Source organism: Gracilinanus agilis, chromosome 5 (assembly GCF_016433145.1).
Source record: "Gracilinanus agilis isolate LMUSP501 chromosome 5, AgileGrace, whole genome shotgun sequence".
In the NCBI taxonomy this organism is placed as follows: Eukaryota; Metazoa; Chordata; class Mammalia; order Didelphimorphia; family Didelphidae; genus Gracilinanus; species Gracilinanus agilis.
Genome location: NC_058134.1, coordinates 214,695,612 through 214,767,700, shown reverse-complemented (window position 1 = coordinate 214,767,700; position 72,089 = coordinate 214,695,612). Strand labels below are relative to the sequence as shown.

The 72,089-nt window shown below is 43.8% G+C and overlaps 1 protein-coding gene across 1 annotated transcript; it reads left to right on the top strand.

Moving 5' to 3' along the window:
* Positions 1–42,605: 42,605 nt before the first annotated feature.
* Positions 42,606–69,441, top strand: GRAP2 (GRB2 related adaptor protein 2). The gene is made up of 6 exons (XM_044679110.1): positions 42,606–42,698; positions 50,971–51,062; positions 55,786–55,905; positions 65,335–65,503; positions 67,873–68,136; positions 69,316–69,441. Exons 1-6 carry the CDS (start codon positions 42,621–42,623, stop codon positions 69,439–69,441), a joined length of 849 nt encoding a protein of 282 aa, XP_044535045.1. The 5' UTR covers positions 42,606–42,620.
* Positions 69,442–72,089: the final 2,648 nt, after the last annotated feature.

Sequence of the window (72,089 nt, the reverse complement as noted above, 5' to 3'; positions counted from 1 at the left end):
GTAAGGGGGCAGTGATAGTATGTGACAGGGGGCGCTAAGTAATATTTTTTCTGGAAAGGGGGCGATAGGCCAAAAAAGTTTGGGAACCACTGCATAGATGGATGAACACAAAAAAATTTCAAGAGAATGCTAATAAGTGAGGGGAGGATCAGGAAAGTGTTCCTGGAGGAAGGTGCGACACCTGAGATGGGCTTTGAGGGAAGGTAGGAATTTCAGATGGCATAAGGGACCGTTTGTGCAATGGTGTTAGCATCAAAGAATCAGAGCTGGAACTCAGAGGACTTGTCTAGGACCATCTGGCTGTCAGTCAACTAGCATCTCTTATTAGAAGGTCCTAACCCTAAATCTCTTTGAACACAGGTCTTCCCAACTCCAAGCCCAGTTCTTTGTCCATCCTCTGCTTCCAATTAGATAAATGTTTGTTAATTGAATGATTCCAGAGCGCAGACCTAGGAACAGCTAGAGAGAGATAGATTTCAGTTACTCTTAAGGAAAACCTCCTAACCATAAGAGCTGGCCCAAAATGGAATGGGCTGCCTCAATTTCCCCTCACTGGAGATACACAAGCACAGGATGGATGTCTACTTGTCAAGGATGATGGAAAGCAGATTTTCGTCCAAGTATGGGTTGGCCTATAGCAATCAATCAATCAATCACCAAGTACCTTTTTTTCTAGTTGATTTTGTTTATTTTTTAGAAATAGAAAGAATGGATAGAGCAGTAGAGATAAAGGAAATGGAAAGAATTTGGGAATAGCCTTCACCAAACATTTATTAAATGTCTAATGCATCAGACCCTATGCTAGATCCTGGGTATACAAAGGTTAAAAAGAAAAAAGAAATAATCCTTGCCTTTAGGGGGATTGCATTCTTTTGGGAGAGTTATATAAGCAAATATAGAATAATCATATGCAGTGAGGCAACTAAGTGGCTCAGTGGATAGAGAGCTGGGTCTGGAGATGGAAGATCCTGGGTTCAAATTTGACCTCAGGCCCTTCTATTTTTGTGACTATGGACAAGTCATTTAACCCCCATTGCCTAGCCCTTAGCACTCTTCTGCCTTGGAACCAATACACAGTGTTGATTCTAAGATAGAAGGTAAGGATTAAAAAAAAGGAATATATGCAGTAAAATTACAACATAAATACAAAGATGTCAGCTTCTTATGGGGAAGGACTGCTTCATTCATTGTATTAAGCATCCAGTAGGTGCTTAATAAATATTTCATTGATTTTGAATAAGTAAATAAACACAAAGGTGTTTGGGAGGGAGGGCACTCACATTTGCTGAGATCTAAAAAATTTCATGTAGAAATCGGAACTTCAGCTACATCTTGAAGGAAGAGAAGGATTCCATGAGGTACCAGAGAGGAGAATGCATTCCAGGTATTAGGAGTAAAAAGAAAGCCAGGGTGTCTGGATGGTAGAATTCGGAATCATGTGTATTGAAGCTAGAAAGATAAGTTGGGACCAGGTTGTGATAATGATTTAAGTACCAGAGGATTTTGTCTGAGCCTACTGGCAATAGGGAGCCACTAGAATTTATTGAGAAAGGTAGTTCCAGAGTTAGATTTGTGTTTAAAAAAAGATCACTTTGGCAGCAGTGTGGAGGATGAATCGCAAGGGAGAGACACTCAAAGCAGGAAAACCAATTAGGTGATAATTGGGATAGTCTAGGAAGATGTGATAAAGCTTGAACTAGGGTGGTAGCTGTGGGAAGAAGTCAGATTTACCCATGGAGGTGGTGGTGTTGTTCAGTTATTTTTCAGTCGTGTCTGACTCATCGTGACCTCGTTTCGGTTTTCTTTTTTTGGCAAAAATACTGGAGAGGTTTGCCATTTCCTTCTCCAACTCATTTTACAGATAAGGAAAGCAAGGCAAAAAGGATGACACAATTTTGCCAGGGTCACACAGCTAGAAAGTGTTTGAGCTCAGATTCGAACCCAGATCTTCCTGACTCCAGGCCTACTGTACCACCTTGCTGCCTATAGAAGTAGAAATGGCAAGATTGGGTATCCCCAACAGATATGTGGGAGAGAAGAAGAAAGAAATGTCAAGGACAAAGATAATCTTAAACTTAGGGGCATGGGACACCAGGAGGATGGTTTTCCTCTAACAAAAAGGAAAGTCTAAAAGGGGAAAAGGTTTGGGGGAAAGCTAGATGCCCTCTAAACTCCCATCTACTTCTAAAATTCTCTCGTTCTGGTACGTAAGGCAGGCAGTAAAAAGAACCCTACCTGGAGCCTAGACTTGGCTTGAAGGACTCCTGAACAGAGGGAGATTCGATCCTTGGGATAGTAGTGCTAGAATAAGGGCATCCCACTCCCCAAAGAGGCCAGCCCTTGGCCCTGAAAGAATGACAAAGAGAAAAAATTCAATTAAAAATAAAAATAAAATAAAATTTAAAAAGTAATTGGAAGGCCCTGTCCCAGTTCAACTTCCTGGGTTATAGCCTTATGAAGAAGACAAATCAAGAGGTCAGAACAGTGGTCGCTGGTGGAGAAGAAAGGACAAAAACCCGTACCCTTGTGGCTATTAGAGCCACCCCAGTTATGGGAAATTCCTGCTCCTCCCAAAGGAGCTAGAGTCATAGAATCATCTATCTAGGGCTGGAAGGCCTTAGAGGCCATCTAATCCAACCCTCTCATTTTATAGAAGAGGACAATGAGGCACAGAATGGGGGCATGAGTTACCCACAGACTCTGCTGGTTCCGAATTAACTTTTTCCCACCAGAATTCTACCTCTGAGAACACTCACCATTCATCACATTTGTAATTCTATCAAATGCTCACTATGCAAATGATACCTTCTCCCAGCAGAATTTCCATCAGCTCCCTTAATTGTGAAAACACCTCGGGTCTAAATTTGCATTTTTTTTTCCTTGCCCAAGAACTGGGCAGGCAGAGCCTTGCCTGATCCTGTATTCAATTAATAATATATTAATTAGCTGCCCCACTGTGGATCAGATTGCCTTTGTGGAAATCACAAGCCCTGGAATGGAGAGTCTATTGGCTTCATTGTGTTTCTTTGGAAAAAAAAAAAAGAAGAAGAAAAACTATCTTCAGCATCCACAGGGAATGGTTAGGTCTGACGTTGCAAAGAGTTATTTAATTTGAACCTTAGTAATAGAAGAGTGGAAAACTTTCAATAATTGGGCAAAGTAAACACAGCAGCAAAATCAAGGCAAGGAGAATAGATGAGAGAACAGGAAATAAGAGGAAATTTTAGTTGTATTTTAGCTTGTTTGTGTATTCTTTTATCACATTTACATATTATTTGGTTTTATGTTTGATATGAAATCATTATAATGTTCAATTTTATAATGTACATTATATCATGATACCTATAATATTCAACTTTCACAAATGTGTAGGTTTTGGTCAATTCCATAGCCATTCATTAAGTACTACCTAATGTTCAGTTTGACAGCTACATGGCACAGTGGATAGGGCTCTCGACCTGGAGTCAGGAAGACACATCTTCTTGAGTTCAAATCTGGTCTCAGACACTTATGAGTTGTGGGACCCTGGACAAGTCACTTAACCTTGCTTGCTTTAGTTTCCTCATCTATCAAATGAGCTGGAGAAAGAAATGGCAAACCACTCCAGTATCTTTGCAAAGAATTCCCCAAATGGCGTCAAAAAGAGCTGGATACAGCTGAAATTATGGACCACAATAATAACAGTTGTTATTATAACAATTGGGAAGAGAATAAACAAAGTGAAACAAGGCATTCCTTCAAGACACTTACATTCCATTTGAGGAACACAACATATACACATATAAGTAAATACAAGGGAACAGGAGAAGCATCAGGGAAGGCGATATCTCAGCGAAGCCCTGAAGGAAGAAGGTTCTGGGAGTAGGAAGCTATCTTGGGCTGCCTACTGCTTTTCCTGCTGGTATTCTATCTCTTGATGCCATGTTTTTATGTAGGCTGACCATAATACTCTTCCTTTTCACATACAAAAGAAATGAATGAATTCTAGAGAAAGGGGCATATGTGAAGTAGGTGATGTCATTGACCCAACTAGAGATCAAGGTGAAAGCCTTTTTAGAATTTAGCTCGCATTTACTGGCAGTGAGAATGGCCCATCTTGTGGCCATCCCTCATTTTCTACATCGTGCCTTTCACCTTGGCATTATCTTACCTTACTGGGAGTGTTTTGAAGGCAACTGCTTCTCTTCTCGTTCCAGACAATTTTTCTATTTATAAGGTTCTTTGTCTAGTCAGTGACTTTCTCTTTGTTCAAATTAAAGCCATCATTCCTTGACTTGTCCTTGGTCACCCTTAGCCTTCCCTTAACCAGCTTCTAAATGTTCTTTCCTGTGCAGTTAGTGTGACCTCATCATCTTCTTCCTACAGGCTAGACACAGCTCCATTCAGTAGCATTGAGTGTGAGACTTGGACCCACGAAAACCTGGGGGACAATGAGAGTGAGAACATCCCTGGAAATACCTGTGATGAGGACCACATGAAATCATGTATCACAGATGTAAAGTTACTGATACCATTAGCCTGTCTCCCTTCCCTTCTTTAGGTGGACAACTAACTGGTCCTGTAAAAGATGTATAGGGTAGCAGAGGTGGGGAGTAGAAAGAGAGAGTACCCTGCGAACATCTTCAGGCTTTTTTCATGTTCATCAGTTTTGCTGATTTTTTTTCTCTTATTACTCACCAATGCTCTTTTTTTATATGGGATGGTTCTCTGGGAGGGGGAAAAGGGAAGGATATTGGGAGAATTTTGGTGATCTAAAACAGAAGAGACCAATAAATTCTGATTAAAAAGATATGTAGGGTCATAGAAAGGAAATTGGAATGGTAATCAAAAGAACTGAAGAGGGATTTGAACTCAAGTCTTCCTGGTTTTAAATAGAAGGCTCTATCTACTTCTTTAACTATCCTATTACAGAAGAATAAAAGGATTGCCTTGCCACAATGAGGGCCCAGGGGAAGTTGGATAATGTGAATTCACAGTGGACCCACCCAGTCAGCATAAATGTGTGATTGCCTCCTGCTGAGTTCGGGCTTTGGGGTGTCACAGTGGCCAGGAGTCAGAAAGACCTGAGTTTGAGTTCTTCCTAGCTGTGGGTCCCTGGGCAAGTCATTTAACATCTCTCCGTCTGTTTCCTCATCTGTAAAATGGGGGTAATTATAGCACCTACCTCCCAAGGTTATTATGAAGATCAAATAATGAAATATTTGTAAAGTACTTGGCAAAACTTAGTGTGTTCTAGAAATGCTATTATTGTTGTGATTATATGAGTAGGAATGGAGGAGATAGATAGTGAGAGGGAAAGTAAGGCAAAAGATGAGCAATATTAGAGTAAGGAAGAGAGCAATTCCAGAGACCAGCTTGGAATTAAATTGGAAAATTATAGAGTTGAGATTAGAATGAAAGGAAAAGGAAGTCAGAATAGGGGAAATTGCCTGAGAAAGTACCTCAGTAAGCAAACATTTATTAATCACCTCTTCTGGGCCAATTCAATTTAATAATTCATCTCAATTAACATTGATTGTGTACCTACTACAGTGGGCTAAGGACTAAAATACAAAAAGAGACAAAATATGTCCCTGCCCTTAAGGAGCTTACAATCCAATGAGAGAGACCATAATGCAAACAAATATACACAAAGCAAGCTATGGGTGGGAGTAAATAAGAAATCTTTCATTGACAGAGAGAAGACATTAGAATGAAGAGGAGCTGGCAGAGGCTTCCTGCAGAAAGTGGGATTTTAGTTTGAGACTTGAAGAAAGTCAGGGAGGTCAGTAGTCTAAGCAGAGGAAGGAGAATATTCTAGGAATAGAGGAGAACCAGAGAAAATGCCCAGAAACCAGAGATGACGTGTCTTAATCCTAGAGACGGAGTCTCTTAATCAGAGAACAGTCAGAAACCAGCATCACTCAATTGAAGAGTATGTGTTGGAGAGATAAGAATAAGAACAGTATTAAGGTTTTGGAATAAGGCATAACAATTAAGGAATATGGATAAGAAGACTGAAAATGGAGACTGAAAGAAAGGCAAAATCAACACTGCCCTCCATGAGCTTACCCTAACAGAAGAAGACAACTATGCACAATAACTAGGTGTAAACAGATGGGGTGGGAGGAAATCTTGGAAGGGCAGGCACCAGTGCTTGGAGGGTGGGAAAAGCCTCCTGAGGACCTGAACTGAGTCGTCCAGGAAATTAAGAGGTAGAGGTGAGGAGGGAGAGCACCTCCCTCCCAAGATGTTATAGGGACCAAATGAAATAATAGATATAAAACACTTGACAAACCTTCAAGCATTATAGAAAGTGAGCTAGTATTTGACATCCTATGGTCAGCTCTCCACAAGGCTGAATTCAGTGTTCTTCTGGAGCCCTTGCCTGATTCCCTCCATGTTGATATTGTTATAAGGAAGAATTAAGTTTAGTAGGAAAAGGTATTACAGTATCTACCATATACACAAGATTAGATTAGACAAGACAACTCTAACCTTTCATTTTGCTGATGTTATGAACCAATGATTAATTGCAATGATCAATTTGAGATCAGAAGAACAGATGATGAATAAAGGGTACCTACCTCCTCTTGGAAGAGGTGGAGGACCACAGGCACAGAATATGCTACACCCAGCAGGAGCCATCAATGCTGGAAAGAGGGAAGGAGGGAAGGAGGGAAGGAGGGAAGGAGGGAAGGAAGGAAGGAAGGAATGGATCTAACAAAGAAAGAAAGAAATCATGGTTAAGATTTAAGATCACAGGTCTAAAACACTGGGAGGAACCTCAGAGACCATCTACTTCAACCTCATCATTTTTACAGATGAAGAAACTGAGGCCTGGGAAGCCTAGGTGACTTTGCCCAGGTCACAACAGGTGGTAGGCTCAGAGAGGAAATTTGACCTCAAGTCCTCTCCAGACTTTACTACTCTTTCCATAGTACAAACAAAATCCTTTAGCCTCCTTATTTTTTCTGGTCAGCACAGCACTGCTTTTCTAGGTGGTCTCCTACAACCTGCCTTTGGAGCCATCAACACCAAAGTCACAGCAAGGACAGCCCCTGGGATGTCCTGTTGGATCCACAACCATCTGCTCCCTCTGGGAAAGAGAGATCCAAACCAAAGTCCCTCCCTTGGCTTTCAGGGCAGCTCAGCCAAGTCAGTGCCCCAGGAAGGCAGCCTGGGGGAGCTAGGACTGAGTCACTGGCATTTCAGGTTGACTGGGATGTGGCTGTAACTGTTTCTTTGAATTTAGATGTATCAGTGTTCTCACATTGAGTCTAACAGGAAAAGAATGGCTGAGCATGTGGCCTCTGAGAATGGCAAGCTGTTTTGGTAATAACTTAAGGTCTGTGATAAAATGAGAGGGAGAACTATGCGGTAGATAGAGAGCTGACCATCAGATTAGGAAGTCTTGGATTCAAGTCCTGCATCTTTCCCACAATAGCTGTGTGAAGCAAGAAAGTCCTATAACTTCTCTGTGTCCAAGGCAGCTCTACAAGACAGGTCCTGAACTATATTAGGGAAAGGAATTTCTTCCCAAGAGTGACAATATTAAGTCCAGTATTTAAATTAAGGTCTCTAGGTCAGATATGACTCTTTAGGAATCAATACGTTAGAAGATGCTGGCCGGCACATCCTTTGGAAATTGTACTAGAACAAATGATAAAACTATGATGGATGACAACAGCTATATTCTTTCTTTTTTTTAATAACCCTTATCTTCCATCTTGGAACCAATACTGGGTATAGGTTCTAGGGAAAAGAGTAATAAGGGCTAGACAATGGGGGTTAAATGACTTGCCCAGGGTCATACAGCTAGGAGGTATCTACGGCCATATTTGAACCCAGGACCTCCCATCTCTAAGACTGGCTCTCAATCCACTGAGTCGCCCAGCTGCCCCTACCATATTCTTATGTGAGCATTGACAGTTCTGACCCCAAAATGGAGAAAACAGAATCTGGGAGCATTCTCTGGTGCTGTACACCAATAGAATCTAACTCAGATAGAAATAGGGACCAATAAACTGTATAGTGGATTCTCTGTGGGGGTATATTGACTTAGAAAACCACACATCAATATCATCTATATTTTATTGTATTTTTATTTATTTGGTTAAATATTCCTTAATTACATTTTAACCTGATTCTAGCCATACACAGGAGTGCTGTGGGCCCCATGCAGCCCCATGAGGCCCCTTCGCCTACATATTTGACACCTCAAGTCAGCTTCTCATAGAGCTGTGATGGAGTTTAGGACAGTGAAAGTCAGAGCTAGGAGAGCTATAGAACCAAGAAAGAGCTGGGAGGGTTGTTAGAACAGAGAATATCAGGACTGGGAGGGCCCTTAGAACAAGGAATATCGGGGCTAGAAGGGAGCTTAGAACAGGAAATGTCAAAAGTAGGGAGGACCTTAGAATATGGAATATCAGAAATGAAAGGATCCTTTAAACAAGGAATGTCAGGGCTGGGAAGCACCTTAGAACATGAAATAGCAGATCTGGAAGACCATGGAATGTCAGGACTGGAAGAGACCTTAAAACAGAGAATGTCAGAGTTGTAAAGGGTCTTAGAACATGGACGTCACACCACAATGACCCAAATCCAGGTTCCCATCACCTCTAGCCTGCTCTGCTATTCTGAAAAGTAGAAAGAATGAAGGTCTCAGCGTGAGACAGTCTAGAAAGGCTGAGGCAGAAGGAGAGATGGAATGGTAGGAGAGTATGTCCAGGGAGGTGATTGTCAGTGTTTCTAATGAAGAATATGTTCCCCTTGTGGGTGATGGGGAAATCCAGGGCATAATCATCCTTGGGTGGAGATGAGATAAGTAAAGGAATAGTTCCTATGATTTCGGAGGCTGGGGAATTGGAAAGCTAGGGAAGTTTGCAAGAACATGAGTACGGATGCAGGAGAACCCCTAGTAAGAGGCCAAGAGTTTGGAGAGAAGAAAATGATGCACCAGGTGCTAAATTTGTTTGAGAGAAGGATAATGAACTGGCTAACTGGACAAAAAAAGCTACCACAGTGTGGACTAAGCAGAAAAGTTTAATTGGGTGAACTCTACCTGTGGCCAAATCTCCCTTCGAGAACCAGTGTGAGAGAAGGTGCAAACCAGTGAGGGAGAGGAAAGTCAAGTCTGTGGAAGGGCCAGTGATGGAAGGGGAGTGAGAGAAAGAGGTCCATTCTTCGCCTCTGTCCTATCTTTTGGCACAGGGATATTCCATTTTATTCAGGGATGACAATTTATTCAGCCATTCCTCAAACAATGGGCAACTGCATAGGTTCCGGTTTTTTGCTCTCTCAAAAAGTACTGCAATTAATTTCTTAGGATTAATTTGGACCCTAGATCTGGAACTAGAAGGAACCTCAAAATATGAAACAGGAACCTTGGATCTATAACTAGAAGGAATCACCTAGTCCAACTCCTCATTTTCAGAGGAGGATACAAGGACTCAGATGTCAAGTAACTTGTCCCAGGTGACACAGGTAGCAATTGGCAGAATTGGAAGTTGAACAGAGCTTACCCGGGATCGTGAGATAACTGACAGAACTAGCAAAGACCTCAAAGGTCATCTAATCCAACATCTTCATTTAATAGATTGAAGAAACAGGATCTGAAAGGGGAAGTCATTGACTTAAAATTACATGGATATCAAGTGGTGGTACAGTTAGGATTAGAACCCAGGGCTTCTGAACCCAGATGCAGCATTCTCTCCACTTGCTGGTCACTTGTACAAGATGGATTTCTATTGAGAAGGCCCTTAAGGACCACATAGAATGCAGATCTAATTTGGTAAATGATAGGGGTGGGTGAGAGACCAGGTCACCAGACTGAAACATCCTTTGCATCTGGGCTCTTTTCTGCTGAGAGAAAGAGGTAGCCTCTCTTCTGTGTGGAAGGCCAAAGGCCTCCTGTGCAGCATTCATTTCTCTGTTGCTAGAATAAAGCACAGGACACAAGAGCTCCCTGAAGTCTTTTCATCAGGTAATTAAAACAGATGAGAGTAATTATTTCAATTAACAAAGAGGCTGGGTACTGACAACATTTCATTCTGTTCAGTTTAATTCAGGAAACAATTATTAAGCAGTTACTTCTTGAAAGACAGTGTTGTGAAGTTCCCAAGATGCAAAGACCATAAGAAATAGTTCCTGCCCTCAGGTAGCTTATATCCTCCCTACAGAGAACTTAGATAAAGAAATTCAAGATCATTTAAAGGCCAGCGAAAATGCTAACAACTAAGAAGATCTGGGAAGGCTCAGGGACATCGTGGCACTGAAAGAAAGCGATGAGTCTGAAAAAATCAGGATGTAGAAAAAAGGTTTGGGGGTGGAGCGGTAAGTTTGTAAGATGTACAAAACACTTTTTAATAGTCTCTCATTTGATCCTCACAAGAACTCAAAGCAGTAGGTGCAATTATTATTACTATTTTACAGGTGAGAAAAGAGAAGCAGGCAGAGGTTAAGTGACTTGCCCAGAGTCACAGTGCTAGGAAATATCGGAGGTCAAACTTGAACTCGGGTCTCCTCGACTCCATGCCCAGTACTTTATCTACTGTAACCTCTATCCAAAGGCTGTGAAATAGAAAATACAATGTGAAGTTGAAGGCGTTAGAGTGCGGGAAAGGGAGTACTATATGAATGATGCTGGAAAGGCTGTAGTCTGGTAGCAGAAAGCCTTCCCAGGCTAAGGTATTTGGATGCAATCCCAGAGAAACCACAGGGAATCACTGAAGATGTTTGAACAAGGAGGTATCAGAAAATTTCTTAGTTAAGAGAGAAACAAGAGGCATGCTTTGGGGGATGTGGGTTCCCTCCTCCTCGTACCTTGCTGGTAAGTGAATTTCTTAATACCAAAATGAGAGGGTTGGTCTTGATGGTCTCGAAGATTCCTTCCATATCTAAAGTCTAAGTGTCTCTTTCTCTCTATTTTTCTGGCTGTCTCTCTCATCCTCAGTTTCCTCATACGCATAGTCAAGGGGCTGTTCTTCTGAGATCTCTTTCAGCTCTAAAGCTCTGATCTCCCTTTGACTCCCCACAATTCCAAGTTCCCCCCTTTCCATTGGGTCATTCCATGGGTGCCAAAGATACAGAGAAGCTGTCCGTGGATTTTCATTAGCCCATCCTTGAGATGACGAGACTTTGGGCAGCTCGTGTGCTGGGACCTGAAGGAGAGCAGGCACTTCCATTCATTGGGTCTTTTTTCACATCTACTTGTTCAACTAGGGTTTCTGAAGCACCTAGTATGTACTTTTTGTTCCAGGCTTTTCTTCCTAAACTATATAAACGATAATAGAATATAAGCTTCGCGAGGGCAGCAATTGTTTCTTTTTTGCCTCTGTGTTCCCAGTGCCTATCACGTTTCCTGGTCCAGAGGAAGTACTTAGTGAGTGCTTGAGGACTGATTGATTGATCGATTGGATGTTAGTGCCTGGAGGACAGGGATTATTTCACCTTTATCTTTGCATCCCCAGCATCCAGCATAGTGCTTTGCACATAGAAGGGGCTTCATAAATACTTGTTGAATGCTTGATTCAAAAACTAAAACCAGGCTCAGTGGATTGAGAGATTCAAATCTGGCCTCAGACACTTCCCAGCTGTGTGACCCTGGGCAAGTCACTTAACCCTCATTGCCTAGCCCTTACCGCTCTTCTGCCTTAGAGCCAATACATAGTATTGATTCTAAGACAGAAGGTAAGGATTTAAAAAAAGAAGAATTAAAACCAGACTTACATCCCCATCCATTCTGGCATCTTTGTATCTAACTTCAATCCTTGTTGAAATGCAAGCCTTCTTCCTCTCATTCTGGGTTTTGTAAAGCCAAAGAACTCACCAGTCTGGGCACTGAGATTCCCCATCTCTCCAAGGGGTTGGTAAATCACTTTATGGCCATCTCTTCCAGGACAAATAATTTCAGTTCCTCCGGAGGCCTTTTTTCCAGTTCCTTAATGTTTCCATTGACCCTTCTTGGTGATCCTCTCAAGACTTAGGATGTATAAAGACATTGTGAAAGTCTAGGTCTTGTGTTCCAACCCACCTACCCCTTCTCATCCTATACGACTCTTGCTCAGGAAAATGAATGTTGATTTCAGAGATTTTTTGTCCTTGTCTTTGTGTCCCCAACACCTAGCGCATGGCCTGGACCATATTATTATAAATATTTGATGAGGGACTGAAGAATGGCGAGTTGGGAGCACACACACTTCTAAAGCATATTCTTTCCTTGGCAATTACACTGTCAGCCTTGTCCCCCTGGCACAGTAACTTGCAATTCAACTTAGTAAGTACCTACAGTGTGTCGGGCACTATTTAAGGTGCTGGAGATGCCAGTACTGGAAAGAAATAGTCCTTGCCCTCAAGGAGTTACCATTTTACTGGAACAGGAAGGGAGGGAGAGGAATAGGAAACAAAATGTACATGGGCAGTCATAACTCAAGTGAAGACTTTCCTTCCCCTCAGAGATGTTGCCATGGAGACTTGTTGGGATGGAGGATGTGGGAGTCTGGGGTGTGTTCATGTTACGTAGAGTTCTACCAGGTTCTGGACCTTTTAACCTCCAAAGAACAGGGAAGACAGCTCAAAAGGAGATGGAGGAAAAAAGGAAGTAGGATCGTGCCATGCTTCTCTAGCCAAGCAAAGCTGTGAGTTTCAGTTGGACACTTAGTCATCCTACCACTAAAAGAAGGAACATGGGGAGGTGATCAGAGCAAGGAAAGAGCTAAGGATCCACTGCACACAAGAAAGGGAGCAGGGAAGGCATTGGGCCAAAATAGCAGACATGTCATTGATAAGATGACAAGGGGCTGGGTCACACAGGTCAATGATGTGCTGGTCAGTGTTTAATAACCAGGTCTATGGGAGAGAGAGAGAACTCTTGCCACACTTTTAAGTTTAATCTTTATTACCAACTTTTCTCCATCACGTTTTAAAGTCCAGACCATTAACAAAATCTATTGATCAATTGATCTATTGATCAAGCCATGATTTGCAGTATTTGCCAATTTCCAAACTGCAAATGCTCACACTAAAAATTTAACAATCAGTTTCCCTGAACTGGTTAGAGCAGGGTGTAGCACACCCTTGACTTCTTCCTCCCTGGAGATCTGCTTGGGGAAATTTCTTCTCTGTTTTACCTTTCTATGTTTCTTGCCTTTGCGGGGAAGAGGGATAGGAATGGAGAGGGAAAGAAGAATGACTCCCCCAACTGGAAGTCATAATGTAGCCTGCTCTAACTCATTTTCAAAGTTTATCTGTGTTTCTAAGTTAAGGAATAAGGCATGGAGCTACGAGATTTCATTGGTAGAGAGAACTCCTGGAAGGAAATTCTATCTAGCAAAGCAGATAATATCTGCTCCATAATTTAGTCTTAGAGGATCATCATGGGGCACTAAAAGGCAAGTGACTTGCCCAGGGTCACACAGCCAAATGTGTCCAAATTCGAATTTCAACTCAGAGTGCTATTAAAATACATGGTGATTGGGGACAGCTGGGTTGCTCAGTGGATTGAGAGTCAGGCCTAGAGACGGGAGGTCCTAGGTTCAAACCCAGCCTCAGACACTTCCCAGCTGTGTGATCCTGGGCAAGTCACTTGACCCCCATTGCCCACCCTTACCACTCTTCCATCAAGGAGCCAATACACAGAAGTTAAGGGTTAAATAAATAAACAAACAAACAAACAAACAAATAAATAAATAAATGAAATACATGGTGATTGATAATGACTGGTGTCCAGGCCCACAAGCCCAGTTTGAGATTAAGACAACAAAACAAAACAAAACAAAAACTAGTACAAAAGAAGAAATTTTCCCCAGTTCAGTCGTGTGTGTGTGTGTGTGTGTGTGTGTGTGTGTGTGTGTGTGTGTGTGTGTGTTAATTAGAGAGAACTCTGCATTTTAGGTAATTTTTGAGTACATTCATACCCACTAGAATACTTTTGAACCTGGGGGAAACAGCGCAAAGAAATGAGCCTAAAAGCAGAGAGAGGGGGGAGGGAAGGGGCTACTGAATTTGTGTCCTGGTGTCCCTCTTACTCCGCTAGCTTTATTTATCACTGGACATCCCATCCTCCATCCCACATGGAGGAATTCTCCCTTATATGAGCAAATCTCGAATATGTACAGAATCACACAGTTATTTCCAGAGGGAAAGAGGGTTAACAGCTTAAGAGGCCTGGGGAAGGTCCCATATAGGAGAGGAGATGGCACCTGAGCCTGCAGAAAACTCGAGATTCTAGGAAGCAGAATAGAGGGAAAAGATTATATTCCAGATGTAGAAACCACCTGTGCAAAGGCGCAGGCAGGAGATGGAATATTATACATGGAAGATAGCCAAATATAGAATTCCCTTAATAAACATCTGCTGGATTGCAAGGAAAGAAAAGAAATAGGCAGGAAGAAGCCTGCAGTAAGACCAGCTTCTGCCAGCAACTCCAATTTGCTAAAGTGAGTCTGCAGTTAAACTGGTCTGAAAAGCCATTTTTCTCCCTGATTTCCCTACAGTTGTGTCTCTGAACAAACCCCAACCGCCAGGCCAGAGGGTGGTCCGGCGACACAGCTCGTTCCAAAAGCCACACCGTCCTGTGGCTTGGCAGGGCCAAGCTCCCCTCGAGCTTCGGTGTCGGTGACTGGAGTCATTCTTGCTCACTGGACTCACGCCAGCTTCTCTTTTGTGAATGACCCCCGGGATCGCCACAATGCTGGCTGCCCGTTGGGAGTCAGGAATGGAATTGTCACCGGCACTCGGCAGTAATCGGGGGACTTTAAACCATTGCTTCTTTCTGCTCTCATCAGCTCCTGCCATCAGTCATTCCCTTCCCCACGCATTCGGCATCAGGCAGATTCCTCCTGGGGGACTTCACCAATGCTCCCTTTGATGGAGGCTGCCATTCATTCCGGGATGAACGAGAAGGGCAAGAAGAGAAGCAAGGAGGAGGCGATTCTTACCAATTGGGGAAGAAAGAGGTTTCGCGTTCTTCTTTCCCCCAAATCATATACTGTCGCTGTTGTGATGAAAAGGTTAAAAAAAAGTTAGGGTTCCAAAATTCATTTTTAGAGATGGCTCCCACCGAAAGAATGTTAATGGCTGTGTTGTTCTGTCTATCATCTCCCTCTCCATCTGTATCTCTTTCTTTCCCTAGCTATACACATATATGTGCATGTATACATATATCTCATAACTATCCAGATGCAGTTTTGAATAGGCCAAAGGGCAAATCAAAGCCTCATGGAAGGCACCCCAGTCTCGAAAGTCAGATTTCACCTGCTCAAACAGAGAGAGCCAATTAGCTCCCTGAGTCCTGATCCTAAGAAAAGAAAACAAAATATCAAACTCTTCTAGAAAGTAGTGGGGAAAGGAGGAGTTACTTTGCTTTCCTTTTTATTTATTTTTTATTCTTAAAGCTTTACCTTCCATCTTAGAATCGGTACTGTGTATTGGTTCTAAGGCAGAAGAGTGGCAAAGGCCAGGCAGTGTGGGTTAAGTGACTTGCCCAGGGTCACACGGACCCTAGGAAATATCTGAGGCCACATTTGAACCCAGGACCAACTATCTCTAGGCCTGGCTCTCCATCCACTGAGAACCTAACTGCCCTCTTTTTTTTTTTTTTTTTTTTTTTGAGACTAGATCTCCTTTCTCAACCAGGCTAAAAGTGTCATGACCATTCACGAGCCTGATTCCCATACTGATTGCCATGGAAGCTTTGGCCTGCTCTCTTGCTAACTTGGGCTGGGCTGATTCACCCCTCAGATGCCAACCTTAGCACAGATATCCAATCCGTTTTAGCCTCACTCTAGCTCTAGAAATCCTAAGTTCAAGACCCACCATTGCCAACCTCCCTTAATAATAGAGATGACAAGTATGTGCCACCATAGCAGACCCCTTTGCTTTCCTATTTTTAAAAAAAAAGTCTATTTCTTAGTATGGGATGAGTCAATGAAGTCAGCAAGCATTTTTTAAGCCCTTACTAGGTGTTGGGCACTGTACTTTGTGCAGAAAACATGGCTTCCAGGGTGTTCTGCCATGTTGGATTGCCCAAAGGCCAACTCTTTAGGAGAAGTTGGTGGGGGGGGAGGGGGGGAACATTATCACACACAGCTGAGTGGAACTGGCTTTGATTCCTTAGAATACTATAGGTGGGGCCAACTTGAACTGTCCCTCATGTTTGGCCCAGGAAACTCCAGAGCCCTAATGAGGGAATAAATCAGGAGTACCTTGACTGGCTATCTTCATCCAAGGCATATAATTGGAAAGGGAAATTGAGGCTTGGGAAAGGGGCAGGGAAAGATAGCTATCCCTGATGTTAAATAAAGCCTGAATCTGGCCCAAAGAATTAACAAGTGTCCATGGGCTTTTGTCCAGGAAGTCCCCAATTGCCCATGTAATCCCAGGACTGGAGGCTCATTACCTGAAGAGGCCTCATCCTTCTGGACTCCTGCCTCATGGCCCTTCTCCCTTTCACTGAGTTCTGTGAAAGAGAAGCAACAAGAGACAATAGTGGCCTGGCCAGCTTGTCTGAAATTCAAAGGCTAGCTGGGGACGTAGGCTGATGGATCAACTCCCATCAAGGCTAGGGTACCCCCATCATTTGCCTGCATCAGTCACAGTCTCCCTGTGGCACCTCTTCTAGCTGCCTGGGAGTCGGGCGCAAAGGACAGAGGCCAATGCAATCCCTTTACTCAAGGCAGGAGGGGATTTCTCAGGTAGAAACCAACCAGAAAGGAGGCCACAGGCGGCATATCCATCATGGCCCGGGGGGCAGAACGGGGCCTGTGCCAGGTTTGGCTTGGTTTCTGATTTGAAAGTCTCTGCCTATGACCAAATCAAACAAATGTCTGGAGGAGGGAAGCCCTTTGATCGAAGTCTTTTTGCAGGGAGCGAATTCAACCTAAAACCAGCAACATGAGCGACTTTGGATCTGTCCTCTTTTCTCTGGCTTTACTCAAATTCGTAGAACCTGACGGATCCAAGGCAGAACGAAAGAAGGCCTCCTTCCCTCTGAGGCTGCCCCCACGAGAGGCCTCAGCTTCTTTCTTGTGGCTCCAGAGCCCTCCCCGTTTTGAGCTGTACCCATCCTCAGAGACGTCACCTTAGCAGCATCTCACTTTCTTGAGAATCACAAAGATAACCCCAGAGTGAGGAGAAGCAAGGGCATGTTCTGGGTGGGGGACAAAGGGGGTCCAGTGGAGGGAAGTGCAATGAGCACGGCCCCTGGAGTTGGACAGCTTCTCTGGCCATGTCAACTCCTACTCGAGAAACTCCAGTGACTATCAGAGGTGTCACACTCATGGCCCACCAGCCTCAAGTGACCCACCACACTCCCAGAGTGACTCGATCCAGACGAAAATGTAAAATACTTAACAAAATAAAAGAAAATACAACAAAATATAGAGTATTTCATTTTAAGGCTAAGACAGTAATACAGCCCACAGGGCTCTTTCTGGGTGGTTTTATTGGCCCCCACCAGTGACCTGCAGGATCAAACAGAAAATCCTCTGTTTGCCATTGAAGATTCTCATAACCTGCCTCCCTCTTCTATGGGCTCACTGATTTAAGGTGGCCAATATGGATCCCAGGGAAGATGGTGGTGCCCTTGATAAACATAAGGGAGTGGAGAAGAGGGGCTAAGTTTAAGGAGGAAGATGATGAATTCTATCTGGGGCATGTTGAATTTGAAGCTAGGTGGCTCAATGGATTGAGAGCCAGAGGTCCTGGGTTTAAATGTGATCTCAGTTACTTTCTAGCTGTGTGACCCTGGGAAAGTCACTTAACCCACGTTGCCTAGCCCTTACCAGTCTTCTGCCTTTGGGAACCAATACACAGTATGGATTCTAAGATGGAAGGCAAGGGTGTTTTGTTTTGTTTTGTTTTGTTTTTTTAGTTTATTTATTTATTTAATTAGTTAAGAGCATTTTCCCATAGTTACATGATTCATGTTCTTTCCCTCCCACCCCGCCATAGCCGAAGCGCAAGTCCACTGGGTTTTACATGTGTCATCGATCAAGACCAGTTTCCATATTATTGATATTTGCAGTTGGGTGATCAGTTAGAGTCACATCCCCAATCATGTTCCCATCGAACCATGGGATCAAGCAGTTGTTTTTCTTCTGCATTTCTGCTCCCACGGTTCTTTCTCTGGATGTGGATTTTTTTTAAATGTCTATTAAAGATCCAGTTCAAAATGTCATCCAATAAGATACACAAGTATGTCACCTAAAGAGAGAGAAAGCCATTGAGTTGAACCCATTGGAGTTAGTGAGGTCACCAAGGGACAGAGTCAGGAGAAATGAGGACCCAAGAATCAACCTTAGGGAATGTGTATGGTTAGTGCATGTAGTACACGTGACGTGGGGGAAAGTCTAGCAAAGGAAACTGAAGAATGGCCAGATAGAGTCATGGAAACTCAGGGAGAGTAAAACCATGGAAGCCCAGAGAGGAGAGACTATTGTGGAGAAGATAAGGACTGAGGAAAGGGTGTTAGACTTGTCCCTTAGAATATTTATTCATTGGTAACTTCAGAGATGAAGTCAGAGGCCAGCATGCAGAGGATTTAGAACTGGGTGAGAGGAAAGGAAGTAGAGAGAGAGGGAGGGGAAATGCATTTATGGAGAACCCCATATGGGCCAGGCACTGGGCCAAGCACTTTTTACAAATATTTCTCATTCAGTCCTCACAAGAGCCCTTGTAAGATAGGTGCTGTTATTGTCACCCCCATTTTACCCGTGAGGAAACTGAGATAAACTGGGTTAGTGACTTGCCAAAGGTCACCAGGTCAGTAAACGTTGGATGAGTGACTGGATGACTATTATTCCTTCAGAAATTCCATTATTTTTATTGGTTCAATGGAACCACCCATACAACTAATCTCCTCTTGGCACATTGTCTTAATGCTTTGAAGCTCACAGATATTTATTTAGGTGGGACAATAGAAAAAGTGCCCTGGGCCTGGAGTCAGGAAGACCTGAGTTCAAATCCAGACCCCAGACCCTTCCTAGCTGGGTGATCCCAGACAAGTCACTTAACCTTTTTTGCCTTGGTTTCCTCATCTGTAAAATGAGCTGGGGAAGGAAATGGCAAATCACTCCGGTATGTTTGCCCATAAAACCCCCAAACAGCATCACGACAAGTCAGATATGACTGAAATAAATGACCAAAGATCATAGGCTCGAAGATTTAGAGTTACAAGTGTCTAAGTGTCTAAGATTTAAAGTCAGGTCTTCCTGACCCCAGGCCCAGCGCTCTCAGCTGCCTCCCTGCTCTGGAATGGAGATGGCTTCTTTGCTGAGGAGAGGAGGCCGTAGGGCGATAGCTAGACAGGATGGGTGGGTTGAGTTTTTGTGGATGAAGGAAACAGGAGCATGTTTGTAGGCGGTAAGGAAGGAGCCAGTAGACAGGGAGAGACAGGAGAGAAGAGAGTGTAATGGGATGGGTGCCATCTTTGGAAGCAGATGGGATTATGTGGACTCGTGGAGGGATAACTGGTTCAATGGCTGGTCCTCTGACAACCACTCACCAGTCGTAGGCACAGAGATGGGTGGAAAGTGTGTTTATGACTGCCGCAGAGTTATGGCACCCTCAGGCCCCTGCACCCGGTGAGTCACCCAGGCCCCACCCACGTGGGCATGGGAACCGGCAGCCTCCTTCGAGGCTGGTTCAGTTTTCTTTTGTTGGTTTTTATTTCTCTGAAGTCACGTAGACTCTCAGCTGTCAGTCTGTTGGGTTTGGCTTTGAAGGATGGGCACACACACACACACACACACACACACACACACACATTTTGTATTTGGGTCTCTGTTTTGTTGCTTGACGCCTGAAAAAGAGGCAGGAGAGAGAAGGGTTATCTGGTCTCGTGAATCTCCACTCCTGGCGAGCGTCAGGCCAGCATATAGAGCTGGACTCCCCTTGTTTCTCTCATCACAAGGTAATTATTGTGTTGGGGGGGAGAGGTAGAAGGAGGGGAGGGAAAGAACACGAATCATGTAACCATGGAAAAATATTCTAAATTAATTAATCGAATAAAATTTTTCAAATCTCTGAAAACAAACAAAAACAACAAGGTAGTTATTGTATAGTGCCTTGTGTCCTGCATTGGCTACTCCATTCATCCTGGAACCACCGATCCAGAGCTCAGGGGGACCCTAGAGGTCATCTAGTTCAACATTCTCATTTTACAGAAGGATGTGGAGGCCCAGAAGGCAAATGACTTACCCAAAGCCATTGAATCATAGATTCCTCTGTCTAGGGCTGGAATGGCCTCAGAGGCCATCCAGTCCAATCATTACATTTACCAATGAAGAAATTAAGGCCCGTGGAAGTTGTGTCTTACTTGAAGTTTACCCAGGTAACAAGTGGCAAGCCCGGATTTGAACTCAGATCCTTTGGATCTTCCTTCATCTTATTCTCTATAACAACTAGCATTTTCCCTCTTGCATATGATAGGAGGTCAATCAACATTGGATGAGTGACTGGATGACTATTATTCCTTTAGAAATTCCATTAGTTTAATGGAGCTGCCCATGCACCTGAGGAGCAGCTAGGTAGCACAGTGAATAAAGTGCTGGGCCTAGAATGAGGAAAATCTGAGTTCAAATCTACTCTTGGACAGTTACTAGCTGCGTGACCCTGGGCAAGTCACTCCACACTTTTCTCCTCCATTTCTTCATCTCTCAACTGAGTTGGAGAAGAAAATGTCCAACCACTCCAGTATCTTTGACAAGAAAACTCCAAATGGGGTCACAAAGAGTCAGATATGACTGAACGACAATATACAACTGATCTGCCGCTGGCCCGTTGTTTTCATGCTTTGTAGATCACAGGTTCAAAGATTTCAGGCCAGGAGGGACTTTAGAAGTCATTTTACAAATGAGGAAACTGAGGACCAGAGATGGTGAGTGACTTGTCCAAGATCACAGAGTTAGTAAGCTAGTAAGTAAGGGCAGGATGTGAGCCTAGATCTTCCCAACTTCAGGCCCATCCCTCCAGATATTACATCATGCTGCCTTTCATGAAACAGCCATAATCCATGGGATGGAGAAGCCAGGAGGGGCCCCACGGGTCATGCTGCAGTTGACTCTCTCTCCTCCTCTCTCCTGGGAGGAGGCCCCTTCACAGCCACGGATGAGGGAACCTCAGTGCCCAGAGTGTTTGTCCTGTGGGCAGATTGTGGTGGAGTAGTTATCGACAGATTAGAATGTGTGGGCCACAGCACTCAGAATGTGTGAGCAGTAAGACCAGCTGGGGCCACTCAGATTATGGGAACTGTGGGAGTCCCAAGTCTTCATGCCACTGAGCACCGATGAGAATGTGCCCAAGGAGAGGGTATGGATGCCTACTCATCTTGACTAGAGTGGGGAGGACAGGGGGTGCCCATCCAAAGGGCATTTCTGCCCTTTGGGTGTGGGAACTCCCCCAGGACTGTGATCACAGAGAGAGGAGAGGCTGGGGCTAGCAGAGGTCCCCTCCCTCCAGTGATGCTCTGAGGCCAAAGCAGGATCCAGTATCCCTGTCTACAGCTGCTCCCTAGAGACGGACCTCGGCACACTCCTGGACCTCGCTGTTGGCAACAACACTCAGACAGGCATGAACAAGATATTGTGTCCAGAACCTCTCCAGGGAAGACGGGATGATGTTAGGGAAGCCGATGGACTTGGAGCTTGGAAATGCACAAGATTCGTGTGTGTGGTCACACCTTGGAGGACACTGAAGTCCACTCCCTCACTGTCTAGATGAGGCTGGAGACTATACATCTCTTGGACATCTCAACCTTCCCAAACCCACCAAGCTAAATGCGTGTTAATTCTTCCTTGTGCCATAGGACGCCGAATCTCCTCCTGCCATTTTCCCTGCCTGGAATGCTCTCCCTCCTCACTTTTGTCTTTTGGAAACCAAATTCTCTTTGAGGCTCAGCTAGAGAACGGCCTCCTCTAGGAAGCCTTTCCTGGTTAGTTCCCCCTCTTACTCCCACTCTATATACATTCTCTCTTTACTTAGCTGGGAATGTAGAATCTGAGCTTCTGTATGGGCATGGCATAGTGGGCAGAGCACTAGACTGGAATCCAGAAGACTTGGGCTCCCATCCTGCCTCAGACACTTCCTGAGTAAGATACTTCAGTCTTTTGTGCCTTGTTTTTCTGCCCTGTTAAAACAAGGAGGTTGGATGTGGAGAGACCTTTCAGGTCGCTTTCAGCTCTTAATCTATGATCTCTCAAGCAGCTGACCATGAACTAGCCAACCCATTGTCTGGGCAGCTCCGTTGGTAATCCCATGATACGAAACAGTATCAGAATTCAAACTTGGGCCCTCTCTGAAACGATCACTTTCCCCCTAGAACCCTCTGGTTTTTTAAAAACCCTCATCTTTCATCATAGAATCAATACTGTATATTGGTTTCAAGGCAGAAGAGTGGTCAGGGCTAGGCAGTGGGGGTTAAGTGACTTGCCCAGAGTCACACAGCTAGGAATTGTCTGAGACTACATTTGAACCCAGGACTTCCCATCTCTGGGCCTGGCTCTCTATTCACTGAGCAACCTAGCAACCTCTGATTCCTCTGATTTTTACAGATGAGGGCCAGCCCTGGCTGACCTCTGAGGTCCCTCCCATCTTCAAAAAGCCCATAATTCTCCACCTCCCAAATCCAGCCTAACACTGAGGAAAATTCACTTACGAGGAGGTAAAGAGGGCAATAATTCACCCTTAATATAATGAATCTAGAGGGGAAAAAAAGAAAAAGAATCCCTTCCTGAATGAGGAAAAATAGAGGAACCCCTTTGCAAGCCCTCAATGTGAAGTGTAGGAACTAACTTGGAAAAGGCTTGGGAAGAGAAGTTATCCGTGCGGGGTTACAAATGCGAAGGATTCCAATTCTCCGGAAGCAGGGCTGGCAATGGCTCCGTGACTCTGTGACTCGTGGCCTACCCTCTGCCCTCATTTGGCCACGGCTCTCTTCTAGATCTGTATCAGGAAGAAGCCCCAAGGAATGACCCTTGTTACCAGAAGGGCTTGTTGTTACCAGAAGGGCTTGTTGTTACCAGAAGGGCTTGTTGTGGGAGGAGAGAAATGGAACGTTTCCCAACCAAGACCATTCCCCAGCCCACCCTGTCCCCTGCAGACCAAGATCTTCTGAGGGTGCTTTTAAAAAAAAAGGAGGAGGGGGCAGTTCAGTAGATCGAAAGCCAAGCATAGAGACAGGAAGTCCCAGGTTCAAATCTGACCTCAGACACTTCCTGGGCAAGTCACTTAACCCGCATTGTCTAGCCCTTATGGCTCGTCTGCCTTGGAACCAATACACACCATTGATTTTAGGAGAGAAGGTTGACTTCTGCCCATTCAGGAGAGAGGAAACTGTTTTAAGCATCAATACCCACCTACCCCAACCGCAGACATTAAAAGGCAATATGAAAGCACTGGCTTGAGACTCAGAGGATGCAGGTACCAGTCCTGCTTCAAACATTCATTATCTGGTGGGTAGTTTTGGGCAAGTCACTTCTACCCCCCCCAGGCCTCAGTTTCCCCATCTGTAAAATAACCTCTGAGGTCTCCCTACTTCAGGCTATCTTCTGGACCCCTTCAGACCCTTCTTGCCACTAGAACCATGAGCCCTGCCCTGGAGGCTTTAATGAATTTGCTGTTGGTCGATTGATTGGTGCTTTCTCCCCCCCCCCCCCCAGTCAAACATAAGCTCTTTGAGGGCAGGCGTGCACCTAGCAAGGGGCCACACACAGCCCGTGCTGAGTAAATGCTCTTTGACGCATTGACTGACTCCCCTGGCTGTCACTCAGAGCCTCCGAGAAGCGGCTGTCAGAGAGGCAGGCGCAAGGACATGGCATGAATCAAGTGGAGGCGGATGCAGGCTGACAAAGCAGTTGATTATTTTGGCTCTTATGGAGGGAGAAGTAACATTTGATCCTCTCTTTCTCAATTATTTATGACCCTGCTGTACTTCGTCTTCGGTGTCTCCATTTAAGTGCAGAACGCTAGCACGGGCCGGGCTTACCTGGCTTGGCTTGTGGTGGGGGGTGGTTGTTTTTAAGTAACTCAAAGCACACCACATAAAACCTCATCTATCATCCTCGGAGACTTCTTATTAGGAAATTGCTTCCAGGCCCCGCATACAGATCCCCACGAGCATTTTATAAGCCCAACTGAGCTTCCATTTTTTCCTTCATGAATTACTACTTGTGGCATACGGCCATTTCAGCTGATAATCTATTCTTTCCCTTAAAGATTACCTTGCTAGGCTGTAACATAAAGGCAAACGGTGAACATCCATCTCCCAAGCCTGCTACCTTCCTGTGTTTTTCCATTTCATTCAGCTCAATGGGCACTTACTTATAAAACTCTTATTATGCCAGGCATTGGGCTGGGTTCTAGACGAAGATGTGGGGAAAGGGGCAGGCAAGGTGTACGACATACAAAAGAAAAGCAAAGTAATGGGGGGAGCAGTGGAGTACCAACAACTGGGGCATGAACAAAGGTCTCTTGTAGGAGGGAACACCTGAGTTGAATTTTAAAGGGAGATAGGGATTCTGAAAGATAAAGATGAGGAGGGAGAGCATTCCAGTTTGACTGAATCCTTGTGTGCATGAAAGGGAGCAGCCAGCTCATCCAGTAGATAGACTAGTCCTAGAGACAGGAGGTCCTGGGTTCAAATTTGAATTCAGGTACTTCCTAGCTGTGTGACCCTGGGCAAGTCACTTAACCCCCATTGCCTACCCTTACCACTCTTCTGCCTTGGAACCAATATACAGTATTGATTTTAGGATGGAAAGTAAGGATTTTTTAAAAAATCTAATGAGGCTGGAGGGATAAACCAGAGCCAGATTGTGATGGGCTCCAGATAGCAAAGAGGAGTTTATATTTTATTCCTGAGGCTAGAGGGAGCTACTAAGGGTCTCAAGCTGGGGAGTATCTGTGCTTTCCCTCTCTCAATCTAAAATCCTGACTGCCTGTGTCCTTTTGATGAGTCTTTGAATTATGAAACTTTCTCTAGTGAGCTCCCAGTTAGTTGTTACAGCTCTCTCCCTCTCAATTACTTTGTTTTACTCATCTGTGTGCCTGAGGGGCTTGGACTAGAGAGTCCCTAAGGTCCTTTCCAATTCTAAATCCAATGTGTTGTATATCACATACACATACAAATAGATTATAAATGCCTGAAGGGTAAGATATGTTTTTTTCACAGAGAATAACTAGGTATTTTGCAGAAAGCATCTCTCAGTTGAAGAGGTCGAGTCTGGCATCACCCCATTGGTGAGAGACAAAGATCTTGGAATTCTAGTCCAAGGCTGATGCTGAGCATTCCATTAAAGCAGAGAGAGAGAAATGGTAGAGAGAAAGGGCAAAGGATTGTCCCACCTCTCTCCAGTAGCTTCTTATTTTAACTTAACTTTTTTTTTTTTTTACAAATTTAACTTCTTTAAAGGAATGATAATTGATTTCAATAAGCACTGGGAAGACCTACATGAACTGATGCAGAGTGAAATAAGCAGAACCAAGAGAATATTGTACGCAGTAACTGAAACACTGTGGGACGATCAAATGTAATAGACTTTGCTACTAATTGTAACTCAACTTATTTAAATGTTTCTGACTAGATTCTAAGCTCTGTTGTTTCAATCAATCAATCAATAATAATTCATTCAATCAATAAGCATTGTGCGAGGCTCTGTGCTAATCTCTAGAGATATAACAAGTCAAGAAATGAAACAATCATCCTCTCAAGGAGTTTATGTTCTGTCCTGATTCTATGTTTCTGAAGGAATTAAAGTCTTGGAAGCACCCTCTAAATTTGACACCCTGGTACAAGTTATACTTTTCTCCACCCTCCTTTTGTGTCTAATCTCCAACAATGGGCACAGTGCCTTCCATAAGGGCATAAATACTTGTTAATAGTTTTATATCTAAACTACTCTCATGCAGATATCCATCACCATTTGTGTTATCACTGAAAGAGAAGAAAAGTAATGGATGAGCATATGTACCAAAGCCACATGTGGTCAATGTCCAGAAGGAAGTAACAGTCATTAACAAATTCAATATTTCAGTATGTCCCATTTCTGACAAAGATTCTCTTTGAGACATACATTGTGGTGGAAAGAGCGTTGAGATGAAGGGATTCCGATTTGAATCCTGACCTCAACGCTAACTTACTATTTATTTAAGCTAACAGGCACTTATTTTCCACAACAAAATTACAGGTGGATGACAATTCTTGGCCATTAGGATAAAATGCTGGGCTCTGGGTTAGGTAAACCAAAGGTCAAATCTCACCTCTAAAACTATCTGTACAAACTTAAGCAAGTCACTTCCACTCTCTGAGCCTCGGTTTCCCCATCTGTAGAATGAATGGATCGAACTTAATATCCCCTAAGGTCCCTTTGAGGGGGGTCTAGATCAATGATCTAATGATCAAGGGACCTGTGATATTATCAGAATAAGAACTTTAGGTATGACAATTCTGCCCACTCAAGCCAATCACCTCCCCCTTCTTCCCTCCTCCATAAAACTTAGTCTCAGGGTATTATCTAAGGCTCAGTACATCTCCCAAGGTTACACAGCTAGAAATTTCAGAGACAGGATTTAAACCAGATCTTCCCATCCAGCCCCTTATCCGCCATTTCAAGCTGCAAATGCAGTAATTGTAGTCTAGGTGTAATTCTGTTCTGAAGAATAATTGCCTATTATCTTAAATAAAGACCCTAGACCTTCCTGAGAGAGGCCATTAGAGAAAAATATCGACTGAAGGAGTGGCCCAGCCAATTTATGATTCTTCAGGATTTCAAAGCTCTCTGAGGTCTGCCTCCACCTACACCCTCCCTAGGACTTAGAAACATGTCTGACTGAAAGATTCATCCCTCTCCAGCCAGCCCTGGGGAATGGGGCTCCCAGAGTCTGCCCTCAATGCCTTTTTCCATCTGGCAGGACCCGCTAGAGCTTCAGTGACAGCACCCTGGAGAGCCCAGGGTCACCCCTGGCCTGGGATGAGCATTGAAAGGAGAGTCACACATCTCCCTGAGGAATACTAGCCAGCCTGAGTCTCTTGGTCAAGCCAGAAAGGATTGAAATAAAAACAAGTGAACCGCCTTCAACAGAGGATCACAGTTGACCCAGAAGTGTGAGCCTAGCCTTAATTGATACCTTGTCCAATTGCCATTTCTCCTTTACTGACATGGATCTTTTTATAGCCTTGTATCAGAGATCCCCTCTCTTAGGGGAGAGAGAGCTGCTCTTAAGAGTCGAGGAGTCATGAGTTCAAATACTGCCTCTGGCTGTGTAAACTTGGTTGAAGTGCTGCCCTAGGAAACTCTCTAAGACTCTGAAGGGAAGAAGAGGTAATAATAATCTATATTGGCAGAGAAGGGGTCCTCACCAGGCTTCTCTTCACCAATGAAATGACAGATCCAGTTCCATCGACCAGCCATCTTTCTCATTGTTGGGTTGGTTAGCCTTTTCATTTTTTATTGTTCCAAGATCTTTCTTCCTTCCCTTTTAGGAGTGGAAGGTCATTTAATTTCTCAATAATGATCCCTTTCACTTAATTGAGGGTCAACTTAACTTCCCCAGGGCAAGTCTCTAAGACTACAAGATCATAATAGTTTTATAATCAATATGTTTTGAGTCACTCTGAAAATATAAGAGAAGGTGCCTACCAGTGCTGGTAGAAGGAGTTTCCTCACTTGGGAGTTCCCTAACCCAATGAAATCACAGGTCTAATCCCTATCCTTGTCCCTGGGTATTAGACCATTGTGACTCCAGACAGAAAAAAGATGTGACTTGAACATAATTTCTCACAGTTTTCTTATGTGTGATTTTAATTACAAGTGTTAGAGTTTGGAGATGATTGGTTTTGATTTTCTTTAAAACAATTTATCATTTGGGGCAAATTATTTGGGATATTTGCTTTCTACCATTTTTCATGTCACTCTAGACCAGTGAGTCAACCACCCTTCTCATAAGGCTGCCCCAGTGTCTGGTGAGTTCATCCTTTGGCCATGATACCACCCCAGCCTGCTTGGAGGAAAGCAGCTGTTAGCACAATGGGGAAAACAGGGCAGCCAAAAATCAAAGGCAGGAAGAAGGAACTGCAATAATAATAATAAGGAAAATAATAGCTAGCATTTCTGGAGTGCATTTAAGGTTTATAAAACACTACACACACATGTATACATACACATAAAATGTTTATGTACACATACAGAGAGGAGGAAAGAGAGAGAAAATCTAGGTGGTACAATGACTAGAGTACTGAGCTTGGATCAGGAAAACCCAAGTTCAAATCTAATCGCAGACACTTAGCTGTGTGACCCTGGACAAGTCACTTTATGTCTACTTCAGTTTTCTCTACTATGAAATGGGGAAAATAATAGCACCAACCTCCCAGGGTTTCTATGAAAATAAAATAAAATTATATTTGTAAAATGCTTTGCAGAACTTAAAACTCTATTTTAAAAAGCTATGATTATATATAATATCTAATAATAATAATATAGATCTATCTTCTAGTGCAATGGAAAGAATGTTGGATTTAGAGTTAAGGGACAAGAATTTGAATTCTTTTTCTGCCACCAGAACCTATGTGATTTTGGCAAGTTATTTGACCTCTGCAGGCCTTCCTTTCCTAATTTGTAACAGTAAGGAGTTGGAGTTCATGGCCTCTGAGCTCCCCTCGAGCTCTAAGGCTGCTAAACGGTTATTGAATTAAATGAAATTGAATGCCATGGGCTCTGCCCCATTTGGAGATTGTGGCATCAGTTTATTAACATTATAACCCAAAAACATCAATTGAAAGAAAAAATCTGGGCTTGTCAGTCGTAGCCCTCCCTCCACAGGAGACAGATGTGGCAGCTGACATTTAAGCATCATGAATAATAATAATAGCAGCTGACATTAGCACAACCCCCATTAAGGCTTGCAAAGTGTTTCCATCTCCTTTGATCCCCAGAAAAGCCCTGTGAGATCATAGTGTGGGGAGAGGAGAACAAACATTTATTAAGCACCTACTATGTGCCAGGCACTAGGCTAAGCCCTTTACAAATATTATCTCATTTGATAATTTTTACAGTTTACAGGGTTTGTTTTTTTTTACATTTTACATTTGAGGAAATTGAGGCAGACAGAGCTTAAGTGAGAGTAAAAGGTCATTTAACTTCTCATTGAGGGTCAGTTTAACTTAATTGAGGGCCAATTTAACTTCCCAGGGTCACCCAGCTAGGAAGTGTCTGAGGCCAGGTTTGAACCCAGTTCCTCTTGTCTCTAGGCCTGGCTCTCCATCCACTGAGCCACCCAGCTGCCCCCTAACTTGTGTCTTTATAAACAAACCGGTCAAAGTAAGCCCCCCAGCTCCACCAATCCCCAGAATTGATATCTGTTGGATGAGTGACACAAGGAGCCCGTTTTCAGACACAAAATCTGATTTCCTTCTTCCCCTCCTCTCATCTCGCTCCCTAATTGGGATTCCCATCAGGTATCCCCGCCAAAATATATTCCCTCCAGATTTATGGGTCCTACACGTTCTCCTTTCCCTCCTCCTCCTCCTCCTCTCAACTCCATATTTCTTTTTATTGATGGAGGACTCTGCATAGGGATCTCAATGGTCAAAGGAACCATTCGCCAGCTCCTGGGGGTGTCGTGGTGTCCCGTGTGGACTCAAGCACTTGGCCATAATTCTCCTCCAGGCCCGGAGTCTGTCTGAGGAGGCCAGGCAGGAGGGAGCCCGGCCTCGGCTCTCGTTTGGGAGTGAGGACTAATGTTTGCTTATAACTGTGTGGCCTCCCAGTCCGGTCAGTGCATTTGGGAGCAGCTTTCTCATAGCTCTCAGGACTAGTGTAGACCCCCTCTCCCACCTGCCAAGGCTACCTGCTATTCATTTTGTACTTTTTCCCGTAGATCCTTGTCTCCTAAGTCTCTTGGGCTAATGGCTGGGGGTACAAAGAGAGGCCAAAGACAATCCACTGTGCCGCCTGGCGGTCCCATTTATCCTACCTATAGCTCACCTTGTGTGTATTGGTTTGCATGTTAGCTTCCCTACTTGATTGTAAGCTCCCCAAGAGCAGGGATTGTCTTTGCCTCTTTTTGTATCCCCAACAATTAGCCCAGGCACTTAATAATTGTGTTTTTTTAAATTTGTTGAAAACTCTCGCCTTCTATCTTAGAATAAATACTGTGTATTGGTTCCAAGGCAGAAGAGTGGTTAAGCTTAGGCAACGGGTCCCAGGGCCACCCAGCTAGGAACTGTCTGGGACCAGATCGGAACTTGGGTCGACCTGACTTCAGGTCTGGATGATCTATCCACTGAGCCACCCAGCTGCCCTGGGTGAACCCGTGCCTGCAGCTAAAGCAGCACTCAGCATAGTGCCTGGCACATAGTAGGCACATAATAAATGCTTATTAATTGATTCATTGAAATGATCTACTGTCATCCTCTTTTTGCCTATTTTTGCTTCAGGCAAAACATTCTCATTTTCATGCTACCCGATCCTTGCCTGACATGAGACTGACCACCATTTTTGTCACTTCCATCTCCTCAATTTATCAGTGCCCTACAATCGAATGCAATGGATTTCTCTACTAGCAGCAGTGCAATGATCCAGGACAACTGAGGGACTTAGGAGAAAGAAAACTAGCTATATCCAGAGGAAGAACTGGGGGAGCAGAAACACAGAAGAAAAACAACTGCTTGATCACATGGGTCCATGGGAATATGACTGGGGATGTAGGCTCTAAGCCAGTAATTCCCAAAGTGGGCGCTACCGCCCCCAGGTGGGGGCTGCAGCAATCCAGGAAGGCAGTGATGGCCACAGGTGCATTTATTTTTCCAATTAATTGCTATTAAAATTTTTAAAAAATTAATTTCCAGGGGGCTAAGTAATAGTTTTTCTGGAAAGGGGGCGGCAAGCCAAAAAAGTTTGGGAACCACTGATTTAAGCGATCACCCTAATGCAAATATTAATAATATAGAAATAGATTTTGATCAATGACACATATAAAACCCAGTGGAATTGCTCATTGGCTACAGGATGGGGTAGGAGGAGGGAAGGGAAAGAACATGAATCAGGTAACCACAGAAAAATATTCTTAATTAATTAATTGATTGATTTTTTTTTCAAATAAAAAATCATTTCAGTGCCCTTCTTAAAATGAAGAAAACTCCAGATAAGCTAAGTACAACAGAACTCTTCAGGATGTCTTTCTCCCTCTTACTGCAACCTAAACCAATGTTAACCTTTTTTGGGGGCAGCTATATGGTTACGATTATAGACTTAGAGACCTCCAACACCAAGTCCAGACTCTTCATTTCCCAGGAAACTGAATCCCAGCAACAAAATGACTTGTCCAGGGTCACATAGCTATGCTATATTGAGTCTGTAGTGACTAAAGACCCAGATCTTTTGCCCATAAATCCATCTAGTCACATTACAGTTCTTGTGCTGCTGAATTTTTGAACCCAAGTCAAGAAGCTGATAGTTGTCCCTCTTCGGTTTCATCTTACAGGTTTGGCCCAACAATCCAGCCCGATTGGAGATCCGATTCTGCCACCCCACCAGCCTTGAGTCATCTGAGATTGGTAAGCATGCTTCAAGGTTTGATGAATGACTTCAGAATCATTATTTAAATGGCACACACCACAAGTAGGGGCCGAACCCAATGGGACATCCATAGAGTATCTAGCTAAGACGTCGATCCATCCGTTTCTTTGGGTCGAGGTCATTCAGCCCACAATGAATTCACCTACATGTACCCACTCATCACCCACCCACCTTGGCATCTCAGCAAGGATATCGTCAGAGATCTTGTCCAGTGTTTTGCCAAAACGTATGTGAGATATCTCTTGGTAGCCTGGTTGAAAAGGGAAATCCATCACGGTAGCCTCAGAAAAGGGATCAGGTAAACTAATTCACACGGAGGCGTGAGTGACATGGAGAAGGGCAAGGCAACTCTGAGGAAGGAGTCTCTAAAGAGGTCCTTATTTTTGGAGTGTTTGGGTGAAAGGAAGAACCACTTGAGATTCTCTCCCCTGCTCTTCTCAGGTTAGTTAGCCAGGTATTAAAATCATATTTGACAAGTGGAAAAAAAAAAGGTAGAGGTATTGTATTGTGTCTGGACTGGAATTCTAATCTTACCACTAACTAGGTGACCTTGGGCAGGTCACATAGTTCCTCATTTGGAAAATTAAGAGGTTGAACTAGATGGCTTCTGTGGCTACTAACAGCTCATAGCTATGATTCCTCTCTGTGCCTCAGTTTCCTTTTCTATAAAATTCACAGCCTTTGAAGTGCCTTTCACCTCTACAACTAGCACCCCATGCTCCTAAATTGTATAACCACGTGTTGATGGATTCCTCTGCTATAAAACTGGACAGTATCTACCTCAGGCCCACCAGCCCTCAGTGGAAAATGTTTTCTCAAAAAAAAATGTTTTCTCCCACATAAAATTTTCTTAGAGCCCCTAAAATGAGATAATATTTGTAAGGTCCTTTGCAAATCTCAAAGTACTATATAAATGCCAGCTATCGCTATCATCATTATGGTTACTATTATTCCCTGGATCTCTCCTTGGCTCCCACCATACCTGGTCTCCTATTATATTTATCTTTTTTTATTTTAGACACTTAAAAATATTAATCTGAGAAGCAGTTCGGGGGGGGGGCACCAGAGTGGCTTTCAGAGGTGATCATGGCAAAAAATGTTGAGGACCCATGGTCTACACAAGCTACCCTCATTTAAAAGATGGAGAAATGGATCAAGGACCCAGAAAGAGGGTCAAGGAACATGGGGAACATCCAAAAGCAATGATTTTTTAAAAACTTTTACCTTCCACCTTAGAATTGAGACTAAGTATCAGTTTCAAGATAGAAGAGCAATAACAGGCAATTGGAGGTAAGTGACTTGCCCAGGGTCACATAGCTAGTGTGGATCTGAAACCAGATTTGAACTCAGGAAGAGGAACCTTCCTGACTCCAGGCCCAGTGCTCTATGCACCATGGCATTACCTACCAATAACTTTACATCCATATTCCCATGGACACCTGTGAACTATAAGTATTTGGGTACCTATTTTACAGTTGAAAAAACTGAACCTGGGAGAGAAGTGTCTTGCTAACAGTGTCTGAGGTAGGATTCAAACCCAGATCTTGCTGGCCACCATTTCTAACATCATTGCTACTAAAACAGGAGTTCTTTACCATTTGTGTCTTGGACACACAGTCAATCTATTAAAGTCTACAGAACCCTTCTCAGAACCAAGTAGTTAAAGGCCTAAAATAAAAATACAAAGAAAATCAATTCTATTGAAAAAGTTTTCCAATTTTAAAAAAAAAAAAATAAGCTCCCCAAGGGGAGATAGATGGCTCAGTAGATTGAGAGCCAGGCCTAGAGATGGGAGGTCCTGGGTTCAAATCTGTCCTCAGAAACTTCCTAGCTGGGTGACCCTGGGCAAGTCACTTAACCCCCATTGCCTAGCCCTTACCACTCTTCTGCCTTGGAACCAATACACAGTATTGACTCTAAGATGGAAGATAAGGATTTTTTTAAAAAGTAAGTTTCAAGGGGAAGCTGGGTAGCTCAATGGATAGGTCTAAAGCTGAGAGAACCTAGATTCATATCTGGCCTCAAACATTTCCCAATTATGTGACCCTAGATAAGTCATTTACCCCCATTTGCCTAGCCTTTGTCCTTCTATCTTAGAGTTGCTACCAGAACAGAAACTAAGAGTAAAACAAACACAAACCCCCCAAATTCCCAGATACCAGGTTAGGAAGCCCAGTCTAGACTCTCGGGTCCATCATCTCCTCTGCTCTCCCTCTCTTTCCCCTCCTTTGCTCTCTCCACCAAAAAACTCGCAGTTAGAAGAGGGAGATGATTAGAAAAGAGGAAAAGCATTCATGAGAAAAATGCAATCTAGGAAGCCCAGGCTTGGAGCTGAGGAAATAAGCATCGAGATATTCAGGAGGCACGCTTCAGCTGGGTCAGCTTTCTCTCTAGGATCTATGGTTCCAAAACCAGAGTTCCTGCCACCTGGGAAAAGCAACAACCAAGGAAGGAGGGACCCCAAGAGCTCTGGGAAAGGACCCTAGGCTTGGAGTCTGAGGGCCTGCATTCAAATCCTGCCTCGATGACTTGCTACCTGTATAACCGGGGGTGTCGTCCCCCCATCCCTGGTCCTCAACTTTTTCCTCTGTAAAATTAGGAGGGGGTTGGTGTGGATGGCTGCTGAGGCTCTGTCCAGCGCCAGATGTAGGATCCTGTTTCACTCTAGCCCAGAGATTCCAAAACTTTTTTGGCCTGCCGCCCCCTTTCCAGAAAAAATATTACTTAGCCCCCTGGAAATTAAATTTTTTTTATTTTAATAGCAATTAATAGGAAAGATAAATGCACCTGTGGCCATCACCGCTTCCTGGATCACTGCAGCACCCACCAGGGGGCGGTAGTGCCCACTTTGGGAATCACTGCTCTAGGTTGTGGTCCCTTTCAGGGAGATGCAGGGCAGACCTGTCTAACGGCTTCACCTTGCTGTGACTGCTGGCATTGTGGATGAACAGCCATGCAGGTCCGTTTGGCAGTCAGGGAGGAAATGCTGCACTGCCCACCCACCTCCTCTCCTGTCCATTGTCAGCCTTTCTCTGTCCCTCCCCAAAGAATTAACTGCCCATTAGTCGCCTGTCATGGCAGACATCCCTGCTGGCTACTTTCAGAAAGGCTGGAGCTGGAAGGGCGGATGAATGGCTACTGGAGCACAGAACAGGAATAGATGGGGCCACAAGGAAGGGCCTGCGGGGCTGCCTGCTCTCCTAGCTTGGCCTGACTAGATCGGCGACTAATGGATGATTGTTCCCTGACAAACCATGAAGAATCGCCTCCCAACTCCAGCCTTCCCACACGCTGCTCGTTCCAGAGATTAGTGCCTTCCTGGGGCTTAAAAGGAAAAAATGAATGGGTTAGCTGTGGACAGGGGGAAAGGAAAAGTGTCCTGAATGTGCAAAATCATCTTTAAATGGAGGTTTCTTAAAGAGAGGCAAGAACATTGGGCTGGACCTCAAGAGAGATGGGTTCTCCTGTCTACTTTGCCACCACCTGATTGTGTGACCTTGGACAAGTCACATCCATGGACCTCAGCTTCCTCCTTTGTCAAAGGCATAGACAGTAATAGCTCCTGTTTTTAGTGCATTTTAAGAATTTACTCAAATGGAACCTCACAACCACCCTGAATGGCAGCTGTACTTGTCTAAGGACTTGAAGGCTTCTTGACTCCTTTCCAACCCAAGATCCAGTAGTGTTGAGTCCTCCTCTAGGCATTATTGTCCCCCATTTGCCTGTGGATTGGTTAATGGTAGGTTCATAGAGCTGGAAGAAACATTCCAGGTCACTGAGTCCAACCCCCTCATTTTATAGGTAAGCCACTAAGACAGAGAGCGGAGTGACTTACCTAGAGACACAGAGGCAACAAGGAAAAGAGCTGACATTTGAATATAGGACATGGGAGGATGGGTTTACCTCTATAAGGGACCTCAAAGTCCATCTAATCTAACCATCTCATTTTACACTTAGGGAAACTGAGGCTCATGGTCAACACAGGGAACTGGCAGCAAAGCTGGGATTCAAACCCAGGACTCTGCCCACTGCTCTGGGCTTCCTCCTTGTACCATGGAATGGATACTCAAAGAGAAAACCCTTTGAGCTCTTCCACTTTATTTCCTCCATGAGTTTTTCCATTGTGTGATATGTCTTCTATCACTACCTAAGCAATATGGAAATATGTATTGCATGAAAGCACTGGTATAACCTATATCAGACTATTTACAGCCTCAAGGAAAAGGGAAGAGAAGAGAGAGAGGGAGAAAATCTGAATCTTAAGATGGCAGAAAACAATTGTCAAAACTGTGTCTACGTGTAACTGAAATAACTACTTTAAAAAAAAGAAAGGAAAAGGGCATAAGATGAGATTATGAAAGAAAAGAAAAATATAAATGCAAAGGTTTTTCATAATGGAGATGAATACAAACTAGGGAAAACAGAAGGCAGCAAACTGAATAAAGGAGATGGTATAACAGCCATACCAACAGATTCAAAAACTAGCTCAGAAATAAAAATCAATTCAGATGAATTCAAGAAAGAGAGAGAGGAAGGAAGGAAGGAAGGAAGGAAGGAAGGAAGAAAGAAAGAAAGAAAGAAAGAAAGAAAGAAAGAAAGAAAGAAAGAAAGAAAGAAAGAAAGAAAGAAAGAAAGAAAGAAAACCCTATGAGCCCAGCGGCTCTGAAAGAAAAAGCAGGAAGCGGATTGGTGGGGGGGAGCTGCTCCAGGGGATCGTCCCTCTGAATCCATCCATCCCCTTAATGGGGGGCCATCAATCAAAACTTCATGGTGGGGCCTCTGCTTGCCCCTAACATCCATAGGCTTTATTAGCTGAAGTCTCTCAGTGAGAAACAAATAGATTTGGAGACTGGCTCTATGAGCCCTGCTGCCCCCTGCTGGACAAAGTCCATCCTACCTGGAACTCTGGGGACCAGGGATTTTTTGAGCTAGAGATGGGTGAGCTTTAAGACTCCTTACAATATTACCCAGACTTACAATGCAGGGGGCGGAGGTGCTTTAAAGAGTGACCATCACCTGGCGAACTTCCCTAGAAAGGCAGTTGTGGAAATGTATAGACACTTTTTGTGGCTTAAACATGATGGTTTACTTAGAGAATTCTAAAAAGGCAACCAAAAAACTAATTAAAACACTAGAGAACATAGAAATAAATGGATATGTCTTAATATGATAACAGGATTTTGTCTCAGCATCCTTGGGTTCTAATCTATGTTTATAATATACACCTTCCTTATTTTTCAATTCAAGAAGACTAGGGAGCAGCCAAAGTAAACATGGGGCATAACCAAAAGCATGGTCAAGCTCCCCAATATCTCTTCCACAAAGATATAGAAAATACATTAGAAGAGACAGCTAGGGGGCTCGGCAGATTGAGAACCAAGCCTAAAGACAAGAGGTCCCAGGTTCCAATCTGACCTCAGACACTTCCTAGCTGTGTGACCCTGGGCAAGTCACTTAACACCCAGTGCCTAACCCTTACCTCTCTCCTGCCTTGGAGCCAATACACAGATTGATTCTAAGACAGAAGGTAAGGGCTTAAAAAAAGATAACACATTAGACTGTGATTGGGAAATTTTTTCATCACAATGAAACATATTTCCAGCCTCTGAAGACATGTGTCCTATTTGCCAAGTCAAGAAGAGGTCCCAGACCCATACAGCAGAGCCCCAACTTCATGTATGATATAGGAACAGGTGCCAGTTGTTGTTCACTGTCCAGATCCCAGTCACAAATCCAGAGTGGAATAAGGAGGGGACCTACACCTAAAAGTGATATTTGAGCAGTTGCAAGCCCTAGGCAGTCTATAGAGCAATTGGAGAAGCAAACAGTAACTGGATGTCTCTGGCCCCATAGCTGGTCTGAAGTCTTCCATGTAATAGCCAGGGCAGGAAACTCATACCTAAGAAGAGCCTTCAATTCTGTCACCTTGAACCAGGAGAGCCTTCCAACTAACTAATAAAGCATGAGTCTACTGGAACTTCAACCAAAGGCAAACCCAACGTATGCTGCACTGACCAAACCCAGGGCAGACCAGTTAGGTAATGTTCAGACTTTGCCCAAGATAAATACCATTTAAGTATTTTGTTTAAAGCATTGAAAACATACAGATCTCCAGCTTGTACAGTCCTTGAGATCTTGAAATAACTCCAACCTCAGTATCCGGAGAAAACAGCAGAAAGACCCAAGAGGACCTAAGCTCAGCCTAGACATTTCCTCCCAAAGTGCACAAAATACAGCCCTAACATAAAGTCCAAAGTCAAGAGGTCTATAAGTATAGATATACAAACCTTTCCAATAAAATCAAGGGGAAAGAGAAAACAATTATTATCACCATTATCACTCAGTATACTGCTAGAAAATCTAGATATCTTGATAAGATAAGAAACAAATTAGAGAATAAGTTTAAAGCAGTGGTTCCCAAACTTTTTTGGCCTACCGCCCCCTTTCCAGAAAAAATATTACTTAGCGCCCCCTGTCACATACTATCACCGCCCCCTTACAGTTCTTCACCGCCCCCAAATGCACCTGTGGCCATCACCGCTCTTCTGGATCGCTGCAGCACCCACCAGGGGGCGGTGGCTCCCACTTTGGGAATCACTGGTTTAGACAAAGAGGAAACAGCATTACACTTATTATGGATGGTAAGATAGTTTACTTTAAGATTGTAAAGAGACAAGCAAAAAACTAATTAAAACACTAGAAAGCATAGGAATAAAGGAATTTTATCTTAATATCATAAGTAGCATTCAAGTGGGAGTCCTTTTTACCCTCTGGACATTCTATAGCTTTTCAATATCAACTCACTGATTAAGAGCTGGAAGAAACCTCAGATGCCATCTAGTTCGGTGCCTTCATTTTTACAGATGAAGAAACTTAAGGCTCAGAAAAAAGGAATTGACTTGCTTAAGGTCACACATCTATTAAATAGAGAACCTGGGACCTGAACCCAAGTTCACCTCCAATTATAATGCTTTTTCCATTTTGCTATAGGAAAATCACTTCCCCAGGAAGTTTAATCTTTATTCAATAACAATCATAATCATAATAGCTAATATTACTTCGTGCCACATACTATGTTAAGTACTTTATAATTATTATCTCATTTTATCCTCACAACAACAGATAGGTGCTATTATTATATCCATTTTACAAATGAGGGAACTGAGGTTAATTGACTTGGCCAGATTTACCAAGTTATTATGTGTCGCATTTGAACTCAGATCTTCCTGACACCAGACCCCAAGCTCTATCCATTGCACCTCCAAGCTTCCTCAATCAGCAACGGAGATCCATCAAAGGATTTTTGAGCAATGGAGTAGTATGATCAGAACTGAGCACTGAAGCAATAAAAGGAACATTGGATTTTGAAACTGGTGACTTGAGTTTCAAATCTCAGCTTTACCCATTATAGTCTGTAAGACCTAGGGAAAGAAACTTTATACTTTGATCCTCAGTTTTCTCATCTATAAGATGGGAATATTGGAGTAAATGACCCTGATGTCCCTTCTAGTCCCAAAACTGTGGTTCCATGTCTAAACAGCCTCTTATATCCCTTCCAGGGCTAATCTTTCATTCTGTATGATGGCACAAGGAGTAGGAGATGCTCAGCATCTCCTACTTGTTTATACAGGATCGTGGAAATTCACATTTGCATAAGATGAGCAGTAAAAAAACAGCTCTTAAGAGAAGCCCAGAAAAATCCCATTCTCCGGCTTTATCTTCATCTCCTCCCTTTCATGCACCATACCTCTCTTTCAAATGGACTGCTACCTGGTCCCCAAATGAAGCCTTCCCTCACTGGTCTTTAAACCTCTTCTCTCTCTTCACCCTCTTTCCTCATAGCTGCCTCCCAGAATCCTCAGCTCAGCTCAAGGGCCACTCCTCAAGGAAGCCTTTCCTGATCTCCCCCTGCCTAATTGTTCAAGCCAGCTGCTTTCCCAAATGTCCCTTGAGCCCCTTGAATCCCTCCTCTGCCTCCATACCAATACCTCCCCCCGGGTATACTTACTAGGCCATCTATCTGTATATGCAATCACACTATGAGACAAACCATCCAATCATCCATTTTCTTCTCTGTGGGTCTCAGTAAAGTGAGAGGCTTGGACTCGATGTTCTTTGGTAGCTGTCCAACTCTAAATCTCCACTCCCCCAAGTAACTTGGCCAATTGTTGTTGCTATTGTGTAGGGCCCAGCCCTATGTGCTAGGGATACAAAGATGAAAAATAAGATTGTCTCCATTCTCAAGGAACTACTTGGAGATAAGGCAGGATCATATAGATAATGTCAGAGGTAGAATTGGAACACAGATTGGGATTTTAGAGTCTTTTTGACTCTAAGTTAGTGCCCTAAACACCAAGCTAGGCTGCCTCTTGTAGTCACACAGGGCAGGGATATCAAGATTGGGTTTTGAAGTTATGCACACTTAGGATCACATTTGAGGAACTAAAGTGGAGTAGAACTTGATATCAGTCTATTTGGGAGGTTGGAGGGTCAGTTGTGACTCATGAGGAAGACCTAGACTGATTCCAAGGGCCCAGGCATCTAATGTGATCTTGCACAGATCACACAGAAAGGATTATGGCTGATCCTGTCCATTTCTCCATATTATCTATCAGAGGCAGTCTAAATGGTGGGGCTGCTCTGACCCAGGAGGCCCCAGGCTCCCCTTCGGTTTTCTACCTGTGTTTTGTCTCCTCTGCCCAAATGGGATGATGTAGAAGTGGGGGGGGTCCTTTCCCACTTGGAGCTGCTGTCCCCGTTTCCTAGTGATTGAAAGTGATTATTGCTGGAGAGTGGAGAGTTGTTTGTTGGCCAACCTCCAGTGAGTGTTGGAGATGCAGTCAAATTTTCAGCAGCAGAAACGTTTTTGTTGCCAAACTGGAGCTTTGAGGATTCCTGCCTTCCTGATAGTAAGCCTCCTTACTGCAGAGCCCAAGGACTCCATGGGGTGCAGAGGCTAAGCCTGGCACTATGAGAAGATAAATCTCTAGATTCAATTCAAGAAACACATTGAGCATCTGTTATAACTCCCATTAGCCCCACTTTAGAGATGAGGAATATGAAGCAAACAGGGAGGTTCAGCGACTTGCCCAAGGTCACACAGTTAATAATTGTCTGAGACAAGATTCTCAATCATGTCTTCCTGAATTCAGGCCCAGCATTCTATTCACTATTTCAGGTTCCCTCTGTTCTGGGCCTGGCACCATGCCAAGTAAATATAGATCTTGCTTTCCAAGAACTTTTATTATAAGCAACATAGACAGAGCACAGCATAATGGAGACAGCAGATTCTGAATCTGGGAACTTGGGTTCAAATCCCAATTCTGCCTCCCTGTGTGACATTAGACAAGTCATTTCATGATTCATAGTCTCAGTTTCTGTAAAATGATGCCCTCTAAAATCCTTTCCAGCTCTAAAATCTATGAATTCTCATACAAAGTGATTTTAGGGAGGATATTTGACCACTAAGGTAAGGAAGAAAGGCCTTGAAGAGAGGTAAGGAATCTAAGAAGCAGAGGTGAGGGAAGGCATTCCAGATATGGAGGACAACCTAAGCAAAGGCATGATAGTGGACCATGCACAGGGAACAGCAGTTTGGTGACTGGAACATAGAGGTCATCAGGGAGTGTAATGGAAAATCAGTTTGAAAAGCCAGGTTGGAGCCAGATTTTGGAAAGCTCTAAATGCCCAAAAAGAGGCTTTTGTCTCTTTTCCTAGAAGCATTAGGGAACTATGGAAGTTTTTTAAGCAGAAGAGTCATAGAATCAAAGCTTTCTAGCGGAAGGGATCTCAAAGACCTTTCTTTTTACAGATGAAGAAACTGAGACCCAATGAGGGGAAATGACTTGGCCAAGGCCACATAGGCAGTAATTAATGCAAGTTACCTCACTCCAAATCCAGCTTTCCTTTCCCTGAACCATGAGGCCTCTAGATCTATGCTTGAGGAATATCAATTTGGCAGCTGTATGAGGAATGGACTAGAAGCAGAGAGACTAATTAGAAAGCTAATGTAATAGTTTAGCCAAGATGGGAGGGCTTTAACTACATGGGATGAGGATGGCAGAAGACTTTCACTGTTGTGTGTGGGGGTGGAGAGGGAGAAGGCAAGCATTCCAAGAATTTAGAAAGAATTTCTCTCTTACAGATTTCATGTAAATTATCTCACAAATCTCCACAATGCCCTTAATGGATTTAATCGAGTTCATTTATTAAATGCCTACTGTACGCACAGCGCTATAGTAGGTGGGGGACTTCAGAGATAATAATGCAAAAACAGCACATCCTCAATCCCTGATCAAGTTTCCATTCTCCTAGAGGATACAGTATGTAACCAGTTGAAATAATAGAAGGGAATTGGAGGAGGAGGGGGAGGAGAATGTTAACCACCCAGGGGAAAAGGGAAGACTCCCTGTAGGAGGCAGCCCCTGAGCTGAGCCTTGAAGGAGAAGTGGACAGAGGGCAGCTATTATTAGCCCCCTTTTAAAAAAGGTAAAACCAAGATCTTAGGAGCAAAATGAACTTTCCCAGATAATTTCACTGAACCTGATCAAACTGAGACGATTCTGCATCCAACCCTCCATGGATGTGCCTTTCCATTCCCTGGACCATAAAAATGTTCACTTTGATCTAGTTGCCATGGAAAACCCTCTACAAAATTTGTAGGTCAGTTTCGCTGCCCCCACTTGGGTTCCAGCCCCTCCCACTTCAAGGCTGAGGGGATAGGCTCTGGGTCATTATCAGAAGGAAACAGGCACGATAGAAGTAGAGGGAGGCAGGCCCCGCAACCCTCTGAAAGGAAAAAAGAGATAAAGGGGAAATGGAGAGGCTAAGAAGAGCTCGCCTCCTTGGGCCCTTGTGGTCAACAGCCAGTCTTTGGGGGAACTCCTGGAATGCAGGAAAATGTCTTCCTGAGCCAGAAACAGGCCCCTTCCCACTCTGGAGTTCCAGGAACAGTCAGATGGCACTCTCTATGGACTGGTCCAAGCACCCCAAAGCCCAGCAGCTGGGCAGATGCCCCTCTCCAGGCAAAAAGGACTAATAGCAGAATTGTCTCTCCTCCCCCAGCGCAGGATGGAGGCCGTTGCCAAGTTTGATTTCAACGCCTCTGGAGAGGATGAACTAAGTTTTCACACCGGCGATGTCCTGAAGGTAAGAGGTTCAGAGCCCCAGGAAGAAGGTGATTTTTTAAACTCAGGGAGGATGAACAGTCCAAGTCATCAGCCCAGCATTCAGTAGCTTAGGAACCATTAGGAACTGTCCCATTTTCCTCTAAGAACGTGTTTGATGCATAAGGACTAGACCAGCAGAAGCAAAGCAAAAAAGGCACAGAAAAACAGCTGAACTCAGATTTGTTGCAAGCTTAATCTTAAAGCACAGAGAATCTAAGCCCACCTTCCTCAGCACCTTAGAGGAATGGAGGACTCTGGGGGTGGAACGTTGAATCTCCAGTAAGAGGTAGCTTCTGTAGCTAGCCCCTGGGCTTTTCTTTAGTGGTTTCTTATTAGGAACAGCAGTTCTATTGTGAAGAGGTGTGGAGTATATGGGGAAATGACTGAAAAAAAGGTGTAAAAAATTAAAAGCATCAATAAAACATTTTAAAATCAGGTAAATGCTGGGTTCAGAAAATAAGGAGACAAGGTGTGGCCCCATAAACCTCATGGCATCAAAGTCTGTTTCTTGGGGTTTTGCTTCCACTCTATAGTTTGGAGGGGAGGTGCTTTGTTGACTAATAGAAAAGGGAACCCATAGAATTTTGAGCAGAGGAGACCTTGGGGATTTTCTTCCTCAACTTGCAGATGAGGTACAAAGAAAGGAAGTGACCTACCCAAGGTCTTCTGACTAGTGGTCAACCCCCATCTTGGACCTAGGTCATCTTCAGTACTTTCAAAGATCCCTGACTTCATTAAAGTGGCTGTCTCTTCTGCCATATCACAGTCATTCCTAGACAATTTCAGCAGTTGCCATGGTAACCCAACAATTCATTAGCTGGTGGGCCACTGTCTGAAGATGGACCAAATGCTGTCCACAAAGGGCCAAAGATCCATTTCAAGGCCTTATAATCAGCAGCCTCTCAACTTCCCCCTTTCTCCGTCTCCTTTTGCTTTTGGGGGAATGTCTGGACTGGTCCTTGGATGACAACCTGTCTCCAGTCCTGTCTGAGCTTGCTTTCTGATGGTCTACACCTTGGCCAATTCATCCCCCTGTTATTAAGCACACCCACTGAGCCCACAACACAGTCCGCCCTCCTCTATTAGTGGGCTTCCCTTCCAGCATCCTTGTCGAATCATCCCAATGGTGCCACTGCTCTCTGCTGACCCCTTCCCTTGCCCTCCCAAGTCCCTGGCTCCAAGAGCTCCACTTGGCCTTTGCTGCCCTCCCCAGAAGCAGCTCTCACTCCTGCTCTACAGTCCAGGAACTCTCCCCCCTCCCCAAAGAGAAAAGACCTTGTTAGCATGAGCCTGAGGCCAAAGGGAACCATCAAAGAAGGACAAGCAGCCAGGTGTCTCTATGGAGTCAGGAAGACCTGAATTCAAAACCTACCTGTGACCCTTACTAGCTGTGTTACCCTGGGCAAGTTACTCCACTCATTATGCCTCAGTTTCCTCATTAGTAAAATGAGTATAATAATACTTGTAGTATCCACCTCAAAGGTTTCTTGTGAGGCTTTAATGACACAATGCATGTAAAGGGCTTCATAAACCTTAAAACATCAGAAAAATGTCAGTTATTGTTTGTATTGTTCCTGTAGCTATGGGGCAGCGTGGAGTGATGAGTAGAACTATTTAGCCACTCCTCTTAGCTCCATTACTGATTCACTGCTTACTCCTGGTAGAAACACTCTTTCTCTACTCTTAGAAATTGTTTCAAAGGATTTGTTATTCTCTCCCTCCCTCCTCTTTTCTCTCCTTCTCTCTCTCTGTCTCTGTGTCTTTCCATCTCTCTTTCCCTCTCTCTTCTTTCTCCTTCATCCTCCCCTTCCTCTACCATCCTCTTCCTCCTCCTCCTCCTCCTCCTCCTCCTCCTTCCCTTGCCTTGCCTTTGATATTGCTGCTAATTAAACAGACTATGTGGACCCTTCAAGACCACGTGAAAAACCTACCCATTAGCCCTGGGCACATAAGAATAAGCATTAGCATACCTAACCATCGCATCAGACTCTGCAAATACTATTTGGATGCGATAATATCCACAGCCATAATTGAATCAAGCAGGATGGGCAAAGGATGGGTAAATGAGGCACAGTAAAGAGAACTGTGGACTGGGAAGGAGAGCTGTGTTATGAGCTCAGTGGATGTGCCTAAGAACAGAGGGATGCAGGGCCAGGGTCTAGGCCACTGGAGAGCCTCAGTAGCATGGCTATTTACTGCCTATTGGCAGCAGTGGTTTGGTCAATCAAATCTCGGCGCCTCAGTTTCTCATCTGTAAAATGAGGGTTGGCCTGAATGATTTCTAAGGTTCTTTGCGGTTCTGGGTCTTCAGGAGCTCCTCTGTTCCATCCAGTCCTTCCCCTGCCCACACCTCCTCCTCTTCTTCCCTCCCCCTGCAGTCCACTTAGAAGGGGAGGGAACAAGTCCAAATTAAGTGCCTGCTTTATGCCAGGCACGGAGTTAAGTGCAAAGAGTGTCTCATGTGATCCTAGGAGGTTGGCAGTTTTGTAAAGGTGAAGGCACAGTAAGCCTCACTGGCTGTGACATCACTCATTTACCCTGAACGCTCTCTTAGATCATGAGGATGGAAGATAAAGAGGCCATCCAGAAGGGGAGATGAGAACAGGAAGCAGGAGGCCCCTTGCAACAGTGATAGGTGGAAGCGGTGGCACCATCCCCACAGCCCCTGGCATGGAAGGGCTGGGAGGAAAGCTTGCCTCGGGCACAGCTTGAATTGCCTGCAAATGAACCAGGCTGGAAACCCTTTCCCTCCTCAGGCAGGTGGGCAGAGAGGATGGGCATTGTGGGATCAAGGGGGATTAGGTACAACTAAGATAGAGGATAAGTAAACGGAAGGAAATCTCAAAGCAAAGGGCTTAGACTTAAGGAGAATCAGAAACAGCCCTTTGCGGAGGGAAGGGGCAGGATGGGAAATGGTTGGAGTAAGACTGCAGGGTCTGTCAGCACCTTCTAAACTGGGCACTTTGGGGCAAAGTCCCAGTTGTCCACCCCGCTTATGGCTCTCCACCTTTCTTTCTACCTAACACTAGGCAAGTCCTTTCCTGTCTGCTTCTCAGCTTCTGCTCGGTAAAATGAGGAGGTGGGCTCTGATGATCTCTAAGCTTCCTCCTCACTTTAAATCCTACAATCCAGACATGCCCTAGGTTTCTAAAGTATTTTCTCTGGAATGTACACACTTGTCTATGCACAGAACATCGACTGCCCGAGCCGAGCTCCCTGGGCCTGCCCCCTAGGGAGGAAGGGATTCTCAGGAGAGGTGCCCAGGAGAGATGGCATGGAGCGAGCGGCTCCTGGGTCTTTGATGTGAGCACCAGCTCCCAGACTTGAATGCTGATTGTCTCCTTCAGGTGCTTGAACACGCACTTTCCCAGACTAGCCGAGGTGTTCATGGCCCAGGAAGCTCTTGCTTGGCAATTTCTCGAGCTGTCAAAGACGGAACCCATTTTTATTCCCTCAATCCAATCTATTAAGTTCAAAGCTTCCACACACAGCATTTTAAAAGAACTCCTGACCCCGTCCTTGCCCCTCTGAGCTGCGGTTTTCCATCATCATCAGCTCTCCCATTTGGAGAGTACTTTATAGCTAGGCATCATTTTCAGATACATTCTTGTAGTTCGAGCCTCAAAACAGCCCAGAGAGGGAGGGGGAGCTGGAAGGGGCATGGCTCATTTTTCAGATGAGAAAACCAACCCAGAGAGAGCATAATGACTTATTTAATAGCAGATGTGTCAACAACTCTCTAAGGTTTTTGAAACATTCTTCTTGTATGATTCCATTTGATCATCACAACTCCAAGGGAGGGGTGCTTTTATTATCCCCATTTAATAAATGAGGAACCTGAGGCATGGAGAGAGGAAGCGATTTGCCCAGTCACATAGCTAATAAAGATCAGATTCGAGATTTCAACTAGAGCTCCTTTTTAAATATCTCATATGTATTTTTTCTCAATTACATGTAAACAAAAATTCACATTTGTTTTTTAAAATTTTGAGTTCCAAATTCTCTCCTTTTGTGCCCCCCTCCCTGAGAAGAGATTGATATAGATTATACACGTGCAGTCATGCAAAATATTTCCATATTACCCGTTTTGTAAAAGAAAACCCAGACCTAAACCCCAAGAATAAGAAAGAAAGTTTAAAAAAACATACTTCAGCCTACACATAAGAATTCATCAGTTCTCTCTCTCTGGAGGTAGATAGCATTTTCATCACAGGTCCTTTGGAACTGCCTTGATCAGAGTGACTAAGTCTTTCACAATTGATTATAATTACCCTATTTCAGTTACTGTGTTCAGTGTTCTGGTTCTGCTCACTTCACTTTGTATGTTCATACAAGGCTTTCCAGATTTTTCTGAAGTCATCCTGATCATCACTTCCTCCCTCCCTCACTCCTTCCCTCCTTCCCTCCCTCCCCTTCTTCCTTCCTTTCTCTCTCTCTCTCTTTCTCTCTCTTTCTTTCTCTTCCTTCCTTCCTTTCTTTCTTCCTTCCTTCCTCCTTCCTTCCCTTTCTTTCTTCTTTCTTTCTTTTCTTCTTTCTTTCTTTCCCCTTACCTTCCATCTTAGAATCAATATTATGGATTGGTTCTAAGACAAAAGAACAGTAAGGGCCAGGCAATGAGGATTAAGTGACTTGCCCAGGATCACACAGCTAGGCAGTGTCTGAGGCCAGATTTAAACCCAGGACCTCTTGTCTCTGAACCTGGCTTTCTATCCAATAAGCTACCTAGCAGCCTCCCTGTTCCCCAGCCCCCACCGAACCATCATTGCTTAAAGAACAGTAGTATTCCATCACAATTATGTATCACAACTTTTTCAGCCATTCCCCAATTGATAGACATCCTCTTGTTCTTCAATTCTTTGCCACCACAAAAAAAAAAAACTGTTATAAGTATTTTTGTACAAATAGGTCCTTTTCCCTTTTCTTCAGGATACACATCTAGTAGTGGTATTGCTGGGCCAAAGATTATGCACAGTTTTATAGCCCTTTGGGCATAGTTCTAAACTCCAGAATAATTAGACTAGTTCACAACTATACCAGCAGTGTGTTAGTGTCTCTATTTTCCCACATCTCCAACATTTGTTATTTTCCTTTTCTGTCATATTAACTAATCTAATAGGTATGAGGTGGTACCTCAGAATTGTTTAAATTTGCATTTCTTTAATCAAGACTGGCTTAGAACATTTTTTTCATATGACTATAGATAGCTTTGACTTCTTTTGAAAACTGCCTGTTCATATCCTTTGATCATTTATCAATTAGAGAATGACTCATATTCTTATTAATTTGACTCAATTCTCTACATATTTGAGAAATGAAGCCTTATGAAGAAACTTGCTATAATTTTTTTCTTCCAGTTTCCTGCTTCCCTTCTAATCTTGGCTACATTGGTTTTGTTTGTGTAAAATCTTTTAAATTTGATTTAACTCAAATTATTCATTTTGTATCCTATAATGTTCTCTACTTCTGTTTTGGTCATAAGTTCTTTCTATATCCATAAATCTGACAGGTAAAATTTTCCATGCTCCTTTGATTTGCTTATGATATCACCCTTTATGTCTAATTCATGTACTCAGTTCTGGCTTTATCTTGGTATAGGGTATGAGATGCTGGTCTTAATCTAGTTTCTGCCAAACTTCTTTCCAGATTTCCCAAAAATTTTTGTCAGCTGGTGATTTCTTGTCCCCAAATCTTGGATTTGGGGGTTTGTCAAACACTAAATTACTGTAGTTATTTACTACTGTATTTTCTTTACCTAATCTTTTCCATTGATCCACCACTCTGTTTCTTAGCCAGTACCAGATTGTTTTGATGATGATCACTTTGTTATGTAGTTTGAGACCTAGCACTGCTAAGCCACTTTCCTTCATATTTTTTCACTGATTCTCTTGATCATTTTGTTCTTCCAGATGCATTTTATTTTTCTAGCTCTATGAAATAATTTTTTTGGTAATTTGACTGGTCAGAATAAGTAAATTAATTTTGGTAGAATTGTCATTTTTATTGTATTGGCTAGACAATCAATAACATTTCTCAAATTATTTAGATCTTTATTTACATGAAAAGTATTTTATAATATGTTCACATAGTTCCTGGGTTTCTCTCAGGAGGTAGACTCCCAAGTATTTTCTATTGTCTGCAGTTTTTTTAGGTAGAATTTCTCTGCCTCTTCCTGCTGGACTTTGTTGATAATATACAGAAATGCTGATGATTTATGTGAGTTTATTTTGTATCCTGCAACTTTGCAGAAGTTCATTATTTCAACTAGTTTTTTAGTTGATTCCCTAGGATTCACCAAATATACCATCATGTCATCTGCAAAGAATGAGAGTTTTGTTGCCTCATTACCTATTCTAAAGCCACCTATTTCTTTTTCTTCTCTTCTTGCTATAGCTAGCATTTCTAATACCTCACTGAATAATAATAGTGATAATTGGCATTCTTGTTTCATCCTGGATCTTATTGGAAAGGCTTCTAGCTTCTCCCTTTACAGATAATGCTTGATGATTGTGTTAGATAGATATCATTTTAAGGAAAGCTCCATTGATTCCTATGCTTTCTAATGTTTTTTAATAGGAATGGGTATTGTATTTTGTTGGAAGTTTTTCTGCACATATTGAGATAATAATATGATTTCTGTTGATGTTATTATTGATTGTGGTCAATCATGCTAATAATATTTCTAATATTGAACCAAGTCTGAATTCCTGATATAAATCCTACCTGGTCACAGTATATGATCTTTGTACTATATTGCTGTCATCTCCTTACTAGTATTGCATTTAAAATTTTCGTGTCAATATTCATTAGTGAAATTAGTCTAGAGCAGCATTGGTGAACCTTTTAGAGATCACATGCCCAGCATTCACCTTCAAGCTGTCTGTGAGCCACCTCCCTCCCCACATTACCCCAAATAGCAGAGGGCGGAAGAGTTCACATTGATCGGAGGGGCAGGATGTGTGAACATCGTCCTCAGGTGCAGTGGAGAGGAGGAACAGAGCAGCCCTCTCCATACCACCGGGACATGTGTGCCACACCATCACCAACACAGGTCTAGAGTATTTTTTCTCTTTTTGTTCTACTTGGTGTGGGTCAGTGCCATATTTGTGTTGTAAAAGGAATTTGGCAGGACTCTTTCTTTGCCTATTTTTCCAAGTAGTTTATATAGTATTGGAATTAATTGTTCTTTAAATGTTTGGTAGAACTCATTTGGGAATCCATCTGGTTCTGTGGTAGTCCCCCACCCCCTTAGGGAGCTCCAAGTCCTGTACAAAGTGCTGGAGATAAAAAATAAATAAAAAATAAAAAATCAAACAATACCTGCCCTGAAGGAGATTTCCTTCTATTGGGGGGTAGGGAAAAATAAGCAATTCTTAAGTGTCAGGCACTGGGCTAAGCAATTTACAAATATTTTGTTATTTGGCAATGAGAAATGAACAGTGATAAGATTGATTATAAATTTGATATTACAATCATTATTAGTTAGACTATATTGTTAAATTGTAACTATAGATTTAATAGTAAGAAATAGTCCCAGTTATTAATTGGTTGACTGAATATAAAATTTACATAGATACTTATATACTTATGAAATTTACAGATTTATATAGAGCTGAGCTTTGAGGGAAACTAGGAGATTCTACAAAGTGAGGGTAAGGAAGAAGTGCATGCCTGGTGTTAAGAACAGCCTGCAGCCATGCAATGACCCAGGACGATTCTGAGGGATTTATGGAAAAGATTCAGAGGAAGAACTGCAGGAGAGGAAACACAGAAGAAAAACAACTGCTTGAACACATGGGTTGATGAGTACATGATTGGGGATGTAGACTCGAAACTACCACACCGATGCAATGATCAACAATTTGGAAATAGGTCTTGATCAATGACACATGTTAAAACCAGTGGAAATGTGCATCGGCTATGGGGGGGAGGGGAAAGTAAGAGCATGAATCATGTAACCATGTTAACTTTTCTAAAAAATAAAAATTATTAAATGTTAAAAAAAAAAACAGCTTGCAAATCCAGCCTCAGACACTTCCTAGCTGTGAGACCCTGGACAAGTCACTTAACCCCCATTGCCCAGCCCTTACTGTTCTTCTTCCTTGGAATCAATACACAATATTGATTCTAAGACAGAAGGTGAGGGTTTAAAAAAAAAAGAACAGCTTGTACAAATGTTTGGAGATAGGAGATGGGATATTAGGTATACAGTACAGAAAGTAGGTGATCTACATCTTTTGTTCTCTTCCGTGCAGATTCTCAGCAGCCAAGATGAATGGTTCAAAGCTGAGCTAAGGAGCCAAGAGGGCTATGTGCCCAAGAACTTCATAGACATTCACTTCCCCAGGTAAGTGCCATCAGGATACCTTCTAAAGTGATGAGAGTGAGAGACAGTCATATATAATATATAAATATATATTCATATACATATATGTATATATATAAGTAAATTATGTTATACATTATTCCTTATTTCTACTTGTATTATTTATATTATTTTTCAAACAATATGTAAATAGGCATATAATACATATATATCTAGTTGTCATATATACTTATGTGTATGTATGTATGGGTACTGCTCTCTCTCTCTCTCCATTCTGTCTCTCTGTCTCTGTCTCTCTGTCTATCTGTCTCTTTGTCTCTCTCCTCTCTCTCTGTCTCTCTATCTGTCTCTTTGTCTCTCTCTGTCTCTGTATCTGTCTGTCTGTCTGTCTCTCTCTCTCTCTCTCTCTCTTTCTCTCTCAGCAGTTGGGTGGCACAGTGGCTGGCATGCCAGAGCCAGAATCAGGAAGATTCATCTTCCTGAGTTCACATCCAGCCTTAGACACTTTTTAGCTATGTGACCCTGGACAGATCACTTAACCCTGCTGGCCTCGGTTTCCTCATCTGTAAAGTGAGCTAGAGAAGGAAATTACAAACCACTTCAGGATCTCTTTCAAGAAAACTCTAAATGGGGTCATGAGGAATCAGCCATGAGTGAAAACCCTAGAGAGCTAGATAAAAGACAGAGTTGCTTCATCTCAGGCAGCTAGATGGTGCTGTGGATAGAGCCCTGGGTCTGGAGTCAGGAAGACTCCTTTAAGCCTCTCAAGAAAACCTCTGAAGTAGCTGGTACAAGCTTTGTTTGTTCCAATTTAAAGAGGGGAAAACTTGGGGTCAAAGAGGAAATGGAACCCTCAAAGGGGATTTGAACCCACATTTTGACTCCAAACCCAGCTCTTTATTCATTCCTTTCCCTCTAGGGCTCTCCTTGCCTTCCTGCTTCAAAAGCCTTATAAAGCTTGGCAATGGGACCACTACCCGCATGGAATGTCCAAGTTGGGAGGGACCTTAGAACAAGGAATATCAGGACTTCTGAGAGGGGTCTCAGAACAAGGAATGAAAGAGGTAGGAGATACTTAGAACATAGAATGTCAGAGCCTGGAGAGATCTTAGAACAGGGAATATCGGAGCTGGGAAATTCCAAAGAAATCATATTGACCAACTTCATTCTCCAAATGAAATAACTGAGCCCAAGAAAAAGGAAGTGATTCTGATGCTCAGCACTTTGCCCAGTGCCCGGCACACAGTAAGTGCTTAATAAATGCTTGTTGGAAGTCCTTGGGCTATTCTCCACAGATCCAGTTGAGCTTTTCCCATTCCCAGCTCACTTCTCCTTACAGAGGAGCATGGCTTGAGAACTAATGAATCACGGTGTGGGCTTGGGTCCTGGACACAGCAGATCCGGGCTCAAATCCCATGCTCCATGGCTTATCAATAGGGTTTGTTGTGTCTCCTCTCTGAGGCTCGGTTTCCCCATCAGTAAATGGGGGCTGATAATCTTTGGACTTTGTTCACCCAGAAGGAACCTGGAAGGAAAAGACCTTGTAACTTTGAGAGCAGGGTAGAAATAAATGCTGTCATCCTATTATTCTATAAACATTTGTCATGCACCTGCCCTGTGCAAGGCCACGAGTAATTAGTTTTAAGAGGTCTCTAATTAGCTCCTGTTGAAGTCTGTGAATATTTGCCTTAGAGGTGGCCCTCAAACACTGTCTCCTTCTCCCTGAGACCAGGGCCCTGAGTTACCATAGCCCTGGGTCGCATCTTCTCCCTCCTCTCCAGGGCTCATCTCTGTCTCTGTCTTTCCCTGTTTATCTCCCTCTTTAGTCTTCTCTTTCTTTCATGTGTCTGTCTCTCTCCACTTCTGCCTCTGTTTCCCTGTCTCTCCCTCTCTGACTCTTTCTCCCTACTCTCTCTCTCTCTCTGATTCTCTCTGCCTTTGTCTCTCTCTGACTCTCTCCATGAGTCTTTGTCTCTCTCTCTGACCTTGTCTCTCTCCATCTCTGCCTTTGTCTCTGCATGTCTCTTCCTCCCCCTTCCAACACCCACCCCAACATTTCCTTCCCATAGCTATATAAATATCATCTATCACCATCATTTATTTGTATTATTATTATTCCCCTCTGCCTATCAAGACTCTCATAGTATATAAGCTTATAAGAGCAAAAAATGACTTCAAAGTTCATCTCACCCAACACTCCCATTTTATAGGATGGGAAACTGAGGCCCAGAGATACAGAAGTGGTTACCTTAAAAACACAAAGGCCTCCCCTTTCCTTGACCCTACAAGCTCTGTTCCCTTGCCTCCTCCTCATGCATCTTTTATATCACTACCTGGAGAATCTCTTATACAAAGACTGGCAAAGTCAATGCAGCAGGCTACCTACAGAAGGAACTTAAATATGTATTGTTTTGTGCTGTCACTCCCCTGCCCAAAAATCCTTGGTGGGATCAAGGACACATGATAAAACCAGTGGAAATGTGTGTCGGCCATGGGTGGGGGGAGTGCGGGGGGGGGGGTGAAGGGGAAAGTAGGAGCATGAATCATGTAATCATGTTAAAAATGATTATTAATAAATGTTTAAATTCAAAAAAAAAATCCTTGGTGGTTCCTCAGTCCCCACAATGGAAAGTTCTAGTCTTCTATACATCATGTGGTACAGTGGAAAGAGGTACAGAATTTGGAGCCCTAGGACCTGAATTTGAATCCTGCTTCTGGCATTAACTACCTGGGTAACCTTGGGCAAGGCTTTTTAACTCTCTGGGTCTCAGTTTCTCCCTCTGTAAATAAAGAGGTTTAGACTAATTTGCCTTTAAATTCACTTCACCTTGATGGAATAGTAGCTAAAGCTTTGACCTTAAATCAGAAAGACCTGAGTTTGAATCCTCCCTCAGATTTTTCCCTTCTGGGTGACACTAGGTAAGTCACTTAAATGTCTCTGCCTCAGGTTCTTCATCTGTAAAATGAGGATAATAAGAGGACCTACCTCACAAGGTTGTTGTAAGGATCAAATGAAATAATATATACAAACTCGAAAGCACAGATATAAATGTTACTTAGCCTTCTTTTTTAATTAATTGATTGATTTTTTCAGTTACATGTTGAAACAACTTTTGACAGTTGTTTTCTGACATTTTACAATTCAGATTCTCTTCCTCCCTCCTTCCCTCCCTACCCAGCCCTTAATATGATAAATAATCTGATATGACTTATACCAGTGTTTTAATGTAATACATTTTTCCATATTGCTTATTCCATGAGAGAAGACACATGTCACACATACAGCAAAAAAACTCATGAAGGAAATAAAATAGAAGATGGGATGTTCTGATCTGCAATCAGACTCCAACAGTTCCTTCTTTAGCTGTGGAGAGCATTTTTCGTCATGGGTCCCTTGTAGATATTTTGGGAACTTGCTTTGCTGATAATGGTTTAGTCCTCCCCAGTTGATCACTGTACAATATTTCTGGCACTGTATACATTGTTCTCCTGGTTCTGCTGACTTCACTTTGCATCAGTTCATAGAAGTCTTTCCAGATTTTCTGAAGTCATTCTGTTCATCATTTCTTATGGCTCAATAGTATTCCATTACAGCTACAACCCACAGCTTGTTCATCCATTCCCCAAAGTGATGGACAATCCCTCAGTTTCCAGTTCTTTACCACTACAAAAATTGCTGCTAAAAATATTTTTTTCAAACCCTTACCTTCCATCTTGGAGTCAATGATGTGTATTGGCTCCAAGGCAGAAGAGTGGCAAGGATAGACAATAGGGGCTAAGTGACTTGCTCAGGGTCATACAGCTGGGAAGTGTCTGAGGCCAAATTTGAACCCAGGACCTCCCAGTCTCTAGGCCTGGCTCTCAATCCACTGAGCTACTCAGCTGCCCCCATGCTAAAAATATTTTGATGAGGGTAGGTCTGTTTCTTATCTTTTTGGGATACAGACCCAGTAGTAGTATTGCTAGTTTTATTAAATCTATAATCCTCAGTTTCCTCCTCTATAAAATGAGGACATTGGACCAGCTGTCCCCTGAAGACCCTCCTAAGTCCAGACTCATCATTCTGTGACTACAAAGCCATTTCTCTTTTCATGGAAGCCTAATCAATCAATTGATCAATTATTAAATATTTATTAAGCATACTCCTCCCAATTGTGCCGTGGATTACAAATCTCTCTCTCACTTTCTCTTTGTCTCTATCTGTCTCTGTCTCTGTCTCTCATCTTCTCTCTGTCTCTGTCTCTCTCTGTCTCTATCTCTCTCTGTCTCTCTGTCTGTCTTTCTTTCTCTTCTTTGCTCTCTCCCCACCCCACCCCCATGTAATTATCCAGTCTGAGGCCTGAGCCCAGAGAACCAGGAACAGCAGATTGTCTCTCTGGTGCATCCTCCCTGCAGCCCTTCTCACACCACAGCTGGTCTTTATGTCCCTTCCAGCAATGACTCACTCCCCCATTGTCTTGATTCTGTATGGCAATGTATTTCCATGATTCAAGGTTTCCCAGCTGGAGAAATCTATCTTGATGGTAGGAAAGAAAAAGAAGGAGAATTACTCACTGCTGGCAGATTTACTCCTGGAGCATTGGTTTTGTTTCAGAAGAAGGCATTTCTTCCAGCCCCTTGTCCATCTCTGCCCCCCTGCCCTGGCCCATTTTCCCTATTCTCCTACCATCACTGTACCCTTTGGTTCTCCTTTTTCCTCCTCTTCCTCCTCATCACCGTCTCTCTGCTTTGTCCCCCTTTACAGCTGGTTTCACGAGGACATCTCCCGGCATGAGGCAGAGAGCTTGCTCATGGGCAAGGACGTCGGCTCCTTCATCATCCGAGCCAGCCAGAGCTCACCTGGGGACTTCTCCATTTCTGTCAGGTACTGACCGGTACTCTCCAGAGAGCTAGCTGCCTGGTGAGCCAGAATCCAGCCCACTGACCTAAGGAGACGCGCCACTTTGGAAGCAATGAAATGTTTGTGCAGAACATGGTGGGGGGCAGAAGGGAGAGACTGAGGCAGGTAGGGGAGAACCTAGGACTCCCAGATATTCCCTCTGGTCTGTCTGCACCCACAAAAGTCTTCCTCAAATGCCCCATAATGACCCTCAAAGGCTCTGCTGGTGGCACCACCTGAGCCTGGACTGCTCCTAGACTGCTAGAAAGGCCTCAGGTGTGGGCCTGGACTCTGTTTACATCCCAAGGTTGAACCTAGTGATGCTCGGGGAGGCTCACTAGCAGCCTGGTCCTGAAGATGGATTTCTCAGAAACAGAGCCTCCTGGGAAAATCTACCAAGTCGGTCCCATCCTTTAGTCAGTCAACAAACACTTATGATATGTTTACAATTAGCCTGAGAAGGGAGCTTTACTAACTCCATTGATGAAATCAGGGAGCATGAGAGTTGAAATAAGACAGATTTGATTCGAGGTGCCAGAGAAATGAGATGGACTACTGGATAGTTCCAGACCCAGCTCAACCATCTCATAAAATCAAGATTCAGGGATTCGATCCAGAATTGCACTAGAAATTAAGTGACTCACCTAAGGTTGCATAGGGAGTAAGTGGCAGAGGTGGGATTTGAACCCAATCCCCAGGTCTCAGGGCTGCATCTGGGTCATCTTGGGCAAATTACTTGCCCTCTTTGCATCAGCTTCCTCCTCTTTAAAATGAGGAGACTACCAAAAGATCTCTGAGGTCCTTTCCAGCTCTAACTCTTAGGAGTGTGGATGCCAGCTAGAGAGCAGGAGTTCTCTCCTGGGAAGTGTCCTGGAGGCCTGTGGCAGTCAGTCTGGTGAAGTATAATCTTAGATGCAAAAATAAAGTCTAGAATAACAAAGGAAACCCATTGCATTGATTCGTTTTTGTTCAGTCCTTCCTGCTATGTCTTACTCTTTAACACTGTTTGGGGTTTTCTTGGCAAAGATCCTGGAGTAGTTTGTTGTGTCCTTCTCTAGCTCATTTGACAGATGAGGAAACTGAGGCAAATAGGATTAATAGGCTTGCCCAAGGTCACATAGCTAGTAAGTGTCTGAGGTCAGATTTGAACACAGGAAGATTAGTTCTCCTGACTCCAGGTCCAATGCTCTATCCACTCTACAACAACTGTCCAAATATTTTTTAACCATATTCAAGGACTTGAGGAAAAAAAAAAGAAAAAAAAGTCCTGCTCTAAAGGATGGGATTCTAAGACAGGAAGCCCTGGGTCTAAACAAATCCTGCTTCTGACACTTAGAACTATGTAGCCCCAGGCACAGGATCTGAGCCTCAGTTTTCCAATCTGTAAAATGAGAATATTGATGCCCAGAGAACCTTCCTTTCTGGATTGTTGTGAGGAACCAATGAGAAGGACAAAATAAAAGCGTGGCAGATGAGGCAGCAGAGTATAGTGGAAAGTACATTGGCTCTGGAGAAGACCCAGGTTCAAATCCCACATCTGCTGCTTGTTACCTATATGATTTTAGATAAAGTATTTTCCTTCTCTCGGACTCAGTATCCTTCTCTGTAAAATGAGGCAGTTGGACTAGACAATGTGTGAGGTCCCTTCCAGCCCTAGAGCTATTTGCTCTTGTGACTGTTAAACTAGGTGATCTTAGGCAAGTCTCTTAATAGAAGTACTGTGCCTCAGTTTCCTCATCTGTAAAATGAAGAAATTAGACTGGATCAATTGAGATAGATAATAAATGAAAAATGCTTTGCAAGCCTTCGGGGCTTCATAAACTAGCCAATATTAGGGTTATTAGATAGTCTCTGATGTTTCTTCCAGGTCTAAATACATGATCTTATATGAGTTCCTAAATATAAGATGATGACATGAAAATACAGACTGTAAGGATAGCTGGCTTTGTTTAGCACTTTAACATCTGGAAGATGTCAAGTGGAGAAGCTGCTCCAGTGTCAGGAAAACCTGAGTTCAAGTTATACAACTCGGGCAAGTTGTATAACTCCAGAAGAGTCATTTAACCTCTACTAGCCTCAGTTTCCTCAATTGTAAAATGGGGATAATAACAGAACTTCTTCCCAGTGTTCCTGTGAGAATCCAATGAGGTCATATTTGTAAAGTAATATAGAAATGGTGGATCGTATTATGATCCATTATCTCATTATAGTCTCACAGCAGCCCCATGAGTACCATTCCTACAACTCCCATTTTCCAGATAAGGAAACTGAGGCTAAGAGATATTGTGTTACCTACACTGAATCACACAGCAATCAAATGTCGGAGGCAGAATTTGAACCCAGATCTTCCTGACCCCAAGTTCACAGTTCTGTCCACGACGCACCCAGCATGGCCGTGGTATTGGCCAAAGCCTAGAGAGCTGAACAGGAAGGTCAAAGATGGCAAATCCTCCCAGCTGCCTTTCTTCAAGGCCAAGAGCAAGGACGAAGACTCACCAGAGAAAGCTGCTTCAGGCCCTCGGATTGCAGCAGGAGGGAGAAGGAGGGACCTCCTCTCAATTCCCCATTATTTCTTAAACAATTGCTGCTTTATTACTTTTAAGCACTCTAATCACAATCTAGGTTAACAAAGTGCTGCCAAATAGGAGCCCTGTGGAGGTCTGGTTTAATATTATTGTTATGTTGATTGCAAATCATTTCTATTTCCACCCACAGAGAAATGATTTGTAATTAGCATAACAACAACTTCCATCCAACTGTGGGCTTGCCAAAATGTTTGAATATAGTCTCCTCCCTTTAGCAGGTTAAACATTCCCCTTGAAGGTGCCTAAATAAAGATCCATGGAGTGGAAGCGAACTGAACTCGTTGGAGGTGAAAGAACACTTCAGTGCTAAGCATCGTGTTAAATAGTTACACAGTCTTAGACAAATCTCTGGCCTCGGTTTCTGCCTATGTTAAATGAGAAGCAGACTAGTGGATCAATGGATCAGTGGCATTATTCATTGGCTACAAGGCTTCGGCCCTGCCCTGGGTGCTGAGTGCTTACTATGTGTCAGTCTTTGGGGATACAAAGACCGAGAAAGAAACAGTCCTGCCCTCCGGTGGCTCACTCTGCAAAGAGACAAAGTCCTCATTTGTTTTCTTAGCAAATGCTTTTTCCAGCCAGAAACTGTCACAAACTCCCAATCTAAATTAACGCTCGTTGCCTAGAATGCCACAGATGAGCCATGTTGCTTCCAGTTTGGCCAAAATACATATCCCAGACAGTGCTCTATAGTAGATAGAGTATTGGACCTGGATCCAGGAAGACCTAAGTTCAAATCCAGCCTGAGCCATTTACTAGCTGCATGACCCTGTTTGCCTCAGTTTCCTCATCTGTTAAATGAGCTGGAGGAGGAAATGGCAAACCACTTCAATATCTTTGCCAAGAAAACCCCAAATGGGGTCACAAAGAGTGGGACATGACTAAAAAAAGACTCAACAACAGCTAAGCCATAAATAAGTTGCAATACTCATCTGTGAAAGGAGTTGCCACACCAGGAATCTCCCTTGATAGGTTCCAGAAAAGCAACACATAAGAATGTAAAGACCACTGAAACTAGAGTTAGAGGACCTGGGATGGATCCTGGGCCTGACATTAACTTGCTTTATCACCTTGAGAGCCTCTTTTCCCTCTAAGACTCAGTTTCCTCATCTGTAAAAGGAAGAGATGAAATTAGATGAGGGTCTAGTAAGTATCTGAGGCTGGTCTAGACTTCCTGACTCCCCTCCCATCATCCCACACTGCCTCTCCTATAGCCAGAGAGATAGCAGAAGCACTTACATTCCCTAAAGTCCATTGCACAGATGTGTAAAAGGTGACTCCTATATTGATAACGCACACTGAGAGAGATATGGAGCTGGGAGGATTCTCCGAAAGTCCAGTCCTTACAGAGCAGGATACTGAGATCCAGGACTAAAGACACTGGAAAATAGGTAAACTCAAAAGGCAGGTCCTGAGCCCCAATCTTTGAGGGGCAGGTAGGATCTGAGGTGTGGGGGAGAATTTCCTCTGTATTATTAACACTTTCTTAAGACTGGACAGTCAACAAGACAATGAATCAAGTATACATACATACATACATACATACATACATATGTGTGTTTGTAAAGAAAGAGAAAAAGAGAGAGAGAAAAGGAAAGGGAGAGAGAGGAGAGTGAGAAAGGGAGGGAGAGGGAGTAGGAAGGAGAGAGAGGAAGGGAGAGAGACAAAGAGAGAGGAAGGGAAGGAGGGGAGAGAGATGAAGAGACAGAGAAAAACACACACAGAGAGAGAGAGAGAGAGAGAGAGAGAGAGAGAGAGAGAGAGAGAGAGAGAGAGAGAGAGAGGAAAGAGAGACAGAGAAAAGGAGGGGGGAGGGAGGGAGAGAAGGAAGGATAGATTTGAATCCTGCCTCAGGCTCTTCCTAGCTGTGTGATCCTGGACAAGCCCTATATTCCTGTGAGCCTCAGTTTCCTCATCCTTCCAGATGGGCATGATGACCTCTGAGGTCGCTTCCCTACATCCCTGCATCTACAAGCCTATGACTTCCTTGTTCTAGGCAGATTGAATATACCTTTTCCCAGAGTCCAGCTGGCCCCAGGATTTGTGAGACTACAGGGGCCTTTTTTCTTGACAACCAACGTGTCAGGGGCTTCTCCTTCATCTCTCAATCTTGTTAACTTTGCCTTAGTTACAATTCCAAACCATCTGCAATGAGAGCCTGGGAGGGCCGCCTCCTTTTGCCGTAGCAATGCAGCTTCTTATTAGCGTGGCTGACATCGTTATGATTATCACCTTGGACAGATCATAAATCTTGGGCAGGGATGTCTCATCATGCAGCCGCGAGCCCCGCCTCTTAACATTCATGCTGTTATGATGTGCACCTCTCTCCCCTTCCTTAGCCCAGATAACCGAGTGTTTGGCAGGCATCTATCTGGAATAGCTGCTCGGACAGCTAAGAGTCCAGCTTTAGATAAGCTATCAGAGCATCTTATTCTAAAGGCTCCCAGCTGCCCTTCTCTGCTTTCTTTCAAAAGAGTGGATCGAGGGCTATTGGTTGTGCCACAGGGGCTCAGCCCAGCCTCAGCTAGGAGGGGAAGATGACTTTTCCTGGGATGGACTTGTCTTCAGTCCTCTCTCCCATCGCTGCCCCATCCGCTCACTTTTCAGCTGCTTCAGGAGTCTCAGGTTTGTGATCCATTTAGACAGCTCGGATTCTGATCTTCAGCCTGGAGTCATCCTGCTAATAATAAAAGGGTGATTGTTTATTGGCTTGAACCCTTCGATTAAAGTTGGCAAAAGAATGATTGTAACTTCCTTGGGATACATCCCCCGACCCCTCCACTTCGACTCCTCCTCTTCCTCCTCTCCCCAAGCCTGTTAATGAATCATGTAGGGCAGAAATGGAAAGAACTGCTGCCTCCCAGAAATGAAGTTAATAACAATCAGAGCCAACAGCTAGAGAGCTCTTAATGATTTTCAGAGCCCCTTCCCGTCCATTATCTCATCGAAACCTCACTGCAGCCCTGTCAGACAGGCAAGGCAGGGGTGATGCACAGGGAAGGGGAAAGACTGGGGATCTCAGAGCCATTAGACCTGAGCTTGAAGTTCGGATCTAGTACTTTCTAATTGAGTGACCCTGGGAAGGTCCCTTCTCTGAGCCTCAATTTTATCATCTGTAAAATGGGCTTAAACAAGAACCCTCTATCTCTCATCTCTAAGCACTTGTATTGGCCATCTCTGATTCCTGGGTTGCCTTCTTTATTTGATTTTTGCCTCTTAAAATCCTGAGTTTCTTCAAGGCTCAGATTCCTTCATAAGGCCTTTCTCAATTCCACCCAGACATCTAAGTTGATAGTTGAAAAGCATTGTAGTTCATCAGATAGGCCACTGAGTATAATGTGACCCTGGACAAGTCACAACTTCTCTTTGCCTCAGTTTCCTCTCCCACAAAATGTGAGGATTAGATTCCAGGGCCTTTGAGGTCTCTTTAAGCTCTACATCTAAGATCCTAGTACCTTGCCCCTTCCAATCATCTTGCATCTATTTGTATGTACCCACATATGTCTGATTTATCTCCCCTCACTAAAATGTAGGTTCCTTAAAGACAGACTTTCACTTTTCTTTTTGTAGTTCTAATATCTGGCACAATACCTGGAACATTATTGTTGTTCCATTGTTTCAAGCCAGGCCAACTCTTTGTGATCAAATTTGGGGTTTTCTTAGCAAGGTATGCTATTTCCTTCTCCAGTCCATTTTTCAGATGAGGAAATAGAGGCAGCCAGGGTTCAGTGACTTTCCCAAGGTCACACAACTAAGTTTCTGAGGCCAGATTTGAACTCCTGATTCCAGCCCCAGCACTCTATCCACTATACCACCTAGCTGCCTGGAGCACAGTAGGCACTTAATAAATGCTTATCCATCCATTGATTGGTTGATTCAGTAGACATTAAGAGCCTATTATATTTCAAGCACTATGCTATACTCTAAGGCATAAAAGGACAGATATTCTCTGCCCTCAAGGAAGTTATATTATATGTGAATCAAACCCAGCCCTCTCAATGGGTTTTTCTTCATTTTTTTCAAGCATTTACTTTCTCTCCCTCCCATCCCTTCCCCCATTGAACAATTTTTTAAGAATAAAAGCCCCACAAGGCAACTAGGTGGCAAAGTAGACAGAGCATAAGACGTGGAATTAGAAAGACCTGGGTTCAAATCTGGCCTCAGACACTTCCTAGCTGTGTTACCCTGGGCAAGTCAGTTAACCCCATTTGCCTAGCTCTTTTGTCCCAGAGTTGTTAATTAGGGCAGAAGGTAAGGCTTTAAAAAAAAAAAAAAGACTAAACACCTCACTACAAATGTTCATAATCACCAGGATTGGCTAAGAACAAACATCTATTTTGGGTCCCTCACCTACCTGGAAGTAGAAGGAAGGTAGCTTGCTTCATCATGACCTTCTTTGTCTCCTAGCCCAAAGACCAGGGAAGCAAATCCAGTTGTTCTACTCCCTGTATCCTCCTCTTCTTCTAATCAAGACTTCTGATGGCTCATGGGACTCCAGTCTTTAAGTTGGAAGGGATCGCAAAGGCCAGAGCTGTCTCCAATAATGCCTGAGACTCTTCCCTTCAACATCCCCTACAAGAGATGCTCCAGCCTTTCTTGGCGACCTCTAGGAGGGAAAACCTCTCGAGGCAGCCCACTCTGCTTCAGGAAGGTTCTCTTTAAGAAACTTTTCTGACATGCCTCATTTGCCTTTTCCCTTATAACTGCTAATTCTGCCCTCTGAGGTCAAGCAGAATGAAGTCTGATCTCTCTAAGGGTTCAAGAACTGTAGGTTTCTGAAGATTCATATATTGGTATCCCAGTATCTTATATGGTACCAGGTTCATAAGAGATGCTTAATAACTAGATCTAAACATTTGGAAAAACATTAATTGTTCATGGGTAGGACAAGCCAATATAATAAAAATGACAATCCTACCTAAGTTAATTTACTTATTCAGTGCTAGACCTATCAAATTACCAAAAAAACTACTTTAGAGAATTAGAAAAAATAAAAACAAAATTCATCTGGAAGAACATAAGAGATGCTTAATAAATCAGCAGCTAGGGGGAGACACAGTGTGTCTGGAAGACAAGAGTTCAAACCCAACCTCAGAGTCTAAACAAGTCCTGGATCGGACCCTCCAAAAGTCACTCTCTACCTGAGTTTCCTCATCTGTAAAATGGGGGATAATGAGAATGCCTACCTCCCAAAGTTGTTGCGAAAATCAAGTGAGAAAGCATTTTTGTAAACATGCGTTATAGCCCTTAAAGCACTATATTAATGCTAATTAGTATTAGCTGTTAGAAATTTTAATTGACTGATTAGAGAAGGTACTCAATAGTGAGTCCTGGGCAATTTTTCCCAGAGTTGGAAGGAATTTAGTTCATCTAGTTCAACCCCTTCATTTGACAGGAGAATGAATGGATGGATGGATGGATGGATGGATGGATGAGTGAGTGAGTGAATGAATGAATGGATGAATGGATGGATTTCCTAAATGCTTACTATGTCCAAAGCACTGTGCTAAGTTGTGGGGGTACAAGCAGAGAGTAGTCCCTGCTTTCTAAGAGCTCCCATTCTCAGAGGGGAGAAAACACAGAGTTTCAAGTCAGACCCAGGCCTGCCAACTGTGGGGAATTGCTGAATCTCAGAACTTACCCAGTGTAATCTGTACTTGTAGTGATTATTCAGAATAATCATAGCTAATTTTTCTATGTCCCTTTAAGTTTTGCAAAGCACTTTACATATATCTTTTGTCCTCACAACAACCCTGGGAGGGAGGTGCTGTTATTATCCCTATTTTACAGATAAAGAAACTAAAGCAGAGATTAAGTGACTTATCCAAGGTCACCCAGCTAATAAGTATCTGAGACAAACTTTTTATTTAGTTGGTCCTCTTCCCCTTGTCTTGAAATCTCATACAGAAAAATAAAGGGGTTGGATTCTATCTTTGAGGTTCCTTTCTTCATTTAAATCCTGGTCTGTGATCTTAGAATAGCCAATGACTGGTCATCAAGCCCCTGCCCACTTCCCCTGTAGTGGTAGAAAACATTATTTTCCTTTTTTTTTTAAACCCTTACCTTCCATCTTGGAATTAATATTATGTATTGATTCCAAGGCAAAAGAATCTGTAAAGGCTATGCAATGGGGGTTAAGTGACTTTCTCAGGGTCACACAGCTAGGAAGTATCTGAGGTCAGATTTGAACCCAGGACCTTCCACCTCCAGGTCAGGTTCTCAATCCACTGAGCCACCCAGCTGACCCAAAATATTACTTTCCAAAGCAGTCTGCTCCATTTTTATTTTTTTGGCAGCTTCAGTTATTAGGAAAGTTTTCTTAACACTAAGCTAAAATCTGATTCACCGCTGGGTTTCCCACCTTCCCCCCTGCTGCCCCTCCCAACCTTTTCCTCATTTTTCCACTGTCTAGAGCCAAGCAGAGTAAAATTAATCCCTCTTCTCCATAACAGCCCCTTTCAGATACTTCAGAGGCCAGATAAGGGCTGAAACTGAGTCCTTGACCACTCTTTGGCCTCAAGGAGCTCACAGCAATACGTGCTAGTTGTTGGGGATTATTTTGGTGTATTTTATTTTTGTCTTTAGTAAAGATGCTGGCTTGAGTGTCCTTGACACAATCTGGCTTTCTGCTGTGTCAAATTGCCCATCATGTGGGAGGAAGTAGCCACACACACACACACACACACACACACATCCTCCTCCTCTCCTTGATATGGATGCTCCCAGCTCCCACAAGACCTCCAGCATCCTTCGAGGTGAGACTCCCGGAGGTGTGTGTGGAGGAGGATCTCCTTTTATAATGGACCCTTTGGGTTCTGCTTGGGTCCAGGCATGAAGACGATGTCCAACACTTCAAAGTCATGAGAGATGCCAAGGGCCACTACTTCCTGTGGACAGAGAAGTTTCAGTCTCTGAACCAGCTGGTGAATTTCTACCGGACCTCCTCCATCTCAAAGCAGAAGCAAATATACCTGAGGGATGGCAGCCGAGAAGAACAGGTAGGACACAGGACCACCCCTGGCAAAACCCTGGGGAGAAAGAGCGCCAGACTTGAGGGTGCCAGTTTACAAGTCAGCCTGTCAATGAGTTGACAATGAATCAATCACCCACTCTGTGCTGGGCACTGTGGTAAGTGCTGGGGCAAAACAATGGAGTGGCAGAAAGAAAGAAGGGCAAAAATGGTCCCTGGCCTCACAAAGCTTACATTCTAATGGAATGAAATGAAGCCTTGCATATGGTAGGTGCTTAATAAATGCTCCAGATTGAATTGGGATAGGGGAGACAGAGTGCAAAGACTAGATGCCAACAGGGCAAATGAGAGGTAATAAAGTGAAGGCACTGAGGGCCCGGCAGGATGGTCATGGGATCCGGAAAAACCTCAGACAAAAGGTAGAATTTGAGCTGAGTCTTGAAGGAAACCAGGAGGCAGAGGAGAAAGAGGAGAAACTTCCAGGCACGGGGAACAGCAAAGATAAGAGAAAAGGAGACGGAGAATCTCCAGCCTTTGCTAGCCTCCCATCACTTCAGTTTCCTCATCCTTAAAATGAGAACAAAAAAGTCCTAATGGATAGAAAGCCAGCTCAGAGGACCTGTATCCAAGTCCTGCCTTTGCCACATATTAGCCACATCACTCTAGGCAAGTCTCTTGATCTCTCTGGGTCTCAGTTTCCTTCTTGGTCAAAGAGGAGGGGTTGGAGCAGATGCTAGAAATGTCATGATTCTGGGGAAAGACCATTAGGGCAAGAGTCGAAGGATTTGGGTTCAAATTTTGCCTCTGTTACTTATCATCTTGGCTACCTGTCATTTCTGTATCTAAGCCTCGATTTCCTCCTCTGTAAAATGAGGGAGGTTGGGATAAATGACCACCCAGGTCCCTTCCAGCTACAAATCTAGGATCCTATGATTTAACCTCAAAGCTTCCTTAGGAGAATAGTACACTGTAACCCTTACTGTGAGATATGGAAATGTGAGGGTCTATTATTTATAGGTTTAATTAGCACAACCATTCTATCATAAACTATAAACTAATTTTAGAAGCATTAGCATAAGGCTAAGGGCAGTTCCTGGGAAGGGGGCATTGGCTGGGGCTGTAGAAAGGATTCAAAGGCTCAGCATTGGAGCAGTATAGGGGGAAGGAAAATCTCCCTGGTCCAATGGACAAGTTGTGTCCAGCCTGAAAAACCTGATAAGAGGGGACAAGAGGGGTCTGGCCACAAAGGACACACCCCAGTTCAGGGAGGAAAAGACAAGGCAGCTCCAATTTCAGAAGGTTCCTTGAATAATACAGTAGAAAGAGCATTAACTGTGGAGCCAGAAAACCTGGGTCCAATCCCCACATCTGACTTTCACTGTATTTATCTTCAGGCAAATCACTCCACTTCTCCTGAGGACTCAGTTTCCTCTTCTGTAAAATGAGAACATTGGACTAGATGGTCTCAACAGTCCCTTTTAGCTCTAGATCCACGAACCTGGGAATGAATAAAGGTTTGGAATTCCCAGGATGTTTACTTGGGTACGAGCCACATGTGCCATGACATTGTCTCTCTGATAGATATAGTTGGGACAGAATGGACTAGGACACCCTAGAATAAGAAAAGAAATCTAAATCTAGAACTGGAAGGAACCTCCCAAAAGGGGAATGGGGAGAGAGGCTGGCATTACCTAATGCCCATTGAAAGTCTGAGTTTATAAGTAGGAGATGCCAAATGTGGGGATTTCTCAAGTTTAAAGCAGCCTTGGTATGTCTGGGAAATTTGGGGGTCTCTCTCCTTATGAAAAGTGCGGGGATTGGAAAGGAGCACACAACACCCACTTCTTGGACTTCTGGCAATCATGGAAGAAAGACCCAGAAGACCCAAACCCAATGCCTAGCACTATGCCTGGAACATGATGACTTGACAAGGATTGGGAAAAGGCTGGTGCTTCATAGGCAAACCTGGCAGCTGGTTGGGAAAATAGCCCCCATCACTTTGCCTCTCTCTACCTCAGTTTCTCCATCTGTAAACTGGTAGCTAATATTCATGTGGGGTTTTTGTGGAGAATGCTCTTAATAGACCAAAGACTTCAGAGACATGAACTCAGATCCCACCTCTGCCATTTTAGTGCCTGTATGACTTGGGCAAGTAAGTCATTTCTGGGCCTGTTTCTTCTTCTGTAAAAATGAGAGGATCGGATTAGACAACCTCTGAAGCCCCTTCCAAGTCTAATTTTAGGATCTTATGACTTCACCTCTCTGAACCTCAGGTTCCTCTTCTGTGAAATGAGACAGTTGGACTAGAGGGTCTCAAGGTCCCATCCAGTTCCAGATGTAGCATCCTACGCCAAAGCATCAGATGTGACCCCAGGGTTCCCTTTCTAATCCCTCCAGGACCGGTGGGGTGGGAGCCTAGAACGACGGCTCCAGGAAGGGCTTCACGTCAGCGGAGGTGTTGGAGAAGAGACTCGTCCTTCAACAAATAGGAAACAATCTGATCACCCTCCTGCCCTGCAATCTCACTATCAGACGCAGCAGCCATCACCACACCAGCAGCAGCCAGTGCCACCACCGCCACAGCAGCAGCTGACCACAGCGGTGCCCCAGCAGTACCAGCAGCAGCAGCAGCAGCGGTACCAGCATCACCAACTCCAGCAGGTACCCAACAGGAGGAGGAGAAGTCGGGGAGGGGGGGAAGAGAAGTGGTTGGCTCGGGTCTAAGGCTGGTCCAACACTGGTCTGGTCACTACTGTCAGGCAAATGGGAAAGGGGGTCAGGCAGCCACGGATTCGGATCTTCCCTCTCACACTGACCCACCGTGTAGCCCTAGGTGAGTCACTTATTTCTCTGACCCCTAGTTTCCTCATCTGTTACATGGGAATACCTCACAGGGTTGTTGTGAGGAGGAAAGGCCAGGCGATAGAAGCCGATAGAATCTTCTCCCAGCACTCACTAATGAGGAAGAAAGAAGAGTTAGGGGCAATGGCTTTGGTTTAGAGCCCCCCTGGTTGCTCTCCGCAGAGAGCCCCTTTATCCAAGCCAAGAGTTCCTGGAGGTAACTCAGAGTTTGGCCTGATGGATGATGTAGTCTATCCAGATGCCTCAAAAGCTAGAATTCTGGGAAGCTAGCCTTGGGGCATGTAAGTTCTGTCAAGTCTTCCTAAAGTGGGCAAGCTTCCTTCGGGGTTCGGGGTGGGGGATGGAGGGGTGAAGAGTATGAGTGGAATGGCCCAGCCCTAGTCAGGATGGAAAATCATCTGACCATCAGAGACATAGAGGGCTTGTGGTCAAGGATGCCTGTGTCGGTGGATGAGGAGAGCCTGAAGCTGATGAGGTCATCCCCTCAACGCATTAAAGGAGCACCTTGGCCACCACTATTAGGGCACTTGGAGAGAAGCTAGTTGGCCTCTTCCTTGGTTCATATTGCCTCCGGTTCCCCATCTGTAAAATAAGGAAATTGGCCTAGATGGCCTCCAAGGTCCCTTCAGGTCTTAGATCTATGTGTGACACTACAACAATACTCATTTGTAATAATAATAGTTATTAATTAGTTACAGAGGATTTTAAAGGCTGTAAAACTTTTTCCTCCTCACAACACTGCTTGGAAGGAGGTCACCAGATCACAGAATTCAAGCTGGAAGGGAACTGAGAGGTCACTGAGTCCAACTTCCTAGACAAACAAAGAAACTGAGGCCCACAGAGTTTAAATGGCTTGAGCAGGTAGCAAGTATCAGAATCTGTTATTAGAGCCCCTTTTTCAGATGAGGAAAATGAGTCCTCTCCAAATCAGGTACCTTTTCCCCTGGGTCACAGAATCTTGATGATCTCCCGCTCTAGGACCGTCGAGGCAACAGCTTTGACAACAATGAGGGGCGGCGGATGAACCCTGAGATGAATGCTGCCCTCATGCATCGGAGACACACGGACCCTGAGCAGCTACAGATGCTTGGGGTAGGCGTCTGACTTCTCCCAGGATGGAGCTTTGGGGGGCTGGGGTTGGTGAGGGAGAGAGGGAGGAAAGAAAGGAGGGAGGAAGGAGAGGAGGAGGGGAGAGCTGTTTTTCCTTGAGGGAAGGGGGGCACTAAGATCAGTGGGGCAGCAGCAGGAGCCTAGATGAACCCTCCTAAATCCAGAGCCAGCCCTTTAGACCTAGCAGAGTTGTGCCTCCTTTACAGAGGCAGAAGGATTCAGCCTGTTAGTCTTATATTATATCACCCAGTCTTGTACCTACTTGCCTAGTTCCTCGTCTTGCCCCTACTCGAATGAGATCAGCTAGACGCTGGCAGAAATAAGCACCCACCCGGGGCATACATGCTAGGGACTCCTTCCCTTGCCCCCCCCAACTCCCCAATCTATGGGCCTGGAACTTCGAGAAACAGGGGAAGGATTCCTCCTTGAGTCATGGCAGCCTTTGGATTTAGAGTCAGAGTTTAATTCCCAGCCTCGCTGCTTACTGGCCTGCAGGAAGGACAACTAAGAAATAGTGGAGAATGAGCAAGCAGCCCTGAATGTTGGGGGGGGGGTCCCCATTGTCATAGGGGGTCTTCAGGCCATAACAGCTGGATGACCACTGTTTGGGAAATGGCCTTGGAGAGGTCCCTTCTTATTCCGAAATCTAGTCATTTCTTAGCCAAGGTCCCAGGACCTTCCCACTCTCAAATCCAGTGATTCTTTTTTTTTTTTCTTTTAATGTATTTCAAAATCCGTTAAAAATTAAATAAAAAAACATTGTAGGATCAATTCTAAGACAGAAGAGCAGCAAGAGCTAGACAAACAGAGATAAGAGACTAATCCACATAGCCAGGAAGTGTCTGAGGTCAGATTTGAACCCAGGACCTCCTGATTCCTCAAACTCTATGGAGTGATTCTTTTTATTTTTTTAATATATACAATTTTTTATTTTGAATATTTTCCCATTGTTACATGTTTCATATTCTTTCCATCTTCCCCAAACTCCCTGCCTCCCCATAGCCGACACAATTCCACTGGGTTTTACATGTATCATTGATCAAGACCCAATTCCATATTATTGATAGTTGCACTAAGGTGATTGTTTAGTGTCTACATCCCCATCATCCCATATGTTCAAGCAGTTCTTTTTCCTCTGTTTTTCTCCTCCCACAGTTCTTCCTCTGAATATGGCTAGTTTTCTTTCTCATAAGTCCCTCAGCCTTGCTCTGGATCCTTGCATTGCTGCTAGTAGAGAAGTCCGTTATGTTGGACTGTACCACAATGTATCAGTCTCTGTGTACAAGGTTCTCTATGGAGTGATTCTTAACCAGGGTTCAAGCAGCAAGTCTGCAATTCTGTTCTCTGTGAAGACAGGACAGGTTGGGGGCCTGGCAGAGAGCATCACTTGTGTTCTTGATCCAAGCTCAGCCCAGGGGCTTGGGACACCAGTAGAAGCCAAGGGAATTTTCTTCCAGTGTACACACCCCAAGTAAGGCATTCCCACCCCCAGGGCAACATCTGCCATGGAGAAGACTCATCCTCCATCCATCCTGGCTTCATGACAATAACAACGAGCTCTGTTGTTACAAGCTGGAGGCCTGTTTGTTTCTGTCACTGAAAGGAGACTCAAAAGTTATTTCAAGAGATTAGTTGGAGAGCAGAGACTTTCCTGGACTTCCAAGCTGGCTTTTTGATTCAATGTAAAAAGCTTTTAATAAGTCCCTACTACATCATAGATGCAGGGAGTACTTAGACCAAAAGTAAATAGCCCCTGCCCTCAAAGAGGAGAGAGGTCATGCCTTCACAAATACCATGATAAAAAGTTTAAATAAAACGAGAACACTGAGGGGCAGTTATATGGCTTAGTGAATAGAGTACCAGGCCTGACAGGAGGTCCTGTGTTCAAATGTGGCCTCAGACACTTCCTAGCTGCATGATCTTGGGCAAGTCACTTAACCCCCCATTGCCCACCCTTACCACTTTCTGCCTGGGAACCAATATTTGTTTCAATTCTAAGACAAAAGCTAAGGGTTTCAGAGAGAGAGAGAGAGAGAGAGAGAGAGAGAGAGAGAGAGAGAGAGAGAGAGAGATGAGAACACCAACTTGGGCCAGATGTTTCTTACAATGACTTTGGACAAGTCACTTAGGTTCTTGGGATTTGGTTCTTTCATCTATAAAGTTGAAGGGGTTGGACTAGATGGCTTCTGAGGTCCTTCCAGCTTTAGAGCTAAGCTCCTTCATACAAAATCATCTCAGGAAGAAGAGTGAGTGAGGGTGAGGGGGGGGAAGGGGTAAATCAGGAAAGGCCCCCTGGAAGAGGGCACACCTGAGCCTTGAAGAAAGCCAGGGAGTCCTGGGCACATAGAAAAGCAACATTTCAGGTATGGAGGCTCACCTGAGCAATGGCACAGGGGCTGGAGAGTGGCTGTCCTGTACAGGACGTAGCTAGCAGGCCAGGCTTCCTTATCTGTGTTTGCCAAAGGCCCTTGTGGCTCAAGTGCTACTTCTATGGTTTCAGGAGGTCAAGGAGGCTCAGTTCATACAGAAGTGAGGGTCAAGAGTTAGCCATCTCCCCTTCCTGCATGCTCACACACGACCCAGCTGTCCCAGAATCTCAGTGTTAGAAGGGGCTTCAGAGGCTACCTACCCCCAAAGCCATA

Coding starts and splice junctions, on each gene's coding strand:
- GRAP2 (XM_044679110.1), top strand. CDS start 42,621: ATGGAGGCCGTTGCCAAGTTTGATTTCAACGCCTCTGGAGAGGATGAA. Junction 51,063..55,785: donor ATAGACATTCACTTCCCCAG/GTAAGTGCCATC, acceptor CCCCCTTTACAG/CTGGTTTCACGAGGACATCT. Junction 55,906..65,334: donor GACTTCTCCATTTCTGTCAG/GTACTGACCGGT, acceptor GCTTGGGTCCAG/GCATGAAGACGATGTCCAAC.